This window comes from Suricata suricatta, chromosome 9 (genome assembly GCF_006229205.1).
Source record: "Suricata suricatta isolate VVHF042 chromosome 9, meerkat_22Aug2017_6uvM2_HiC, whole genome shotgun sequence".
NCBI lineage: Eukaryota > Metazoa > Chordata > Mammalia > Carnivora > Herpestidae > Suricata > Suricata suricatta.
The window spans coordinates 97,060,958-97,132,819 of record NC_043708.1 but is presented as its reverse complement, the minus strand read 5'-3'; the positions used below and the strand labels follow the sequence as shown (position 1 = coordinate 97,132,819).

Sequence of the window (71,862 nt, the reverse complement as noted above, 5' to 3'; positions counted from 1 at the left end):
TATTTTCTAAAACACATCAAGTAAAAATTAAAATAATTCCTAATGTGTCCGGAGACCTTCGGCATGTCTTAGACATGTCAGGAGCCTCAGGGCCACTTGCACTTAATAGCTCCTCTTCACCAAGAAAACACGAGTTGCCTTTATTTCATAGCAGGATGTTGGAGCAAACAGCAGACTTTGGGATCCCAAACTTCAGCCTTTCCACAAACACAAAAATTCCTGTGTATGTCACAGCTCCAAATAGTGACCTTGAAAGGGCCAATCTATAAAGACAAGTTTCCGTGGTCTTTTGCTCCTCGGGCTTTCATACTCTTGCTTTTATCTTTCCTTTCCTTCTCCCACGCCCAATGCACTTTTCTTTATAGACATATTTAGCATAAGCAATCATTTCTTTTGGATCATGTAATGTGGATAAAATCAAATGGTATAATTAGCACCTCAAGTTAATTCAGGAAAGTCTTTGTCAGTTTATTTTAGGTTCAGCCAGGTTTTTTTGGAGAGAGCACGAAGCCTTCACTAAATTACCATCCCACCTGGATTCTGTGCCCTTGGCTTTGCCATTTTTGTGACATGGTACTTATTCTTGTTGTCGTCAATATTGCTATTGTCCGAGGAAACTGAGAGAGATGTAGAAGGAATCATTGTTGTCCCGTCTCTTAGCATACCTTTGGAAATGTCTGATTCAGGTTCCCGGTCTTTCCTGAGAATCAGGAAAGAGAACAGGTTAAGCAAGAATCATACAAACATTTCACTCATCAGCCTTTGCCCTGATTTCATAGGAACACTTGATTTGCCAATCAAGCATGCTTTATCTTACGCCTCCTGTAACTGAGATGTACATAATCTGACTCCAGTTCGTCACTGGAAGCATGAAAACCCAGACTGGAAATGTCTTTTCTGTTCGCCTCTTTAATCCTGTGGTCCATTTCATGGGACGGCAACTTCAGGAAATTTCTAGATACTCTCTACAGATTAATCCAACTAGAAGCAGAAGAAATAGAAAAATATTGAAAGCGCTCAGTGCTTGGGCTTCTCGCCATGCCACAGAGGGGAGGGATTGATAGAAAAATTCAAAGGCTGCCTGAATGTCTCTTGACAGGATTCTCCTGATGGAGTCATATTTTCAAGGGGCTTAAAATTTCCAACAAGTGTCCAATAGCAATATTTCTCAACCCATAATCGACAGGAGCAGCAGCCGTATCCTGGCCGAGGCAGACACGAGGCTTAGGAATTCCTGGCATCCATTCCCACATTTCCAGTAATGTTTATAGATTCAACCTTTTGGAACAGAGCATATTTCAAATAGCCAAAGAAATAAAATGCCATTATTTTCCTTCTTGGAATTTCAAGACATAAATCTCACATCTGCAGAACAAAGCGGCGATCTTAGAAAGCTCAGTCCCAGCTCGCGCTGGCATGGACCAGGTACGACCAGCTGCCCCCAAGGTGTGGGAGCTCTGACACGTTCCCAGAAGGTGGCGTGGTGGCGCGCAGAGAACATGGGGGGGGGGGGGGTCACAGTGGCAGGGACCAGGTGTCAGTCCCATTTCATTTGTTCATTCCTTCATTGATTCGTTCATCAAATGTTCACTGAGCCACATGCCTTCTGTGGGCCACACGCTGGGCAGTTCCTCACTTTGGGCACCGACTCTTTTTACACCTTGGTGTCCTCAACTGTACAATAGGGATGATAATATGATGTTAAAGGCCACTCCTGGGGGTTTCTTCAAGATTAAATAAGGGCTTTATAAATTGCAAGCATGATGCAACTTGAAAGATTCCCTGTATTGGTTTTATTACTGTTACTCATGTCCTTCAGTCTTATAGGGAAATATTAATATGCCTTTTTAAAATTTATATGTTTTGAGAGAGAGGACACATGCATGCATATAAGGGAAGGGCAGAGAAAGAGGGAGACAGAGTCCCAAATCCCAAGCAGGCTCCGCGCTGTCAGCCCAGAACCCAACTTGGGGCTTGAACTCACAAACTGTGAGATCATGACCTGAGCCAAAACCAAGAGTCAGACACTAAACTGACTGAGCTTCCCAAGCACCCTGGGCAATACTAATATTCTATCAGGATCGAAAGGCGGTTTACTTTCAAGAACTCAAATCTCTAGACTCCATGGGGGTCTAAGCTTCAGGCAGTGCAGGCTTTAACTGGGGGAATGGCGGCCTGGGGAAGCCAGACGAGGGGACCGGGCCAGGAGACACCTTCCCCCTCACACACATTTGTGACAGCTCTGTCGCTCACTCTGGGTGAGAGCAACAGCAAAGAGCCATGAGGTAAACATTACAACAGACGCTGTTGCCTTTGGACAGTGTAAAAAAGTCCAAAACTTCTCCAGCTGTACTATTACCCCATCTTGTTCTAGTCCAACATCCTCTGCTCCAGTCACCGTAACAGCAACACCCCATGGAAAGTGACAGACATTACCAGGAGAGAGCAAATGCATGAACGCTCACTTTAGAGAGCCTTGTCACCATTGACGTCATTTGGGGTTTTGCTTTTCTTGTGGGCTTTCGGCATCTTGTGAGATCAGGCCACTGTCTATGAGGGTTCAGGTGCCGGTCGGCATCCTGAGGTCCTCCTCAGTCACTGAGACAGGACTTCTCCAGCAGCGGGGTTTTTCCCAAAGCAGCCGGGACTGAAGGCGCTTGATGACTCGGGAAACCTTGTGGTGCGGGCTATGACATGATGGCATCGGGGGTCTGGCACCTGATGCAGAAAAACGACCTGCTGTGAAAGCAAGCTGCTGTAACCCAGCTTCTCCCTGTGTCTGTCCTCTTAGTGGGGGAGAGACACGCTCACGCGGGAAGTGTGTGTAGACCCCCGGAATGATGGGTCAAGCAGTAACAGGAAAACTGGATTACACTGTGCAGACGTTACCTAGAAGGAGACACAGAATTTGCTCAGTGACGTGGGGGTTTATAACGTGTTAATATATATAACGTGAACACTTATTTTTGAGATGGCAACAGGAAAAACTGTTGTTGTGAGTCTGAAATTCTTGCTCCAACCCCCATGACCCCATGAAATGATTGTTTTTCTAACACAGTTTTCAATCATGTACCGCTTAGTAGGGATGCAATGTCATGTGCCAAAATTATCTAAGTCCTGCCTGTGTGTTACGAAACACATTTGGGCAGAGCACAAGTGTGAGGACGGCAGCGTGCCGCCGAATGACTGGGCATCGAAGGGCATCAAAGGGGCTGAGTTGTGCTCGATTCACCAGTTTTTACATGCCATGGCCAATGCCAGGCTACCAGCATGAGCACCCCGGCCTCAGGGTTGGGAAGAGATGGGCAGCCGCACACCATTACCTAGTGTTCCCACCATACCTGAGCCACCAGATGCTTTAACAAGTGCAGGGGCAGAAATAAGATGGAGCAAAATGATTAGAAAGGGTTGAGTGATGAGTAGGTTTTGCTTTTGCTTTTAATTTTGTCCGTTGTGTGTTCTGTTTAATCTTTAGCAGTGTCTGTGTTTAACAACTGCCTCACAAAATTCCGGACGGTGTCACGACCCTCCCTCCTGGGCTGGATGAGCCCGTGCCAGCTGCCTGGGTGGGAGGGTCTTGCTTGCTGTGTGAGCAAGTCTGACTCCCTCCTTCACTGCATCGACCAATCCCCCCTTGGCTGCAAGTGGAGGCTCCAGGCACTGAAAAGGCCTCATTAATCACTTTCTGGCAGCTCCTAGTCATTATCTCTCCCCATTATTGATTACACAGGATCGCCACCTAGTGATGCAAAGGAGATGGTGTGGGTTTGAGGCTGTGGCAGTCTAAGATAGAGCCAGGAAAATGGCTGTCCCTCCCGACCCTCTGTGATGGTTTCCGGGTCCGCAGTGTGGTAAAATGTGGACGCAGCAGTCGCTTCACTGACACAGACTTCCTGTGTCCCATGGTACATCTGACAGAGGAGATTTTGTTGAGAGCGCTCTATAAAGCATTCTAAGAATTAGAATAAGAACCTGGACCATTGCCTGAATCTCCCTGATCCTTAAAGAGGTGAAGCGAGATACCCAAGCTGCGTGCCAGCTGCTGGCCGAGCTGGGCCTCAGACCCAGCGCACTGACTCTGCAGCCGGGGCAGCGCCCCCCTCCTCCTGCACACGGTAACTCCGTGAGAACATGCAGACAGAGGCCACACAGTGTCCCTGGGCCCGGCGCCAGGTCCGGGGGCCGCAGTGGTGAGCAGGAAGAGACCCAGCCCTGCTCCCGTGGAACTATAGTGCTAAGAGGGAGTCAGCTGAATGGTGACACAGGTCCGCGTACCACCACATCGACCCCCTGCTCTGAGCACGTGTGAGCTACCCAGGATGTGGTGGGGGGTTTGACACGAGATCCGAAGGCTTAGCAGGAATTAGCAGTGCTGGTTGGGGCACGGGTGGGCGGAGGGGTGGTCAGACCAAGGGACCAGAAAGGTCTGTGTGGCGGGAGCTCTGGGAGCCTTATGCTTCTGCCATTGTCTAGGGACGAGACTGGCGGGAAGTCCTGAGGACGTACAGCGGTCTTTTCACCGGAGTGTTGTGAAACTAAATGAGGCGGTGTCTGTGCACACGCCCAGCACCGCGCCTTGCCCAGCACAGCCACAGCTCAGGCGAATTTATCTGTATTTCACACAGCTACAGGCAGGGGTTCCCAGGCGACGTCCCCTCTGCTGGCACTCACCAGAGGAGTGAAACCATGCTCGGATATGAGAATGAGGCAGCAGTGACTGGCTGGGAAGACTCTGCTGTCACTGGCTGCCCTGCTGGAACAGATGTGCTCCGTCCTGGTCACAGAACACATTTAAACAGGAAAGAGCCGGACAGTAGTGACGTCACGGCTCGTTGTCTAAACAGACACTTCCCTGGGACTCCTGGGTGGCTCAGTCGGTTAAGCGTCCGACTCTTGATTTCAGCTCAGTTCGTAATCTCCTGGTTTGTGGGTTCGGGCCCCGCGTGGGGCTCTGTGCTGATGGTGCCGAGCCTACTTGGGATTCTCCTTCTCCTTCTCCCTCTCTCCCTGCACCCCTGCTAAAGTAGAAGTAAACTTTCAACAGACACTTCTCTAATGTCAAATGCAGAGCTCTTCCCAACCTCCACATCTATTCCCCATCAAACACAGCCCCCGCCTCCCAGTCCACACTCTTGTTCCCCAGCAAGCAATGCCTTATCTTAAAGCGCCTGGACTCTTTCTGCTCCCAGTTGTGAAGCACTGTGAACCCCCTTTCGCCAAGTAGTAAATAACCAGATGGCTTTACATTGGTAAAGCGTGGGAGCAGCTGTCGGGGCCTGGGACAGTCGAGCCCACTGTTGCCACGGGCCTACAGGGGAACCCAGACCCCCCCAGTGATCCTTGAGGTCTGACCTTGGTTGGGTTTACTTCGTCTTATCCTCGGAAGCCTTGGGACCAAATAACCACGCAGTAGCCACACTCAAAGAGATGTGTAAACAGTCCCCCTCCTCCAGCCTGCCCCGGCTCCAGGACACCCGATGTCTGTGGGCACAGACCGGCCGAGGTCACTCTGGATGGCAGGGCAATGCTGAGCCAAAAGGGCTCTATGTAATTTCCTTTGTTTTTAAAGCACATTTTTTGAGATATAATTTATATACCATTTAGTCAACCCTTTTAAAGCACCATCCAACTGTTGGGTTTTGTTTTGTCTTTAAGATTTTTTTTTAAGTAATCCCTGCGCCCAGTTTGGGGCTCAAACTCACAACTCCGAGATCAAGAGTCACATGCTCTACCAACTGAGCCAGCCAGGTGCCCCCATCAGAATCTAATTTTAGAATTTTCGTCATCCCAAAAAGGTATCTCCTTCCGGTTCGCAGTCACTGCCTCCAAGCCTCAGCCCCAGGCAACCACTAATCTGCTTTCTGTCGTTAGAGATTAGCTTTTTCTGGATATTTTGTAAAAACAGAATCATCCTTTTGTTAAATGTGTTAAATGTCATGCATTGTAAATGGAATTGTTTTCTCCATCTCGTGTTCTCTAATCTTGCTGAACTTGTTTATTGGTTCCCATAGTTTTTTCATGCATTCCATAGGATTTTCTATATGCAAGATCATCTCATCTGCACATAAGAGGTATTTTCACTTCTTTCCATTCTGAAGGCCTTTTATTTTGACTAGTTGCTCTGGCCAAAGCTTCCAATGCAGCGCTGAACCGAAGTGGTGAGAGCTGGCCTTCCTATCTTGTTCCCGACCCTAGGGGGACGCATTGTCGTTCACCAGTGATGATGACGTAAGACAGGAATATTTGAACAGAGTGTCCTAATGCCCATCAGTGCTCATAAAGAAAGGTAGGGAGGCCACAGCGTGGCCTGTGGCAGGACGTGAGGCTCGGGGCCAGCGGGGACTGCACCTGGCAGGGACTTTGTAGGCCTCATGAAGGGTTTCGGTTCATTTCCCAAGAGCACGGAGAAACCGTTAGGATTTTTAGTGGAGGGTGAAGTGAACTAATAGACATGGAGTTGGGGGGATATGCAGGGAGCCCAGAAAGGAAGCAACTGGCCACAGAAACATGAAGGAGCTGGAGCTGCCGGGGCTGGGTTAAAGCTGGAAGTGATGGGCAGAGGAGCCAGGAGATGACTCCCAGGCCTGCTGCAGGGAGGACAGTCCTAGGTTTCAAAGTGTCATCCATTTTGTCTCCCCACTGAGAGCCCTCCCCACCGCGTCCCCTTTTCCCCAGAGACAACACCTAAGTGTCAGTACTCTTGGGCCCGGAGGCCTCATCAACCTGCACTAAGTAATGTTTCTAGGTTTCCTCCCTGGACATAATAGAGTCCAAATCTTCTCCGTCTACAAATATCTGAGAGGAGAGAGAGAGAGAGAGAGAGAGTGTGTGTGTGTGTGTGCGTGCGCGCGAGTGCAACCTTCTAACCCTGTGCCCTAGAACTGCCAGGCTGGTGGCTTGCCTCCCTCCCAGGGCATTCTAACACACACCCCTCCTCCACGCCCCCACCCTTCCTTGTTGCTGGGAAATCAGATGACTTCTGGTATGCAGGCTAATGGCTCTTATTAACCATATGCTGACACATCCCTAATACATAGGTTGCTTAATTAGAAGCCTGCTTGCCTGGCCAGTGTTCAGAGAGGCAAGCACTTCTCCAGCAGGGAATGGGGATTTCCAATAGACTAGGGAGGAAATGATGTCAGGCTAATCATCTGTAAGATGCCTTTCCTCCAGGATAAAAGAAGAGTGCTTGGTGCTGGGTAGGAACATAGGGATGGGGGTTGAAGGTATTCAAACCTTGGGGTTTGCTCCCTTCCACACAGGAAGCCCCCCTGATAACCCACCCTTGACAAGAACAGTCTTACCTTACAGGTGGCAGCCAGTGTCCCCTCCCCCCCCAGATCTACCTCGCTCCTCAGTACCCAGTTAGCATCTACTATCTGCTACTTTAGCTATTGGGCCTCAGCAAAGACAGAGCAGCTCTGGCCTCCTGAGAACACAGCTCAAAACTGGGTGTGCTTTCCCGAGCAGGACTCAGGCGCAGGGCAAGACCCTCCCTCTTTCTTCTTCCTCCCACGGGTCTTAACACACCGGCCAGACCTAACAGCCACCAAGCTGACTGCTGCCCAATTCCTCTGAAAAGAAACCTTAAGCTTAAGTTTCTTTTGTAAGCATATGAATGGAGGCTTAACCTTGGTTTGTCCTTGATGAAAATGTTTTCTACTTCCTTTTTTTCTAAATGCTTTTTATGAACATGTTTAACAGCTGCTTCCAATACAGGTTTAAAGATTTCACAAGCTATAGCTCTATGCCTTTGAGACCATGTGTGCATGGAGACTGAGGCAATACAGCGTGTACAAAGAATACATTTAAAGCTAGAAGATTCAGATAAGGGTTCTCGTGCTAGAGCTGTTTTGATGATCACGATGGCGGGGGAGATGCCGCTGCCGACCGCCTGTGGTACTCGGACAGCGCCACCACAGACCGACCTGGCTCCACAGGGCAGGAGTGCTGAGGTTCGTTAAACTCTCACACAAGAAGATTCAAAGCAGAGGGCGCCTGGGCTCAGTTGGTTAAGCATCTGACTTCAGCTCGGTCACAATCTCACAGTTTGGGTTTGAGCCCCACTCCCAGTGAGCCTCACTCCTCTTGCTCTCTGTCTCTCTCTGCCCCTCGCTCACTTGCACCTTCTCTCTCAGAAAACCCCAGTATGCAAAGCAGCATTTTTTTTGTAATACTAGAAACTGGAATCATCCCAAATGTCCATCAACCGTGGAGTTGATAAGTAAATTGTGACAGATTCGTGCAGTGGAAGAGTCTAAGGCCATTAGAACACATGGCCAGTACATTCATGCGTCACCAGGGTACATCTCAAAAAAGGAGCAAGTGATCGTGGAATATGATTCCTTTTATACAGTTAAAAAACAAGCAGACTGTATTGTTTAGGGTTACTGTGTGTGTGTGTGTGTGTGTGTGTGTGTGTGTGTGTGTGTGTGTGTGAGAGAGAGAAGAACCACAAAGAAAAGCAGAGTTGCTAATACAAAATGCAGAGTGGCAGCTGATTCTGGGAAGGATCACTGGTGAGGAGAGGCACCACCGGTTTCTGTGGCACTGGCGAAAGTTCTGTTTCCGAAGTTGGTGGGGTGTATTTTGATTTTCAAAGTTTAGGGAGTGTTGTATCTTCTAAGGATGGAACTGGATTTGAACTTGAGCAGGCTAGTGCCGGCCCCATGCTCCAGACCACCACATAGTGCTACCTCCTGTGAGGTCACTTCTTTTACCTGCCTCTACTCTCTCTCTCCACAGTGTCCGGAGACAAACGACCGGTCGGCCTCCCCCAGCAGGCGGCAGACCCAAGCCCCAGCCCAAGCCTAAGCCTCAGGTGCCGCAGTGCAAGGCTCTGTATGCCTATGACGCTCAGGACACAGATGAACTCAGCTTCAATGCCAATGACATTATCGATATTATCAAAGAAGGTAAGTGTATGGCTGGCTGGGACAGCCTCCTAAAGAACATTCAGTGACATTGCTATAAACACTAGTTAAACATGAAGGGAATTTATAGGCTCCTGTAACTGAAACTTGCAGTGATAGACTGGGGCTTCAAGCGCAGTATGGTCAAGGCTCCAGCCTGTTTTTTTGTTTTTGTATTTTTTTAGTTCTGCCTTCTTTGTATTTGCTCCCTTCTTAGTCTGTTTTCCTTCATGGCAGCAAAATTACTGTATCAGCTCCAGCAAACAAATTATGTCTGAAATCTGCCTTATCTCTAGAACTTCTCTTAGCCATTGGGCACAAATCCTAGGTTTTACTCTGATTAGACCCAGTTGGTCATGTGCGCTTCCCTGAATGTAGCAAGGCAAAGGCTCTACCCACAAGTGACCCCTAAGTTAGGCATGGCAGGACTGCCTTTGGAAATGGTTGTTAGGACTATCCCACCCAAACTTGATGGCCTCCTCATAATGAAGGTAGATGAAATGGAAGCCAGGCACACAACCTCTAATATGTTACAAAAGTAGTCTGGGGGTGTCTGGGTGACTCAGTCAGTGAAGCCTCCAACTCTTGATTTCAGCTCAGGTCATGATCTCAAGGTTGTGAGAATGAGCCCCATGTTGGACTCCATGGTGGGCATGGAGTCTCCTTAAGATTCCCTCCCTCAATCTCCTCAAAAAAAAAAAAAGAAAAAAGAAAAAGAAAAAACAAGGCTGTGAGCTTGGCTAAATGCTTTATTAATTTAGTAGGGAAGTTAGAATGTAATCTTCATAGGACCAAACATCAGTGCTTATGGAAGTATCTCTAAAACGTTAACTCCTGACTTAGGATATTAAAAAGCACTGTGAAGAAAATGGCATTTGTGAGGAATGGGAGAGAAGCCATGGAGGCCAAAAAAAAAGCAGGTCATTTTAGGCAAGTGAGCCAAGACTCCGTCACGGGGCAGGGTCCCCCAGGAGATGAGAGAAGCTAGGAGTGGCCTGATAGTGGGGGGGCCCTCGAAGTCAGGCTCAGGAGAACTTGTGGACAGTGTGGAGCCATCCATTATGAGCAGAGCGAGGACAGCTTGGTAAGATTAGCCTTCAGGAAGAGGTGGCCAAGGACACACAGTTCCAGGAATGGTGTTTTTGTCAAACTCCTTCCTCACATGAGCTCATACGAGGAGACTTCTAGGTCCCTGGACTGACCTTCTAAATGGCCTCTGGGCATTATTTTGATCTCATTTAGCCATCTAGTTTGCTATAGGTTTTCATATGACAGCCATTTAGTGTTCTTCCTCAAAAGTGTTGGAGTAAAATTAAGGGCTGAAATAAATGCTTAGGAAACACAATTTTTAACACCAGCTTTGTTCAGCAAAAATATTAAGCTTTGCAATATTATAGTATATTTACAGAAATGGAAAAATGTTCATGAGAAAAGGGAAAAGGTTATATAGACTGGCCTCATTTTTTGTAAAACTATCAAATATATGGCTATATGCATGTATGTATAGGTTATATATGATTGATATATATATATAAAGTAGTCTCCTTAAACGTTGAATTTTAAGTATTGCTTTCTTTTCAGTTCTCAATATTTCAGATTTTTCTAGAAATACCATGTATTTAGTGTATAATCAAAGCAATTACATATTTGTATAAAGTGTAAGGTCCTAGAAGTTCTCAAAAAATGCTATAAATTATCACTGTAATTTATGCAGTGTGGTGTAAGTGCAGGAATAGACATATACATAAATAAAAATAGAATCCAGAAAGAGTCACATGTATACAGATATTTATTATTTTTTTGTGATCATGGCATTGTGGTTATATTTTTTGTTACTAAATATGATTTTTTTAAATTTACATCCAAGTTAGCATATAGTGCAACAATGATTTCAAGAGTAGAGTCCTTAATGCCTCCCACCCCCCCCCCAGTAACCCTGTGTTCTCCATATTTAAGAGTGTCTTAGGTTTTATCCCCCTCCCTGTTTTTCTATTCTTTTTGCTTCCCTTCCCTTCTGATAATCTGTTTTGGACCTTGAGAGCTTGTCTGGAGGCTCTAGCAGGGGAGCGCAGCTACTCGTATACCCTTGACCGAAGAACCGTCCTCCTCTGTCGGGGATGGTCGTCCTCTTCGACCCAGCGCGCAGCTTCGGGAGGGACGCACATGGAGCGGTGAGGGAGGAAGGGGACACCCGCCTAGCCAGCCAGATCAGCCGAATCAACCCTGGCGATCAACGGGGTGACAGATGTCGCAGCCAGATCGCCCTCACATCCTGTTCATCTGTTTTGGATCATAAAGTCCTCATATGAGTGAAGTCATATATTTGTCTTTCTCTAACTAATTTCACCTAATATAATACCCTCTAGGTTTCATCCAGGTAGTTGAAAATGGCAAGATTTCATTCTTTTTGATTGCCAAGTAATAATCCATTGTGTGTACATATATATATATATATATATATATATATATATAGGCCATATCTTCTTTATCCATTCATCCATCGATGGACGTTTGGGCTCATTCTATACTTGGGTTATTGTTGATAATGCTGCTATAATCATTGGTGTGCATTTGTCCCTTGGACATTTACTTACTGGTACAATTGCTAGGTCGTATGGTAGTTCTACTTTTAATTTTTTGAGGAATCTCCATACTGTTTTCCAGAGTGGCTGCACCAGTTTGCATTCCCACCAGCAGTGCAAAAGAGATCCTCTTTCTCCACATCCTCACCAACATCTGTTGTTGCCTGAGTTGTTAACGTTAGCCATTCTGACAGGTGTGAGGTGGTATCTCATTGTGGTTTTGATTTGTATTTCCCTGATGATAAGTGATATTGAGCATTTTTTCATGTGTCTGTTGGCCATCTGGATGTCTTCCTTGGAGAAATGCCTGTTCATGTCTTTTGCCCATTTCTTCACTGGATTATTTGTTTCTTGGGTGTTGAATTTGATAAGCTCTTTATAGATTTCGGATACTAACCCTTTACTTGATAGGTCATTTGCAAATATCTTCTCCTATTCCATCAGTTTCCTTTTTAGTCTTACTGTTTCCTTCACTGCACAGAAGCTTTTTATTTTTGATGAGGTCCCAATAGTTCATTTTTGCTTTCTTTTCCCTTGCCTCTGGAGACCTGTTAAGAAGTTGCTGCAGCCAAGGTCAAAGAAGTTTTTGTCTGCTTTGTCCTCGAGGATTTTGATGGCTTCCTATCTTACGTTTAGGTCTTTTATCCATTTTGAGTTTATTTTTGTGTATGGTGTAAGAAAGTGGTCCAGGTTCGTGTTTCTGCGTGTCGCTGTCCAGTTTTCCCAGCACCAGTTGCTGAAGAGGCTGTCTTTATTCCATTGGATATTCTTTCCTGCTCTGTCAAAGAGGAGTTGGCCATATGTTTCTGGATCCATTGCTGGGCTCTCTATTCCTTCCATTGATCTGAGGGTCTGTTTTCTGTGCCGTACAGATATGTAATATATGATAGATTTGTCATTTGAAATCAGGGGAAAGGACAGGCAGTTACTTTCCATTTTGGAAAGAAAAAGTTTGAGCTCTGCCTCATACACAAAAGACAGATGAATTAATATATAACTGAATTATAAAAATCTTAGAAACCTAGAATTTTATATTAATCTTTGGGGGTGAAAAATCTTCTTATGGAGAACGTCAAACCCAAAAACCACAGAGGATTTAAACCTCATAAAAGGGCTAAATTAAAATCTTCTGTATGGTTAATTGCACCAGGCACAAAGTTAAATTATAGAAAACAGACTAGGAAAAAACATTTTACACATCTCAATAGCTCCTCCACATGAATACAAACAGTCCGGTCCAAAAGTGGACAGAGGCTACTGAGACACTGCAAGGGAGAGGCTCCTTCCTCAGCAGTGACAGGAAAAGCCGAAGCCGTCACCTGTGACACCAGCAGGGGCTGACCTAAGATCCAGTCCTCATTCCCTTATCCAGATCCTTAAGTTCCGAGTTAAAAAAATTTTTTTATGTTTTTTATTTATTTTTGAGAGACAGAGAGAGACAGCGTGAACAGGAGAGGGTCAGAGAGAGAGAGGAGAGGGAGACACAGAATCCAAAGCAGGCTCCAGGCTCTGAGCTAGCTGTCAGCACAGAGCCCAATGCAGGGCTCTAACCCACAAACCGTGAGCTCTGACCTGAGCCGCAGCTGGACGCTTAGCCGACTGAGCCACCCAGGCGCCCCAAGTTCTGAGTTTTAGAAAGAAATCAGAGATGGATAGAAAGTCAGTAATGGTTTGTATATGTGTGATTGATATACATAATCATCTCATATATTAGAACACTTGGTGGTTCCCGGGGCAACAACCTGGCTCAGACTCAGCGTCTCTGCTGTGCAGCATCTGAGCATTCGCCTTCTGTCGGAAGAGGATTATAAACAAACTCACGGCAGTTCAGGTCAGGTTTTGCCACTAAATGAATTACATGAACCTTTAAGTTTTAAGAATTTTCTGGGGGCACCTGGGTGGCTCAGTCGGTTACGCCTCCGGCTTTGGCTCAGGTCAGATCTCACATTTGTGGGTTCGAGCCCCGCGTCAGGCTCTGTGCTGACAGCTAGCTCAGAGCCTGGAGCCTGCTCTGGTTCTGTGTCTCCTTCTCTCTCTGCCCCTTCCCCTTCTCATGCTCTATCTCTCTCTGTATCAAAAATAAATAAAACATTAAAAAAAATTTTTTTTTTAAAAAAAGAATTTTCTGGATTTGGTCATTGTAAATAAAGTGTGGACTAAAGTATCTGTGCTAAGTCAAAGTGAAAGGTACTTTCTTTCACAGCTTACTGCTAGAATAGACTTAGGGAGGAAATTTAACAGTTATTTACCAAAATTTTAAAATGCCCATGTCAATATAATTATTTTGAATTTATATTTAACTCCTTCCATCAATATAAATGCCAAATAAATATTTATATAAACAGAAGTTCTAGAAGTAAGTATGGGAGATCTGTTTTTTTAATATCACTGTGGGAAAGTATTTATAAAAGTGATAAAGTCAAGAAGCTGTAAAATAATATGTCATTTGATTCAACTACTTAAATATTAAAATATAAAAAGTTAAAAAGAGGATATTTGCATTTCATATGACAAATCCCTAATATATGGATTTCCTAAAGACCCAGGGGCCTGAGTGGCTTAGTTGGTTAAGTAAGCGTCTGACTCTTGATTTCAACTTAGGTCATGATCTCACCGTTTATGAGATCGAGCCCCATGTCACACAAATAGCACAGAGCCTATTTGGGATTCTCCCTCTCTTTATGCCTCCCTCTCAAAATAAACATTAAAAAAGAGAGAGAGAGAGAGAGAGAGAGAGAGAGAGAGAGACCAAGGATGGCTCACTCAGTTAAGCGTCAGTCTTAGGTCATGATCTCACGCCCATGAGTTCGAGCCCTGTGCTGGGCTCTGTGCTGACAGGTCAGAGCCTGGATCCAGCTTTGGACTCTGTGTCACCCTCTCTCTCTGCTCGTCCCCTGCTTGTGCTCTCTCAGAAAATAAAATAGGATAAAAAAAAATTTTTTTTAATAAAGACAAACAGCAGATAGAGAAGAAGGTAAATGATAGGAAGTCATGCAGCTATTGGAAGAGAATATGGAAACTCTTTATATACTGATATGACATGGTCCTTATATAGATTATTAAGGTTAAAAATAGTACAGAACTTGTAATAGGCATAGTTTGCTATTGTTTATGTACAAAAGGGGAAGGGAGTAATTTTTATAAATACTTACTTTTATATACATGAAATATCTCTGAAAAGGACAAAAAATATGTAATACGGTATGCCTTCAAAGAAGGGATGTGCTCATGGTTCATGAAATTGAGTCCTGTGTCAGGCTCTGTGCTGACAGCATAGGGCCTGCTTGGGATTCTCTCTCCCTCTCTCTCTCTGCTCCTCCCTCGCTCACGCTCTCTCCCTCTCAAAATAAATAAGCATTTTTTAAAAAAAAAAGATCTGGGTGGCTGTTTTTACTGTTTATGCTTTTGTACTTTTGAAAGTACATCTAAGAATATTACCTATTACAACAAATGAATCCTATCGTCTTACAGAATAAAAGGTCTGTATTCTTTGACCCAGTATTCTGTCCTACAGACCTACATGAACATAAAGATATAGGAAGGAAAGTTTATTCCATCAGTAGTGAAGAATTGGAAACAAATGTCCATCAGTAAGGAAATGGTTCTATAAGGCATGCATACAGTGTAGCCGTTTAAAAAATGAGATACAGGGGCGCCTAGGTGGCTCAGTTAGTTAAGCATCTGACTTCAGCTCAGGTCATGATCTCACAGTTTGTGGGTTCGAGCCCTGCATCGAGCTCTGTGCTGACAGCTCAGAGCCTGGAGCCTGTCTTCAGATTCTGTGTCTCCCTCACCCTCTGACCCTCCCCTGCTCACGCTGTCTGTCTCTCTCAAAAATAAATTAAAACATTAAAAAAAAAAACATGGACATGGAAAGATGACAGCTATTAAGTATTTAAAAGCAAGATGCAGAATAGTAAGACAGAGTGGCTGGAAGAATCTTGGCACATACCTGTCACTGGTGGAGGGCCTGGCATTAAGGCGGGAAGTGTGTTGCACATCAGGTTCTCCCTGAAGCAGACTCTGCACTGGAGGAAGGAGCAGGAACGGCCCAGTGGGGGAGTAGCCCTGGTGAGGAAGAGTGGGGAGGCAGGACCATCCCACCACAACCCAGCGGCCACCGTGGCCTGCCACGCACCCAGGCCGGCATGCCTCGGCCCCGAGGGGAGCAGTCGGCCTCCAGCCATCAGCGGCGCCTCACCCTGCAGCAGACTCTTTCTAGAACGGGGCCGTGTGTGCCGGGTCTGCTGTGGGGGAAGGGTTGCTTTTTATAACAAACTCTTTCATTTCAAAGAAAAAGCAGGAAAAAGAACATAGAAGGAGCCAAGCCACCTGTGCCCCATGATGCCCAACTTTGGGGGGGTGGTTTGGCCCAAGGAGAAGTGCCCTGCTCATCCTCACTTTCACCTCTGTCTCCCACAGATCCTTCTGGCTGGTGGACGGGTCGACTACGAGGCAAGCAGGGCCTGTTCCCCAACAACTACGTGACCAAGATCTGAGGCCCACAGAGACTCTGAGTCACAGGCAAAGGAGCTCCAGACAGGGAAGGGGACTTTTGGGGGCTCTCCTGATTCATAGCAAGCATTTGCTTCCTTCTGCAAGGCCTGGAGTTTTTCTGGCACCTTCCCCGTGGAGGACATTGAAAAGCGGGGTTGGGGACAGGGAGTGTCAGTGCATAAACGATCCCAAAAGGTAGCCTATTCATAGGAGCCCAGGAGGGCAAAACCACCACCCACTAAGATTTATTTATTGTATTTAAACCTGGTGAGAGGACAGGCAAGGTCCACTTAGACCTTGTTGGCTCTATCACAACAGCACCCTGCTCGCTCACCAGGCCCAGGGGATGGCTGTAGGCGGCCGCTGACAAGTGCCTTTAGTCAAAGAGCACATTTCTTTCCTCCCTCTTTTCCTTACCTGACATACACATTCCTCTCTGCCACTTTCCTTCAGGGGTACCTGCCCTCTCTGCAGGCTGGGCTCGATCTGAGTGGGCACGTCCCAAGAGAAGGCCGAGGGACAGCGTGGCCTGCCGAGCCGGCAGGTGCGGAGGGCAGCTGGTGTCCACTTGGCCAGGACCCATCAGCTGCCGGGCGGAGCGGGGGCTGGGGGCCCGGCTGCTGGCCTTGCTTCCTCTGGGTCTTCAGTTGGAATGTGGCTGGCCCATGTTGGTTTTGTGTTTAATGCTGTACCTATTATAAGAAGGATCTTTTTTCAAGCTGTACATTTATAAAAACAGATCATATACTGTATATATAAAAATCTCAAGATGGTAGCAACATGTATGAATGTACTAAGTAGTATTCCACTGTACTTATTCTTAAGGTAGGTTTTATTACAGAACTCCCACCAGGTACTTACAAATGTGCACTACTCCTTTTCAACTATAGAATCAGTGTTACTGCTTTCTAGCCCTGCCCCTGCAAACCCTTCCCAACCCTTTCCCCGCAGGTAATTTTCCTCTGTCCCCTGTGTCCCTCCCCCTAACTCCTAAATAAATAAAGGAATCCGTGAACCACCTGTTCTTTCGTGGCATTTGTTACAGGTTGAATTGTGTCCCCCCCTCCCCAAAACACAGTTGTGGTGAAGCCCTGACCCCCATTACCTTACAGTATGACCATATTTGGAAATCTAGGGTCTTTACAGAGATGATCAACTATAAATGAAGTCATCAGGGTGGGCCCTAATCCAGTACAGCTGTGTCCTAATAAGGGGACACTTGAACATGATGGACACAGACAGGGAAGATGATGTGTGGAGGGACAGCAGTCCACGGCCAAGGAGAGGGCCCTCTGCGGACCAGCCCGGCCCACTCATCCCGGACTTCCGCCTCCGCGGTTGTAAGGCGAGCCCTGCGGGCAGGCCACCCCGTCTGTGGCGCTTTGGGAGGGCAGCCCTCGCAAACCGACGCAGTGTTGACTGCAGTAATGGTGAAAAGTCAGAAATGATGTAATGTCTATCAATAAGGGAAAGGTTTTCAGCGGAGACTCACCTCTCTGCCTCTCCTCCTGGTGGCCTCGGCCACTGTGAAGCTATAGGGAAAGTCGGGTTTGAGCAGCACATACCTTTCTGTCATTCCAAGATCCTCAAGTCCATGGGAAAAATGATCAGGGGTTTCATATAAGGAAAAAAATGCATCTGAATTTAGAACAAGTAAACCATTTGATTCTGCATTTTCAACAACAGGGAACAAAGTTCATTTGGTAACAGTAACAATGTGTAAAGTAGATTACTGTTCCATTTTGTGACCAGTTGAGAGAAAATAAAGCCATAATATGATGACATGAGGAAAGGTAATCCCTGTTTACACCAAGAGTCTCTTAATATTTAACAAAGGACTCACATTCCTGACTCACAGAAAGTGGAAGGAGCTAGAACCAGAATTTGAACGAAGGAGCATCCCGGACCCCCCACAGCCTCCACCCGCAGGCGGCTTCCTCACAGGCAGGACTGCCACGGTCGCCTTCCATTGTTACCACACACCCGTGCTGTTTGTCCCCCTAAAAATCAGGCCTGGAGTAAAGAACAACTTTAAAAGAATTTGGGGCCACGTGACAGGACAGCCTGAATGAAGCATAGGTTATTTTGAAAAGGGCCATCTTAAGGATAAATATTAGCTCAAGATCTGGAGGAACGAAGGTTGACCTTGGTGGGCAGTAGAAGGAATCACTTCTGAAATTCCTTAAATAAAAATGGATTCATTAAAAAAAAAAAAAAAAAAAAAAAAAAAGGATGAGGGGCGCCTGGGTGGCTCAGTCGGTTAAGCCTCCGACTTCGGCTCAGGTCAGATCTCACGTTCGTGGGTTCGAGCCCCGCATCAGGCTCTGTGCTGACAGCTAGCTCAGAGCCTGGAGCCTGCTTCTGGTTCTGTGTCTCCTCTCTCTGCCCCTCCCCCTCTCATGCTGTTTCTCTCTGCATCAAAAATAAATAAAACATTAAAAAAAAAAAAGGATAAGACTGTGCCATTTGAGAGGGTCCAGTGCTAAGTGAAATAAATCAGACTTGAGAAAGACAAAATACCATATGATTGCACTCATCAGTAGAATCTAGTGGGGAAATGAAAATAGAGTCAGAGCTATAAATACAGAGAACAAACTGATGGTTGGAAGAGGGGAGGGAGGTTGGGCAGACAAAAAGGTGAATGGGGAGAGGGAGATAGACTTCCAATGATGGAATGAGTAAGTGATGGGAATAAAAGGCACAGCATAAGGAATACAGTCAATGGCGCTATAATAGTGATGTAACGGGACAGATGGTAGCTACATTTGTGAACACAGCATCATGTATAAACTTGTCAATTCACTAAGTTGTACACCTGAAACTACAGTAGCATTGTTCAGCTATACTTAAAAAAAAATTATTGGCTTTATATAATTTTCCTAACGTTACGCATTAAAAAAAAAAATGACCCAGGGGTGCCTGGGTGGCTCAGTCGGGTTAAGTGTCAGACTCTTGATTTCAGCTCAGGCCATGATCTCACAGTTCCTAGGTTTGAACCCTGCATCAGGCTCCACTGTCAGTGCAGCGCCTGCTTGGGATTCTCTCTCCCTCCCTCTCTCTGCCCCTACCCCACACATACTCTCTTTCTCTCAAATAAACTTTAAAAAATGGGGAGAATAATCAATCCTGGCTGCTTTTAGTGACTGGCCTTTAAAACTGGAATGAAAAAAAAAAAAACTGGAATGTAATCAGGACCCCTCAGGCTCTAGGTGCCAACAAAGGAACTGAGTCCCAGTCTCTGGACAAGCAGCAGGAGGAGCCCTGGCTCGGGATCACAGCAAGCCCCCGCTCTGCACCCAGGAGCCTTGCCAGGTGCCAGGCTCAAGGAGGTCCTTAACAAGTGCTGCTTGAATAGGTGAGTAAATGCATGTTTATAGGTGTTAAATCATGATCCTGGGCTTCTCTTGGCCCTGCATCTAGCCAGGCCTGCCATTTTGTTCACTGTTCAGTTACACAGCCCTGCATGTAGTGTGAGAGTCACCTAAACTGGGAGACATAAAGACGATCAAGGGGCCACCCCTGCCTTTAGAACACTCCACCCTGTTTGGGATGATGATATGCTTGCACACATATACAATACCATACATATACAACAGTAGAAAATGCAGTGTAAAGATGCGACAGATCCCTTCAACCAAAGGTTTCAAAGTAACCAAGCACCAAGTGAGCAGGCTTGAATGTTCCGTAGGGCAGAGACGTTCAAAAGAGTAGTAGACCAGCAGTTCTCAAACCCCTTGGCCTCAGAACCCCTTTACACTCTTCAATGTTATAAATCAACATTTTTTTTAAATAAACAAATTAAATTTACAAAGGGGCATGCCTGGGTGGCTCAGTTGGTTGAGCATCCAACTTTGACCCAGGTCATTCGTGATCTTACCCTTGTAAGTTTGAGCCTCATCTCAGGCTCTGTGCTGACAGCTCTGAGCCTGGAGCCTGCTTGGGATTCTGTTTCTCCCCCTCTCTCTGCCCCTTGCCTGCTCATGCTCTGTCTCTCTCTCTCTCTCAAAATAAACATTTTAAAATAAACATTTTTAAAAAATAGAAATAAAATATACTCTTCAATATTAATGAAGACCTCAAAGAGTTCTGCTTTTGTCTGTTACAACTATCCATATTTACAATAGAAATTAGAAAATTAAAAAAAAATTTTTTAAGTTTATTTTTGAGAGAGAGCACAAGCTGGGGAGGGGCAGAGAGAGAGAAAGTCACAGAATTCGAAGCAGGCTCCAGGCTCTGAGCTGTGAGCACGGAGTCTGATGAAGACCTCAAACTCATGAACCATGAGATCATGACCTGAGCTGAAGTCAGACACTCAACTGAATGAGCCACCTAGGAGCCCCTAAAGCAGAAAATTTTAAAAACACCAACAAACACACATACGCATTTCACTAACCACCAAGGCGATGACATCATCACATCTCATAGCCTCTGGAAGATTCCACCATACACTAATGACAGACAAGAACGAAAAAAAGCAAACAACATCTCAGTATTAACATGAAAATAGTTTTGGCCTCATGGCCTTCTTGAAGGAGTCTCAAGGACCACCCCTCCCCCCCTCCCCACCCTGTCCCCTGAGGTCCCCAGGCCACAATTTGAAAACCACCAGAGGCTAACGAATAGGGGGTAGAGCAGACAGTGCAGCAGGCTCTCTATAAACATCATGCAAAAGGGCCATCTCTTCCACGCGGTTTAAGAATGCAAGACGATGTCCATGAGAAGGGCAAAGGCTGAGGCCCTTTTTATGTCTGTTACCCCAACAGGCATGCAAACCATGCACCTGTTACCTCAGCCCATCTGGTCAAACAGATACCACCATTAGCAAGCCCAGCCCTGTAAAGGTGGAAAGGTGATGAGAAGCAGTTTCCTTTTCAAAGAACATTCCTTTCAGGGCACCTGGTGGCTCAGTCATGATCTCACGGTTCATGGCTTCGAGCCCCTCCTCAGGCTCAGTGCTAACAGCTCAGAGCCTGGAGCCTGCTTCGGATTCTCTGACTCCCTTTCTCTCTGCCCCTCCCCTGCTCGCATACTGTCTCTCTCTTTCTCAAAAATAAGTAAACATCAAAATTAATAAATAAAGAACATTCCTTCCAAAGTGCATACACCATGTCCACTCATATTCCAGTGGCTGGAACCTAAGTCACATGGCCTCAACTGCCAGGGAGGCTGGGAGTATCTTGCGGAGGACAATTAGTTTCAGTGTGGAAAGCGGCTTGTCCCGAGCACCAGGGAGGAATCCTCTCCCTCCTCAGGCATGGCTCCTTCCAGGCAGAGACGTCCTCAAGAACAAGTGTGCAACGACACGGCTATGCATCCACATAACTGACGATCTTCACCGGCGTGCCCCAGAGCAGGGCTTATACCTAATACGACTCTTTTCCCTTCGGGACTCCCTCTGAACCCGGCAGACCTCCCGGGTGCAGCTGGGCAGACTACAGGCTACTTGCACAGTGGTGTCACTGCCAGGTGGGGTCAGAGTCCGGTTTCGGGAGTACAGTATGTACAGGATGCATCTTCGCTGGAGAACCTGGAGATGTTCTTGGCACCTTTCACTTTTTTGGTCAAAGAGTGGGGCCATTCTGCAATGTCACTCCGTTTCCTGCCTTGTTTTGTGTCGCTCCAGAGGCCTAGCTGGTCTTCACAGTTGCTCCTGAATTTAGGAACTTATTTTTACTCTTACCAGCTACTTGATGCCTTTCCCACCTACGGTACTGCATCTGCCCCCTCTGACCAGCATGAACTACTCCAAAATCACTTTGCAAATGAGAAGAATCAAGGTAGTTCACTACCTTGTCCAAGGTCATGCGGCTCTGAAGTAGAAGAACCATCAATTGACCCCTGATCTGACCCTAACTCCCATGCTTTCCATCTTTGTCTTCAATCAAGCAAATAACAAGGAGTTTGAAAGTTTAACTGTCAACCTTTCAACTTTCAATATCCTTTTCTCAAAAATCAAAAACCAAAATTTAAAAAAAGAAAAACAAATAGGACTCAACAGTGATAAATCTGTAAACTCCCTCTCTCAAAAATAAACTTACAAAGAGAGCACAGGCACATGAGCAGGGGAGAGGTAGAGAGAAGGAAAGAAAACAACAAGGAGAATCCATGCTGTCAGCACAGAGCCCGATATGGGGCTCACTCCCACGAACGGTGAGATCATAACCTGAACTGAAATCGACTCTCTTAACTGAGTGAAGCACCCAGATGCCCATGCAAATTAACCTGGACGGGCAAGAGCCGTGTCTAACATATCTCTGAATGCCCACCATCCATCTCTTTCCAAGACCACCAATGTCCTGATAATAATAGCCGCTAACATACAAGCGTGTCCAGACACTGCGCTGAGGGCTTGGCACACCGTACTCTGTACTACAACACCATGAGGTACATGCTCTTAGCCCCATTTTATGGACACAAAAACAAGACACAGAGACCACACAGTTGCTAAGTAGATTGAGACCTATGCAATACAGCTTCAGGATCTGGACTCTTCAAATACTATGGTTCCATCACCTCACTTCCCAATTGCAGTGTTTTTATGATATTATGATTTCTACTTTTACAGTAGAAACTTATTTCATATGTCTAACACTTTAGTTTTGGGTGCCTGCTGTGGCACATAAGGAAAGATCTTAAAGGTCTTTTTTTATGACATCCTGGAAAGAGGAATTTCCTGAATCGGGGTATTCAATATTTAACTAAGCAAAATATGTAATAAAGAAGCTATAAAATATCTCCAAAAAGTCTCCAAAGCCCATCCCTTCCTGATGAGAAGTCAGAGCTCAAGCATCCCTGGGAAGTTTGCTCTTCAGAGCCAGGAAAGCTTCCTGGCAGGATCTCACTTCATTACTGTCACACATGTGACCCAAATCTGCCCAAGACTGCCATGGGAACGAGTCTCACTCAACGAGGGACACTTCTAAAGCTTTACAGTAGGACTTCAACACAGGAGATTCCCGTTCCTCTCAGTGCCCGGCACATAAACGCTCACTCGGGCAGCCCGGCCTGCCTCGGGAGAGGGGTGGGAAGCGGGCGCTAGCTCCAGCCAGCCGGGCTCGCCTCCCAGGGCGGCCAGAGCCGCAGCCGAGTCACAGAACCAGCACCTGCACATCTCACTGTGGCGCAGAAGGCAGCTTTTACCACACTCGACTGGGGGGAGGCGGAGCTAAGGTTTACTGCAAAGCTTCTCCCAGCCTTCGTGAATCTTCACGTGTTTGCAATGTTTCCCAAATGTATTTGACTAGCTCCTTTCTCTCAAAAAGCAATTAACATGTGCTGAGCTAATAGTTTGGGAAGTTGTTGCTGTACGACATTTATTTTATGGGTTTTGTTTGTTTTTTTAGTGGTTGGAGACTGAGAATGCATTCACACTTACAGAATAATGTTAAATGTCACCAACTGGCTGCCAAAAAAACAACAAATAGTACCTATGAAATAGGAAAATGCAGTCCAAGTTTCAACATGAACAAGGTGTCGCAGACCTGTTTTCATTTTCCAGTGGCGGCCCGTTAGGACAGACATTCCTGGTCCCCCCACGCCTGTGAGAGAGAGGCATACTGTGGGGGCTGCTTCTGGTAGCCCTCAGCCCAGCGGGCCAGGTGTTCCTGCACAGGAATGAGAAAATGTTGAGTAGGTTCTAGAAAAGGAACTCTCATAGTTATCCTCCCATTTTCAAATGTCATCATGAATCTTTTTATATCTCAGAAGTTTAAGAATGGGTTAGCATTCACTGAAGCCAAGTTCTAGTTTTTTCCATTTGAGAAAGTGGTAAGAAGGTCTTTCCCAAGGCCGCAAAGGCAATAATTTACATGCTTCTCATAATAGCTCAAAAAGAAATTAGTCAACCCAAGCTTCCACTGACTTATTTTTCAGTATAGAATGCACAAATAAGTAAACACAGGATACCTGAAGAAAAATTTATAGCTTTATTTTTCCTCAATATACATTTAGAAAATAGGTCTGAAAAACAGTTTCATGAAATAGACCAGAGGACTATGTACAGAGTGAAGAGTTCCAAACCAGCAAGTCAAAGCGCACAGATGAAGCACTCCTCTCCGAGGGCCACGGCAGCCTAGGACCGTCCCATCAGGGGTGTCGCAAGCTCTTGGATGGCTTTTGAGTTCAGCTGAGGAATCGTGCTGATCTTCAGGAGTTTGCTGCTTGCATACTTATTCTTGACGGCCTGTAGAAGTCATCCGTGAGAAGCACGCATCAGGACCCCCTGCCTTATCCCTGGTTCCTAGTCTAATTCACAAGTACTTAAGGGCCAGACCCACAATCTCCAACTGGGGCGATGATGCTGAATCACTGAAGCCAGCGGGCACTCTGAGGTCATAATGTGTTGCACCCAACAATTTCCTTCCATGCCTAGCAATGGATAAAGCCCAGCTGGTAGCACAGGTGATGGAGGGATAAATGATGTCAAGGTCCAAGAGGCAGGCTTTCTCTCCTATGCTGCCAGAGGGGTGGGAGGTGGGCACTGTGTTTATCATACCTAAGCACCATCAGGACATAACAGGTCTGCCAGGACCGGCAGCAACGACTGGCGATAAAAGCAAGTGGCAACCAGTGCTTAGCAGATCCCAGACAATACCCTCAGGACTGACACCATGTCACACTGCCACAGTGTGCTACATCATACAAAAACTACACGCAAGGAATCGAGTTGTGAGGACGCTTGGCACAAACGTTTGCCTTGCCCTTTGTCACCAGAGCCGTGACGATACTCGGCGTCACACGAGCACAGGACAGCTCCCAATCTCCTCTGATTCCTCCTCTCAGGTGGGCTGCAGAGACAGATACCAGGCCCCCAGGAGGCTTTCTGTATGAGCTTCTTGCCCCGCCTTCTTCACCATGCTTTCGGTCACTGTCCCAGAAGACCACAGCAAAGGCCCTGAGCGATACCACCCAAACACTGGAGCCTTCACGGGGCCCTTCGAGGTGGGCCCTCTCTGCTCCAGATGACACGGGGAGTGCACTCCCTGAGGCTGAGGGCTCTGCCCAGCATGCTGGGTGAGGCGGGGAGACACACTGCATGGCTGTCTGGCTGGCTACCCAGGGCCTGGACACAGCCTAGCTACTTTGCTTTAAAGAAAGTCTGCTTTTGGAATATATCAGCATGTTCCATCCCCTGCTGGACTAGAAAAGAGTCTGTGCTAAAAGAGACTCTCACATATGCCAAAATTACATTTACATGAAAACGCAAATGCACATACATACGCATACTCTCATTCACAAAACTCACAAGCTAACGCTTTCCATGGTTGTAGAAGGAGTACTTACGATGAATTTCGTTAAGTTTTCATTAACCTTCACGACATTTTTCGCCATGTGCTGCATGACGTCCAATACTTCATTCTCTGTGTATCCAGTATAATACTGCTGTTTTAAGTTCTGGAACACAATGCAAAGAGAAGGGAAAAGATAAAGCCGTCGCTTCTTTAGAAGAGCACATCTTATACATGCTGACATCACTTACCACTTACATAAAGGCTATAAAACAATTTTCTTACATTCAGAAAATTCAGTGGCCACCCTGAGCATACCATGGTCCCAGCAAAGCAGCCAGTAAATGCAAGATGATGCTGGCTCTGAGCAAGACTAAAGTAAGACCCTGTGCAACTTCAGCTTAATCAAGTGTCAAAGTGTCCCATATTATTATTTTTTAAGAAAGGTTGCAGAGGTATGTAGGGTACTCCGGGTAACAAAGCTTTCATGCTACTACCACACTGAGAGGAGATGGAAAGTGGGACAGAGTGAAAACTAAAGCCAGCAATGGAAAGCCCCCTTCACAGTAATGCCAGAGACCTGGGACAAGCACAGCTCACATACCACCACCTCCCACCATCAGAGCCCTACTGGGCAGTGGCTGGTGGGGAGCTAGAGAGCCCAGATACCCATATTGTCAGGGAAGGAGGTTCATGATTAAGAATAAACTAGGCCATGGGCAGCGATCTAATCTACAAAATCCAGAAGAACTAAGACTGCTCAGGATTCTCTCATTGGGCACTGTTTGGTTAGGCGCTGGAGAACAGAGAGCAGAGAACCCTTTTCCCCCAGCCTTGTGACCTAGCCTCCTGGAGGACAAAGGTCAAGCAAAAGGACAGCTGTTGACTGCTAGCAAGACCTATCATGTGAAAAGATATGTCACCTAACTTTATCTCAGTTCTGTGATAAAATTCTAAAAGCCAAAGTACATCCGTCTCATATGTACAATCTAATTGGGAAAATAAACCACAATTTAATCTATTTTTTAAGGGAGAGAGAGAGGGAGTGCGTGTGAGCAGGGGAGAGGGGCAGAGAGAGAGACTCTTAAGCAGGCTCCATGCTCAGCATAGAACCTCACACAGGGCTCAATCCCACAACCCTGTGATCATGACCTGAGCTGAAATCAAGAGTCAGATGCTCAATTGACTGGGTCACCCATGCGCCCCAATCACAATTTAATCTTAAACCTAAAGCAGTTTTTTTTTTTTTTTTTTTTACTTAATTAAAGTAGGTTCCTCGCCCAATGTGGGGCTTGAACTCACAACCCTGAGATCAAGTCTCATGCTCTACCCACTGAGGCAGCCATGTGCCCCAATCCTAAAAATAATTTAAAGAATACAAGAACAAAGCAAGATTAATCCTGAAACAACACACAACTACTGGTACGTTAAAGTCAATTCCCAGGAAACGAGGAGACCTCTAATAGGTTCAGAGCCCACAGAAGACATGTCCAAGAGGAAAGTAATTTAGCTAAAATGGACCACTGGTCCAGGACCATGTGTCATTCATGTACCAGCAGCCTTGTTGCCTCAAACTTTTTATTTCAAAAAATTTTAAATTATTTCAGAAAAACTGGACTAATGTAATGAACATCTGTATATCTTTCGTGTAGATTAATCTGTTATTAACATTTTGCCACTTTCTCGCTTTCTCTCTCAAGGGTCTGCAGCTAACTCGGTTTCCAATGGTTCAGCAAAACTTGTGTATGTACGCATTCACACACATTCTTGGACCATTTGAAAATGAGTTGTGGACACCATGACACATCACTTCTAAATGCTTCAGACACATCCCCTAAGTAGTATTTTCCTATCTAGACACAAAGCATTTTCACATTAAAAAAATCAACATTTCCACAGTATCATTGAGAATATAGTCTATATTCAAACTTCTTCAATTGTTCCAAAAATATCTTTTATAGATTTGTCTTTTCAGATCCAGGTCCAATCAAGATCCATGCAGTATATCTGATCTTTGGCTTTCTTTTTTTTTTTTTTTTTTTTTTTAACTTAAAACAACTCCTATTTTCTTGGCTTTAAATGACAACTTGAAGGATCCAGGCCAGTTACTTTTAGAACATCCCACATTTTAAATTGGAGCGTTTCCTCATGGCTGGATTCGTGTTAAACATTTGGGCATGAATTTCATAGAGAGGATAATGCATACTTCCTGTTGCACCAGAACACAGGCCAAGTCAGGTGCCCCTACCACTGCCAATGCCAAGCATGTTCACCAGGCTAAGGTGTTAATTTGCAGACCTCCCTATCACAAAGGAACAGTTTTTCTTCAGAATTGTGAGGTGATATTTTGAGACCATGAATCTTGTTCTCCAAAATTATTTCACCTAATGATATAAGCATCAATCGATCCTCACTGGAATCAGTTATTACATTAGGGTTAAAAATTTGATTTTTTAAATACTTATTTTGAGAGAGTGCACATCTGCACAAGCAGGCAAGAGGCAGAGAGCCAGGGAGAGAGAGATTCCCAAGCAGGCTCTGTGCCGTCAGTGCAGAACCCAGTGCAGGGGCTCAGCTCACAAACCCAACCGTGGGATCACAACCTGAGCCGAAACCAAGAGTCAGACGCTTAATCAACTGCATCACCCAGGCGCCCCTAAAATTTGAGTTCAAGCCCCATTTTCGGGCTCTCTGATGTCAGCCTAGAGACTGCCTCGGATCCTCCATCTCCATCTCTCTCGCAGAAAATAAACATTTTTAAATAATGTATTATGATCTATTACTGTCACTATTCTTTTTAATGCTCAGATATAGTTAGAGCCCTTTCGAGCCAGTTCCTATGTCCTTTTGATGTGACCCCCATGGATCCTTGAGAATCTGCTTGGTGTCTATTACACACTGATCTAGGCTCATCTTGTACTTCTTCTGCCCCAACCTGAGAGCAGCGATCTCTCAATGAAGGCCTAGTCCTAGTGGGCAATGGTACTTAGTACCCAGTATATGGGCGCTAGGTATGGTCATTGCTACGAGGCTATCATTGTTTCCAGGCCCTCTTGTGATTAATTTACTGATATTTCCAAAACAGATTTAATGTCAGGGGTTTTCCTTTGTTCTTAATTGTTAATATTACCTCGCTTATTATGAAAATTTTAGTGCTTAATAACATGAATATTTGTTTTACACTAATATTCCTAAATAAATAGGTTCACAATTATAACAACAGATAACATCTCCCAAGGAAACTTTAAGTATGTTGCCTCTTTTGGCCTGTTTTATCTAACCATATGCCACTAAGGATGCACAGTCAGAATACTACTTTTAAAAGTTATTTGAATTCTTCCTGCTATGTTCTGTTATCAGTTTGGTACATAGTGACATCGTTGTTTCTGCCTAATTCCAGTTAGAGTTTGCATAAACACTCAGCTTGTTCAAAAGTCAAAAAAGTTCCATTATATTGTATACAGCTGGTAAAAAATTACAGCCACAAGTCTTGCTCCCACCCCCAGCCTTCTACCCTGCTCCACTCAACCCTCCGGGTATCATTTCTGGTCTATTCTTCCTGTTTTGTTTTGTTTTTTTAATTAGGAAATATCTAAGCACACATACATCCTCTCCCTTATTCCCCTTCTTTCTTACATAAAATGTGTGGAGGGACAGCCCTGCCATGGTGCCAGGCAAGCCTGCAGGTAGCCACCCAGGGCCAGGCGTAGGCCTGAACCGCAGCTGACGCCGCTTGGCAGAATGCTCTGGGATCCTCCCGGACTGTGAGGGGAAGGAGGCTGAGGAGGAGCAGCCCACACTCGCCTCCATATCTCCCCTGAGAAGCTTTTATGAGACTGTTTCTTAATACCTGGGCTCCGAGGAGGCTTTCGTTCTGCTGCTCAACTTCAGGCACAGCTGCAGACTACAAAACTGCTTAGTACCAGTCTAGACCTGGCTCATCTACAAAAGGGTACCCTACAACTCCCACTGGGGTCACCTGGCCCCTTTTGCTTCGGTCCTTGTCCTTTTTGGTGCATAAGGGACCCCAACCGCCAGAAGCGTTGGCTGCTTGTATGAATCTAAAAGTGGCTCCTTTTTACCTTTGCTGGCTAAATCAGTCAGGCCTCAGCCTTGCTTTTGTCATAGATGCTTGACGACTTGCTGGTTTCATTTAACCAAAGATTCCAGAAACCTTAGCATGCCTGCTGTTGGTGGCCTTCCGCAGCCTTTGCAACTGTATAGCGCACCTGGGTGCCATGACGTGCTCACCTAGTCTCCGTCTGACGCGTCCCAAGTAGCTTTCGTTCAGGCTTCTGGATTTTAACAATTGCTTCAACGATACTGTTGTGAAAATGGTAAGACCTTTCATATACAGAGGGTCTAAGATATAACCTAATTTCTTCTTAACCCAACACTCACCCATTTTCCTTGGCCTAGAACCTTCTGGGACAGGCAGGATGCAGCTGCTGCCACCTTCGAAGGGTGATAATGCACCATGTCATAGTCAATGAGAGTCAGCTCCATCAGATATTTGGCTAAAGTGTGCTGTTCCACATCGACCTAGGAGAGAAGAGCCCGGGACAGTAAGCACAGCTGTTATTACTGTCTTGCAAAATCCCGGTCAAGGCCTAGGAGCTGAAGTCCACTCAATTCACTCGTCCTTCCCAGCAACTGCCTTCTTCCACAGTATGTTACACACACACAGCATGAGGTCTTTTAAGAATTGAGGAGATAAAGCATTAGGACTTAATGAAAACATGTTTCCTATAAGTTTGTAAGTTTTCCTTTAATTGAATCCATGTTTCTAGCCTAAGAAAACAAGCAGCAAAATATGGGAATTGGAGGCACTTACCTCCCCAGCTTTTGAGGCCCGCCTTAAGAAGTGCAGTGGCAAAGGTCGGCCCAACTCAAATTTCAGTTCTTTCAAAATCAGTGTTTCCATTTCTCGAATTTGGGAACTGGTATAGGCATTGTCTGTAATGTAAACGAAGTCTTCGATGTTTGGAGAAAACATCTCCTCATATTTGGAAGCCAAGAGCAGAGCTGTAATCCCAACGAGCTGAAGCTTCTTACGGGAAACTGGTTGAACCTAATTGAAGAAGAATGTGTCTTAAGTCATATCTAATCAGAGGACTGGGGCTCTGGGTATAAGAAAGTGAGAGGGAACCATGTCCTAGAGAAGTACATGTCATCTCTCTTCATCTCCCTCTTACGAGCAGAGGTAACCTGTGTATTAATAGCAGGTACCATCAAGGACTCCTGGCGGGCTCAGTCGGCGGAGTATATGACTCTTGATTTTAGGGTTGTGGGTTTGAGCCCCACATTGGGTGTAAAGATTACCGCGTATTCACCATGTGCCAGGCACAGTGCTAAGATTCCAACAATCGTCTCATTGAACGCTTGCAAAAATCCTAGGAAGTACATGTATTTTTCTCCAGGTACAAAGAGATGGCCTGAGAAGAGATTCAGACACCAGGTCACTGAACTGCTCAGTAGGGAAGACATATGCCTGAGAACCAAGCTCCTGGTCCATGCCCCAGTCTCGTCATCCTGGCTGGAGTGTGTGGGGAAGCCCTGACATGGCACTTAACCTAGTCCACAAGGAGATGAGGCCATGCCAAAAAGCAGGATTAAATGATGGAGGCCTAGGGATGTGGAAGGGAGTATCTCACACATCTCCTAATCATTACCAAAAGTACGCTCATTCATCAACCTGAAGTATCTTCAAAGATGCTTCAGAGTCAGAGATAATCTCAGTCCCTTCATTTCCTTTCTCTTTGAAACTGGACTTCACTTTTCTTCCTTCAACTCTCATTTTTAAAAATCTACCTAACATTTGACTGCTTTCCTACCCCATGAGGAATGTATAATGGAAACCACTGAATCAGGATTTTGCAGTATCTCAGGGTCATTATTATAATAAACACAATTATCACTGTATTGTTGGGGCAGAATCTGTACTTGAGCTGTACCATAAATGTCGACTTTAAATACATAAATCCTTATCTTCAGGGCTACTGCCTGGTGGATCATGCACTCGTGCTTTATATCTGGCATTTCCTCTAACTGGCCAGGGTTTGGGGTCACCAGCTGGTAACTATTTTGATGACCACTCCTGCCTCTCACCTTAATTTCTTACATTCCTCTCCTTTGACCTCCATATCTCAGTACACTCCCCCCACATACCCCCAACCCCTTTTTAAAAAATTCTGCCTCCTCTCTTTTCTACAGCGATTCATGCCACAGCTGGTGGATACCGCGCCGTTCTCTAGCTAAGTTCCTCATTTTTCAGATGAGGAGACTTAACCCCAGAGAGTACCGAACTACAAAACTGATCAAGCAGACCCAGAAAACCAGCATCCAAAGGTACCCCAGGTTGGGCTGAGTTTCAGACCTCCTGCTGGGATGTTCCCTCTGATGAGTAACTGGCAATGCAGTGTTGCCCTCCCCCACCCCTCCCCCGGCACTTCTCTGCAGACTGGCCTGACAGAAGCACCCAGCAGGTCAGCATCACCAGGGGTTTGACACACTTGGTTACCTCCCCTTCTAGCACGTGAAGTTCCTTGATTTCTCACAAAGTGGCTTTGGTCTTTTCTTCAAGGTACCATCCCTGGTGTTGCATAATGCAATTACAGTGAGCACGGGTACAGAGTCCCTGAAGCCACACTTACCTGTAAAAACCGGTCCATGATGGCGACGCACATGTACAGGGTCTCCTGCAGCAGCCTAAACTTGGAGTGGACTTGCACCAGCCAGTCCACCAGGATGGCGCGCATGCGTCCGTTTATCTCCCTTCCATCTAAGAAGTGTGGATTTATGGACTGCAGAACCTGTTGGCGGAATGAGAAGCTTGAAAAGCTGACTTCATCTCCTTCCCGGCTGTGTGGTACGTTCCAACGGCTTGCACAACCCCGGCCCAGAGGCCCACCCACCTCAAGCTGCCTCAGATACTGGTAGATATCCTTAACATAGTCGCTGCAGAGCTGAGGGTTCTCCCAGTCCTCATTATCAATATCCTCCATCTTGCAGAGCAAGGCATCAGAGAAAGCTTGGCAGAGGCTCTCTTCCTTCGTGGAGATGTCCTCCTCTGGGTGAGCAGGACCCTACAAGGACAGATTAATGTGCAGTAGCCTCAGTCACTAATTATAGCCAAATACATGTAGAGTCAGCTGGCTTAAAGGTACCATATGCATTTTTAAAATATGTGAAAGCCCAAACAAATGGATTTCAGAGTAAGAGGTGAATAATTCAAGGTGTAGTAGAAGTTTTTAGGGATATACTCCTCTGTTTAAAGTTCTCTAATTTCACTCCAAGAGAAACCCGTAAGTCCTCACCGTGGCCTGTGGGCCTGCATGATCTGCCTTTCTCCTCGTCCTCTGCTGACCCGTCTCCTGTTTCCCTCCCTGTGGTTTGCTTCACTGCGGCCTCCCTTGCTGCAAGCCGCTCCCTCTTCACGGAAGCTCATGTCCCTGCACCCCCGTGGGTCATTTCCTCACCTCCTTCAAGTCACGTTTAAATGTTGCCTTCTCAGTTAGGTATATTCTGACCTCCATTTCAAATCACCATCTGCCACCTATCACCACCCCTACCACGTTTCATTTCTTTTACTGTGTTTTTCCCCATAGAACCTATAACCTTCTAACAGATTACGGAGTTTACTTAGAGAAGATGGATATTATTTTCTGTCTACCTCTGCTAGACTATAAGCTCTATAAGCTTACACTTATTTAGAATGATTTTGGCCCCTAAGTTATCTCAAACACCTCTATCATCCCTAGCACATAGTAGGTGCTCACTAAATATTTGAGTGAAAGAAACTTAGACACCTGGGTTAAGAGATTCTTAGAGCTAATAGTTCACTTCAGCTGTAGCCTCTTCTGCGAATCATAAACTAATTTATTCTAAATTGAGAAACTGGCAACTAAAAAGCAGAAAAGCACATTCTGGCCTATGAATAAAATAGGAGGAGGAAGCAAAGACTGAATAAGCACACACCCAGTATTTTCTTATGCTGACTGGGTGGCTATAAAAGTCACACAAATTAAAAATTTATAAGGTAAGTTAAAAACAAGTGTTTGGTAATGAAGTATAAATAAACTGTTACTTTTCAAAAGAATAAGAGGTTCTTCTCAAAGTAAAACCTAACAGGACTGCTAGGCCAAAAGACGTTGCATTAAAGAAATAAAACACAGAAAGAGAAGGATGAATAATAAACAAACAATTTTAATTTCTATTAAAGCTCAGTGATTATAGTTTCCAGGCTTAGAGAAGGATAAAACAATAACAGCAGCAGCAGCAAAATATATATAGTAGTTCAGATCACATCCTTCCCTCTTACTTCAAAGTTCTTAAACTGAGGAAGGGCCAGCTGAGCAAGTTATGCAGGTATGCATACCACTTATTCAAGAATTTAAGAACCTCAAGGGACTAGAATGAACAAGAGCTACTTGGGGTACCAAGGGGAAACTTAGATAAGGTTACCAGAGAGGATAAGCCCTCAAGGTAAACGAATGGGCAAAAGGTAGGCAAGTACAAAGTCCCAGAGGAAGCCAAGAAATAAAGGCAAGTCTGGGAAGTACACGTTGATTTGGAATGGTGGGGGGTAGCGCGTGACGAATGAGAAGATGGGCTAGAAAGGTAAGAAAGAACCTTGCTATGGAGTTCAGATTTTACCTGAAGAGAAGTGAACCCACTGGAGGAACTGAACAGGAGTTGCTAGAATCAGAGGCGCCTGGCTGGCTCCGCTGGCGGAGTGAGAGACTCTTGAAATTGGGGTTGGGGTTCGAGCCCCCTATTGGGTGTAGAGATTACTTAAAAATAAAATCTTAAAAAAAATGTTGGGGTGCTTGGGTTGCTTAGTCAGTTAAGCATCCAACTTTTGATTTTGATCCAGATCATGATCTCACAGTTTTGAGATCGAACCCCAGGTCAGGCTTTGTGCTGGGAATGGAGCCTGGTTAGAATTCTCTCTCTCCTCCTCCCCCCTCTGCCCCTACCCTGCTCACACAGGCAAATGCACTCTATCCAAAAAAAAAAAAAATAAAAAAAAAAATAAAAAAAAGTGGCTAGAAACAGATGGGCATTTTAATAAGCACATGCAGCTTGGTAAAGTTCAAGGATAAGTATCATCACTCTCCCAGAGAAGTGCAGTCAGTACTGGGAAGCCTGGTTTAAGGAGGCAGAGACTAACATCATGTGCTGTGTGTCCTGACTTAGCAACTTGAAATGTTTACCCATGTCCATTCGGAAGTACGCCCGAGTTTAGCCATATCCCAAAGCCACCATGATAAGACACGGCTAATTGCTCTGGCCCTTAACTTAGAATTTCTCAAAAGCATTCCTTTCGGACTCCAACAAAATTTAATTATTATAAAATTCTGGGCAGGCAGTAACCTAAGCCCTATGGGCCAACTATGTAATCCTTTGTCCTAAAAAACTAAAAACCTGGGGCGCCTTGGTGGCTTAGATGGTTGACCATCATCTTTGACTTGGGTCATGACCTCACAGTTTGTGGGTTCAAGCCCCACGTCGGGCTCCTGCTTCAGATTCTGTGTCTCCTTCTCTCTGCCCCTCCCCCACATGTGCGTACCCACCCGCCCTCGCTCGCTCGTGTGCACGGGCCTGCCCTCTCTCGTTCTCTCACGCGCGTGCTCGCCCTCTCTCGTTCTCTCACGCACGTGCTCGCACTCTCTCGCTCACTCTCTCGCGCGCGCGCGCGCGCGCGCGCGCTCTCTCTCTCTCTCTCTCTCTCTCTCTCTCTCTCTCTCTCTCTCTCTCGTTCTCTCACAATTAAACAACAGTGCTTGCTTCAGCAGCACTTAATACAAAAATAAACATAAAAAAAACCTAAAAAGCTAAGAAACTAGTTAACGATCACAAGCTTTTGAATGACAAAAGTAGTCTGAGGATAAAAACCTTCAAATTAGATTAATGAATGAGTTCTGTCAGTTGTCAGAGACAAATGGAAAGTCATATCAAAAATAAGAAAGATGTGAGATCTTGCTGACCTTGAGAAGCTCCTGTTTGGTAAGAGCTGGTAGTCTGAGTCAAGGCTACTGAAACTCTACTTCTACAGAGTTGGGTTTGTTGAGAGAATGTATTATTACTACTAATATGCAAATATGTAGGTGTTTGAATGAGTTTTGATAAAACAGACTTCCCTTATGATATGTCAATTAAGTCAACTGAGTACAAGAAAGGACTCCTAGAAAAACTAATGCTTCCAATTAGGCAGTTTACGATTTGTAGCAGTAAAAAGTACACACAACTGCAGACAGGCAAAATCATTTACTGGGTACAGCTTTAGGGAATACAGTAAACTAGAATTTGGAGGGTAAGGATGGTAGTAAAAATGAACTGACTTTCTTTTCATGCTGATTTTATATTATTTACTTTTGGAGAGAGTGTGAGCACACACATGAGCAGGGGAGGGGCAGAGAGAGAGAATCCCAAACAGGCTCTGCACTGCCAACACAGAGCCCAACCTGGAGCTCCACCTCATGAGCCATGAGATCATGACCTGGGCTGAAATCAAGAGTTGGACACTTAATTGACTGAACTGCCCAGGCATCCCCAAAATGAACTGACGTTTTCTTCCATATACTTGATGTTTTTCTGCAGAATTTTGCTCTTATGACTGTTTCTTGTGTTATTAAATATGAAAAGAAATTTTTTAAAAGATTTTATTGGGGCACTTGGATGGCTCAGTTGAGCAACCAATTCTTGATTTAGGTTCAGGTCATGATCCCAGGGTTGTGGGAAGGAGCCCCGCATTTGGCCACTTCACTCAGCTTGGGGCCAACTTGAGATTCTCTCTCACTCTACTCTTCTCCCCCACTCATGCTCTCTAAAATAAAAACTAACTAAATAAATAAATAAAAATAAACATTTTGTTTTTAAGAAAACTCTACACCCAACATGGGGCTTAAATTCACAACCCTTACCAAGACTCGCACACACCACTGACTGAGCCAGTCAGGCACCCAAAAAGGCACTTTTTTTTTTTTTTTTAACGTTTTTTATTTATTTTTGAGACAGAGCACAAGTGGGATAGGGGCAGAGAGAAGCAGACACAGAATCCGAAGCAGGCTTCAGGCTCTGAACTGTCAGCACAGAGCCCGACACAGGGCTCAAACCCACAAACCATGACATCATGACTTGAGCCAAAGTTGGATGTGTAACCAACTGAACCACCCAGGCACCCCAAAAAGGTACTCTTTTTTTTTTTTTAATGTGAATAGTTGTGCTTATTTCCCTTTTATATCTAGTTTTATATTAAGAATAGTTAAGCCATAAAAGATTGTCATAGTTGAATAATGACTATTGTAGAGTCCCCTTTTATGCAACAGGCTTGAGCAATGAAAGCTGATCAAGGTAAAAGGGCCTGCAGGGACCACCAAGCAGAACGCAAAGAAGCAATTCAAACAGGTTCATTAAGCAATCTGCCATAGGCTCTAACTGATCAATTAGAACCAGTCACAGTTCCTAAGATTACCAAAAAAGGGAAAATTCCTTAAGTCCCATACTCCATCACTCCACCCTATAACCACGGCCCCTCACCACCACCTCCCCACAGACAGTCTCTCCTTTCTGTCCCACCCACTGGTCCCTTGCCATGTTTCTTTTTTTTTTTTTTTACATTTATTTATTATTGAGAGACAGAGAGAGAGAGAGAGAGAGAGAGAGAGAGAGAGAGAGAGCGAGCGAGCTCGAGCGAGCGCAAGAGCACACGAACAGGGGAGGGGCAGAGAGGGAAGAAGAGACAGAATCTGAAGCAAGTTCCAGGCTCTGGGCAGGCTGTCAGCACACAGCCCGATGTGGGGCCCAAACCCGCAAACTGTAAGATCATGACCTGAGCCGAAGTCGGTCACTCAGCCAACTAAGCCACCCAGGGACCCCATCATGTATCATGTATTTTTTCTTCTTTAATTGTTTTTTAAAGTTTATTTATTTAGTTTGAGGGCGAGACAAGGGGATAGAGAGAGTCAGAGTCCACACTGTCAGTACAGAGCACTATGTGAGGCTTGAACTCACAAACTCTGAGATCATGACCTGAGCCAAAATCAAGAGCTGGGCACTTAACCGACTGAGCCACCCAGCCACCCCTCCCTTGTGGTGTAGTCACTAAACTTCTCTCTCTTTTGTTCCATCTTGGGTACATTTTTTTCACTGCCCATACCATCAGCCCCCACCCAAATGTCCCATGTTTGATGGCACCCCCATCCGATCACAGAGCCCACAACTTTTACTGAATTTAGTGTCTAGATCAAATCTTAAATCTAAAACCTCATCTGAATTTCTAGCTCTGACTCCCCAGCACCTCTCCTCAGTGTGCAACTATCTCTGCTATGCCCTGTTGTAACTGTGCTCTGACATTCCTCCACTAGACTGGGGCTCCTTTTGGACAGAGCTGGTGGTTCATTCAACTGGTTTTTCCAGTGCTCAGCAAACACTATGGCTAGGAAAAGGCCTTCTTCCTTTCACACTACTCATTGTTTGCCAAAGCCTCTTTAGTTAGAAAAAAAAAAAAAGTTTTCCCCCCAAACTGAAGGGTAATAAGCTTCTGCAAACACCTGTGAACAGCGGAAACCCTTTCAAGTTCTCAGCCCGAGCCCTTTGTGATTCATTTGCTTCATCTGCTACAAAGAAAGAACCCTGCCCTCTAGTTTTGCAGAGGATGGTATGGATTTGGCTGGGAACATCTGCTTTCATGAGCACGTGGCTTATAAATTTTCCAGGGGTCACTGCTGCTAGAACCCTGTGCTCAATGGGCATTTCCACACCTCTCCAGGGACTGGCTATAAAGCAGCAGCCATGACTGCAGATAAAGCAGAGGACAAAGTCAAAGGACTGACCAGAGCCAGGCAAGCAGGGAAACTCATCTGCCAGGAGGAGGGGCTTCCCCTTAAACTGTGGACTTAATCATCTCTTCTACATTACATTTCTCAGAGAAATGTGTATTTGAATTGGAAGTAATTATTGTTCATTAATCCCTGATGTCTAATAAAATGAGAAGCACATTTTAGCCATCGAAGCGGTATTTATATGAACTGAATACAGGTCCATAATTCTTTATATGAAACACAGTGGCCTCAATTTTATCAGGAAGCCAGAGTAAATGGAGTCACCAAGGAAATGCACGGTAATTCAGAAAGAGTGGAGTTGCAGAGGTCACAGGAGGAAATTGCTCCTTTATTTGTTCATAACATTTTTGGTTCTTTTTTTTCTTTTAATTTCCCTTGTTCTCCAATTGGAAGAGTAATACGTACCTATAATGAAAGTCTGTAAAATTTAAGCCAAACATCATACGCAAAAATAACTGATGTGAGAAACAAAGGCAAAAGAAGAAAATTAGATTTCCTTACAACTTACAGCCCATTGACAAGTCCTTGGGACAGGCAGAGTGACCTTCCTCTGCAAACTCAGCTGCCTTGATGTTGATACTTTGCTAGGGCAAAAGGCAATCTTAGCCCGACCTCTCAGAAACCTTAAATCTACTTTAACATGTAGAAATTCCTTTGGAAATATCCTTTGTCTCTACTCCCGCTCAGCAAGATGTATGTTGGCAATCATACACACCCCAAGCTTATGGCCCCCTGACATTCATCTGAAGGTTTTCATGACTGAGGTTTTTACTAAATAGTAATGAATGACCATTCCCTAACATCAGCTAGCCCCTCAAGACCCTGGAAGCCTTAGAGACTTAGGTTATCCCTAACCCCCTCCCAACCTGCAAGTATATAATCCCCAGTCACATCCCCAGTGCAGCTCTTTCTGCCCACTCCTGTAATGGCTTAATAAAACCATCTTTTTGCACCAAAGACGTCTCAAGAATTCTTTCTTGGGCTTCTAACCCCAACATTTTTCATATCATTTGGCATCCAACGTGGTTGCTAAGCCTTCTCATCTGGACTCTGAGCTTCAATACAAACTTGGTATTTTCTCTTCTTTTCCTTTATTTTCATTTCAGGGGCTTTTCAAAGAGTATGGTCTTATTGGAACGTTTTCATGTCAATTGCTCAGGCTATAATCCTCTAGCCTGTGGCTACTCTATGGGATGGGGGTGGGAGAAAGCCTGCTTTTTGGCTGGAAGTTAGTACCATGGAATGGTAATGAGACCCAGAAAATTGATGCCCTCTCTTTATTTCTGTCCTTAAGCAAAACTGCCTGTCTTGGGCACAGGACAGTCACCTAAGCGACTAGCATGGCTGCCAATCTTAAGACTCCTGTGTGAGGTTTCCTCCTCATTGGTCTAATGTGATCTTCTCCATATCTCTGGTCTAGCTGCTTCTGGCTGCAAAACCTCCACTCAGAGCTAGCCAAAACCAGTACCCAACTGAATTAAAGACGAGCTGGGGACTGTTTCCTAGAGATGTTGGCTGTATAGACTATGTGTGTTGGAATGTCGCTTAGACCATGATGGATTTCTATCTTTACTGTTTTCCCAACTAACTACTTGAACTACAAAACCAGGTAATTTCCCCTTGTAAAACTTTAGTGTTTTTCATGGGTTAAAAATGGCAGGCTCTTCAAGGCAAGGCAAACTAAGGCATGGCCTTCATGGCATGTTCTTCAAGGCACAGCCTTTTATGGCACAGCCTTCAAGGCATGGCACGGGATATTGGTCCATATGCCAGGCCCCCATTTGTAGCCTAAGATGGAATGGGGAAGCAGAAGGATGCCGTTATCACTTCCACAGGGCCTTTTACAGTGCTTTTTATGGCCACATTGCCTCATGGCAAGGTAGTCTGGTGATCAACAGCAATTTTCATTCCAGGGATGCCTCAAGTCACTTTGGACACCCAGAACCTTTGACATATCCTGCACGGGATGCCACCTGTAGTCAGGGGTTTGAAATGGTGGTGGTAGGAGACCCTCTATTTTTCTAGGAGCATGGGAACTTCTTCAGTCCCCAAGGATTCTCTTGGGATGCCTTTCAACCTACTAGAAACAATTCAGATTGCAAAAGTTAGGAAAGGACTGATATTCTGCAACACTGCCTGGCCCTAGTGGGATCTAGAGGTTAGATCTCTTATGCAAGAAGCAGGGAAAATGGACTGGAGTCCCTCGTGTCCAGGCTTTTATGGCCTTAAATCAGGATCCGGACCTTAGGGCCTCTTGCAGAATGAGTCTAACCATGAACCAGATTCATAAACTCCTCTGGACATATTGGATGATGACTGTCTGAACAGGCCCATTCCTCCTACTAAGGCTACGATGCTAGAGGAAACTCTAGCGATGACTCCTCATAATTAGGATATTGTTAAGGCTGGACTTCAAGAAACTCTAGCAATGATTCCTCATAATTAGGATATTGTTAAGTCTGGACTTCAAACAAAGAAGGCTTCTTGATGTTTTATTTCTTAGTCATATTTGTCCCAGGGACTACCTCTTCTGATATACAATTGCAAACAGAGGCTTTAGCCTCTATTTTGAGGTCAAAGAAGCCTCAAAACTTACTATGGGACAGTCCCTGATAGTAATGCCTCCACATCACGTCCAGAGTGTCATAGAGACCAAAGGCCACCAATGGATGATGGGAGGTCAACTTATTAAACACAGACCATGTTTATAGATACACCTGAAATAATTTTTAAACCTTGTCAAACTTTAAACCCAGTTCCTCTTTGCCTGAGCCTGACCATACTTCTGTGTTAGAACATGACTGCTCAGAGAATATAGGTCTTGTTAATTCTAGCCAATCATATTTAAGAGATTCCCCTACTGAAAATGCAGATGACAGCTGTTTTACGGATGGCAGTGTCACAGAAAAGGGGGCAAGAAAAGCTGGGTACGCTATAGTCAGTCTAACTCAGAGCATGGGGGCCAAAGCCCTCCAGGCAAATACATCTGCCCCAAAACCAGAGTTAATAGCACTCATTCATGCTTTCCAATTGGCAAAGGGCCTCAAAATTAATATCTTTATGGACTCTAAATATGCCTTCCTAGTCCTACATGCCCACAGAGCAATTTGAAGAAAAGGGGTTTATAATCAAGCCATAACTCTCCAATCAAATATAGCCCCAAAATTATTACTCTTCTTGAGACTTATACCTTCCTAAGGAGGTGGCTGTAATTCACCTCAAAGGACATCAAAAGGATATGACCTTAGAATCTGTAGGAAACAATTTGGCCAAAGTCTTATATGTCCATGAACTCCAGGGGAGCCTGGGTGACTCGGCTGGTTAAGCTGGCTAACTTTGGCTCAGGTCATGATCTCACAGTCTGTCAGTTCGAGGCCCGTGTCAAGGCTCTGTGCTGTTAGCACTGAGCCCACCTCAGATCCTTTGCCCCCTCTCTGCCCCTCTCCTGCTCACACATGTGCTCTCAAAAAAAAAAAAAAAAAGTCCATAACTCCAGTCTATTTAGACCAATAAATTCACATAGCCCAAGAATTGAGGATATTAAAAAAAACAAAAACAGGACTAGCTTGTTAATATTAAGGGAAAAATCTTTATCCTCCCACCTCCACCCACCTCCTGCCAAATAACCAATGGAAGGTAACACAGGGTTTATACCAGGCTACTGATTTGAGTAAAAAAGCCACTGAGGTGAAAAAACCTTGCTGGAACAAACTGCCCCTAGCTTTGGATTCCCCTGGTCCCTACAAAGTGACAATGGACCATCTTTATATTGCACAAATAACGGAGAAAATAGCTTGGGCCTTAGAAAATTACTATTTACATTCAGCCTGACAACCACAGTCCTCTGGAAAGATGGTCCTCCAAAACTGAATGGACCTTGAAATCCTGCCTGCAGTTCAACAAGGCTCAGAATTAGATGACTGGCTCCCAAGGAGACCCAGTGGCTCTGTGGCTCTAACTAGTTGCCACAGCTTCCCCCACCCAGGCTGGGTAGGCCACTGTACTCTGGGTTTTGCCTGAATGCACAAATGCATTATTAAAACCATCACCAACCTGGCCAACCTTCCAAATTTAAACAACAGTGGACACAGGGGTGCCAGGGCGGCTCAGTCATTTAAGCATCCAACTCCTGATTTTGGCTCAGGCCATGATGTCACAATCTTGGGATCAAGCCCTGCACTAGGCTCCAGGCTGACAGAGCGGAGCCTGCTTGGGACACCCCCACCCCTCCCCGCTTTCCCCCTCTCTGTGCCCCTCCCCCCCCCACGTGCATGCTAACACACACTCTGTCTCTCCCAAAATAAATAAACTTAAAAAAAAAAAACACAAAACAGTGAACCCATTTTGTGTTTCATTGGTATGACCACCTAGTATCCATCTGTGTTACCTCTTTGGGACTGGAAGATATTGTTTGACACATGGAAATTCTTAATAAATAAGCACATGGTCAAACCCTAAATGACAGTCAAAATAGCATTTCTCTATTAAATCCTGAAGTAACACAAATATGTGAAAGTTTTACAAAACAAGGACATTAAAACAGATGTTTTAACTGCTGCACAAGGTGGAACTCGTGCTATTATAAAAACTGAATACTATGTACACTTTCTAAGTTACCACAAAAATATTTCTGGGTTTCTAACGGACGCGAACACTCAAATTGTGGCCTTAAAGGATCCCTCTCTTTCCTTTAATGATTGGTTAAACGCTTGGACTGGAGGAGGATTTTTGTCAACTATCAAAGGACTCTTATATGGGCTTCATTTTCTTGTTGTTAATTCTCATCATGTTTTGCTGTTTTCTCCCATGTCTGTCCGCCTCGTGCTGAGACTCCTTCATTGCCATAACTTGAAACTGACAGATGATCCTTTCCACTCAGGAAGATCCAGTCACGCGGTCTGCCGTGGATTCAAATGCCTCTACCTTATTAACTCCTGTTATATGTATATGTGTACACACACACACACAAACTGACAATTTTGACTCATAGGTAGGGACATCAGGCCACTCATTCAGAAGGAAGAAGTTACAGAAGATAACATCTTCCACCCTGAGCAACTTGAAAGATTTTGGAGTCAAAATTGTTCAGAGGGAATGATGTAGGAAACAAAGACAAAAGAAAGTTAAATTTCCTTACAACTTAGAGACGCCTGGGTGACTCAGTCAGTTGAGGGTCCGAGTCTGACTTCAGCTTAGGTCACGATCTCACAGTTCGTGGGTTTGAGCCCTGCATTGGGCTAGATCTGTGCCGACGGCTCAGAGCCTGGAGCCTGCTTCCGATTCTGTTTGTTCCTCTCTCTCTGCCCCTCCCCTCCTCATGACCTGTCTCTGTCTCTCAAAAATAAACAGATGTTAAAAAAATAATTTTTTTTTTTGGGCGCCTGGGTGGCTCAGTCGGTTAAGCCTCCGGCTTCAGCTCAGGTCAGATCTCACATTCGTGGGTTCAAGCCCCGCGTCAGGCTCTGTGCGGACAGCTAGCTCAGAGCCTGGAGCCTGCTTCCGGTTCTGTGTCTCCTTCTCTCTCTGCCCCTCCCCCTCTCATGCCTGTCTCTCTATCAAAAATAAATAAAACATTAAAAAAAATTTTTTTTTAATTTCCTTACAACTTAGAGCCCATCAACAAATATTTGAGACAGGCAGAATGACCTTCCTCTGAGAGCTCAGCTGCCTCAACGTCTACACTTTGCTAAGGGCAAAAGGCAATCTTAGCCTGATCCGCCCAGGATCCTGTAAGTCTACTATAACATATAGAAATTCCTTTGGGGGCACCTGGATGGCTCAGCTGGTTAAGCATCCAACTCCAGATTTTGGCTCAGGTCATGACCTTGTGGTTTCTGAGTTTGAGCCCTGCATGGGGCCTGCACTGAGAGTGTAGGGCCCTTTTGGATTTCTCTCTCCCCTTCTCTCTGCCCTTCCCTCGCTCATGCAACTGTCTCTCAAAGTAAATAAAAACTTTAAAAAAAAAAAAAAGATGTTTAAAAAGAATTCCTTTGGAAACTTCCTTGATCTCTATACCCCACCAAGATATATACTGACAATCATACTCCAGGCTTACAGCCCCTGGTATACATCTGAAGGGCTCATGACAGGTTTTTTTTTGTTGTTTTTTTTTTTTTTTTTTACTAAATAGTAATGAAAGACTTTTCCTAATAGCAGCTAGCCCCTCAAGGTCCTGGAAACCTGTTTCCAAAATCTTTAAATATTCTACTAAAACATGGTATTAATGGTCCATGTATTTCATTAAATGGATTTAGTCTGATCTAGTAATGAAATTACTATTTACCTGAAGAAGATGAAAAGATATGCACACCCATATGTTTAAAGTTTATTTTTGAGAGGTGGGAAGAGGCAGAGAGAGAAAGAGAAAGACAGACAGACAGAATCTCAAGTAGGCTCTGCATATGCGTATCAGTGTGGAACCTGACTTGGGACTCGAATCCACAAACCATGAGATCATGACCTGAGCTAAAATTAAGAGTCAGACGCTTAACCAACTGAGACACCCAGGCGCCCCATGCACCCCTATGTTTATTGGAACATTATTTACAATAGCCAAGATAAGGAAGCAACCCAAATGTTCAACCAGGTGAATGGATAAAGATGTGGTGTACACACACACACACACACACACACACACACACACACACACACTGGATTATTACTTAGCCATAAATAAAGAATAAAACCTTGCTATTTGAAAGAACATGGATGGAACTAAAGGGTCTAATACTACATGAAGTCAGTCAGAGAAAGACAAATACCATATGATTTTACTTATATGCAGATTTTAAGAAAAAAAAAAAAAAAACCAGGAGTACGTGGGTGGCTCAGTCAGTTAAGCATCAAGTTTGGCTCAGGTCACAATACAGCGTTTGTGGGTTCAAGCCCCAGGTCAGGCTTTGTGCTGACAGCTCAGAGCCTGGAGCCTGCTTTGGATTCTGTGTCTCCCTCTCCCTCTGTCCCTCCACTGCTTACGCTCGTCTCAAAAATAAACTTTTTTTTTTTTAATTAAAACAAAACAAACGAACAAAGACAAAAAGAGATGGCACACCTGGCTGGCTCAGGTGAAAGAGCATATGACTCTTGATCTTGGAGTTGTGAGTCAAGCCCCATGTGGGATGTAGAGATTACTTACTTACTTACTAAATAAATAAGGAAAAAAGAAAAAAAGAGACAAAAAAAAACCCAGACTCTTAAGTATAGAAAACAAACTGGTAGTTGCCAGAGGGGAGTTGCACGGGGGACGGATGAAGTAGGTGAAGAGGACTAAGAGTCCACATATCAGGATGAGCACCAAGTAATGTATAGAATTGTTGAATCACTATATCATCCACCTGATATTAATGTAACATTGTGTTAATTATACCTGAATATAAATAAATAACTTTAACCAATCTCCTAATATTTCCCTATAAGAGATATTCATTTCAGAACTAATTAAAAGTCTTCGATGTCCCTCTAATAATTTTTTTAGGATAAATTTTAAAACAGACTTACAAGGTATGGAGAATAACTCTTTGAAATAACACTGCCAAATTGCCTTCCTGACATGTGGGAGGAACCACATTCAAGGAGCCACCAATATAAAATGCTGCATAATGGTCCGGAGATAAAGGCTGAAAAGCTGATTTGGGTTTGGCATTTAGGATGTCCCTAGAAACCTCCAAGGAGTGGCCTATGAAAGGAAGATCCGTCTTCAGCATTTGTGCAGAGCTTTAGTCCCTGATCTGCGCTCTTTCTCCTGGCTGCGAACAGCAACCGTCACCTGCAAGGAGAAGGCTCACGAATCGGCCCTCTCCTTCAGATGCTGCTGGCAGATTTCTGACTGCATTTTCCAGCGGATGTTCCTGGTACCTCAACAAATCTAAAGCCAAATGAGCCGCCTTCCCCAGATTAGCTCCCTTTCCTGACTTCCTCATTTTTCAAATTAATTTATTCCATAAATGTTTCTTAAATACTCAAGTGCTTAAGGGTCTTATTCCTTCACTCCAAGCAACACAGCTAGAGAATTCCTTCTAAATACAGGATGATACCCCTGAAAGGAGCTGGTACACCCCAATACATGCGATGTTGTTCCTTAGCACCTACAGACACTGGCATGTATGAGTGAGTGCTTAGGGGCGATCGGAGCTAGTTCAAGACCCTCATCAGCTCTTGCAAAGGCAAGGGCAATACCTCACAATTTACGTCCCTTCCATGGCCAGTCCACACTGCTTTCATCATTTGCCACCTCCTCAAAACTTTCCACAGGTTCCTCACTGCCTCGTGGGTAAAATCCAAGTTCCAAGGCTTTCAAATCCAAATGCAACCTTTTCCCCAACTTTATGTTTTGCTTACACTCACAAATCTTCTGACCCAGCTTAGATGTCCTGACTCTTTACCCAAAGGACAAGGTCATAGGCCTATTTTGCTTTGGTGCCTTAATTCTTGTAGTGCTTTGTTCCCCCAAAAGATGCTCTTTACTATTACCATCTCCCTATCCTTAAAATTCCCACCTATTCCATGAAGTTTCCTCCAAGCACTCCATCCCTCAGTGTTCTCTCCCTCCTGTACAAGCACCTTCTGAATGATGGTTCTCCCATCTACCCCAGATGCTCAGTCATCCACTGATGAGGGGCATCTGGCATCATTCCCTGGGACTGACTTAATTTTAGGTACATCTGCTCCTTCTGGATAAGGGAGATATCAAGGCAAGGTATCTATCGGCCTTAACACTACTGGATGTGCACATTAAGTGCTCAATAAATATATTTCTCAAATATATCCAATGTGTTATTTTGGAAATTTTCAAACAATGTTATAAATGTGTTATTACTACATATTATATATACGGTAAAACCTTGGATTGCAAGTTAACTTGTTCTGCAAATGTTCTGCAAGAGGAGCAAACATTTCTAACAGACTTTAACTTGATAAATGAGGGAGGTCTTGCAATAGGAGTAGTACGTGGATATCACCTGATCACAACTGAGCCAATGGTTCTCCTCCCCCACCCCCCCTCACACGCTCGCTCGCGCTCTCTCTCGCTCTCGCACACTCTCTCGCACAGGATTGTGGGTGATCATCTCCCATGCTCAGATGCTCAGTCTCAGGCTGTGGTATTTGGCAGAAACCAGTTATTTTTTCAGAACTCAGAACGTTGGAAGGTGCCCACAACTGGAACTAGTGTGTTTTATTTTTTTATCACTTCAAAGCACCTATGGACAGTCCTTTGCTTTTCCACACAAGAGTAAGCTTAGGAATGCTTTGCTTCTTTCTAGGTCAGGGGATACCTGCAGATATAGGCCTTTTCCTCTGTTGCCTTATTGCCAGTGACGTTAAATGCAATGTATGACAAGAGTTTAATACTGTACTACAGTCAACATCTGTGCAAGCATAGACAATGGCCCCCTTGCAGGAAAAGGCTGAAAAGAAAGGCAGTAGAAAGGAGATGATTATGGCGGAAGTTAAGAAGGAAATCATTGAGAAGTATGAACGAGGTAGAAAAGTGGCCCAAATTGCAAGATTTTATAAGAAGTCTACGTCTGCAGAGGAGGACGGGAAAGGGCAGAGGAATCCCTCACTTCAAATGAGATTAAGGAGATATGTACAATGTGAGAAACAGTGTAAAATTTTGTAGAAAAGCACCACCCGATTGAGGCTATAGCAGTGGGAGCAATGAATCTGTTTAATGACAATGCAAGGTCACATTTCCCTGTTTAACGACAATGCAAGGTCACATTTCCATAAAATCCTCAAAAGGAGGCAAAACCAATGGTCATTGGATAAGTTCCTGTTAAAGTTGTATGAAAAGAAAAAGATTCCACTGAGCCAGTAGATAGCAGTGATTCCGTTAGAGATAGTGAAGGTCATCTACAAAGTAACTTTCCTCTCTCCTGTCTCCCTTACACCAGCCACAAAGGTTTTCAAAGGTTAAGTGCAGGTTAATTTGTTTATTTTTATTTTGGTTTTTTTATTATTTTGTATTATCTTATTTAAAAAATTTTTTTAATGTTTTATTTATTTTTGATACAGAGAGACAGAGCATAGAGGGGGAGGAGCAGAGAGAGGAGACACAGAACTGGAAGCAGGCTACAGGCTCAGCTAGCTGTCAGCACAGAGCCTGATGCGGGGCTCGAACCCACGAATGCGAGATCTGACCTGAGCTGAAGTCGGAAGCTTAACTGACTGAGCCACCCAGGCGCCCCTATTTTGTATTATCTTAGAGTATTTTAATCATTTTTATATCAGTATTCTTGGATTGTGGAACACATCATCTGAATTTTCATTATTTCTTATAGGGAAATTCACTTCATATACAAATGCTTTGGATTATAAGCATCTTTCTGGAACAAATTATGCTCACAAACCAAGGTTTTAGTGTATATAAATATATATCTATATTAAGCTGTGAAGACCAAAATAATTATTGTTGTATTCTCAGCACCTGCAACAGTGCCTGTCTGATAGTAATTACCTGAATGCCTGTAATCTATGAAAGAAAGCAGGCATGAACTTGAACATGGTGGTAGCTCATTAGGCCAACGGGTTCATTAGCATTCTAACTGCAGTTGAGCTAAACAGTCATAGAGACAAGTTACCAACACAAAATTTGGTCTTACCTTCTTCCTACATGAGTGTGGGGCTCAGAACTGTCAGATTCCACAGCCTTCAGAGCCAAGTTCATTCTTATAATGGATTATGTTATAAAATCTGCCAAATGTTACTCAGATCACTACATTTGAGTATTAAGGCAATTAAGTTTGTTATTCAACGTCATAACATCATGTTAAGGTGCCATCACTAAAAGGATGTGTATGTTCATTTTGTACACTGCTGTTTCCGAGGAGAGCTCTAGTTATGAATGCTCTTCACAAGTTGTGGGGATGAGAATGGCACCCTTGTAGTCTAGCCAAAAATAGGCTATTTCATTGAGTACGTTTGTAAATACAGACCATCCTACCTTTGGAGCCAACATTTCCATCTGTACTGGTTTCACAGAAGCAGTAGGTTTCAGTTGTTTACTGACATTTGTTTTGGCCGGTTGAACAGGTATTTTGCTGCTCTGAGCTTTCTAGAAGGAACAAGAAATGTAATAGGGCAAGACAGTCAGTGTCATTCCTGAGAGCTATACACAACCAGCCCAGCGTGCACGTGGACAGTCCTCATGGCTATTACCTTAGCTACGTGTGGAGCTCTGGTTGTAACTCTATTTCCAATTTCTTCTAAAACGGCCCGCCTAATTGTCACATGACTCTTAGCTTTAGAATTAACTCCAGTGTCAACATTCTCCAAATCAGCGGACACCTAAAAAAAAGAGGGGGGAAAAAAGAGTTAATGAGGTGTTGAGACAACTTACAATACTTTGCTCATGTCAGATACCCAAATGCAGAATTGATTTGGAAAAGCTGAAATAAGCGGATATCTACCTGGACGAGGGGAAAGGTACATTCCAGAAAGTCTAAAAATGCTGAGTCATTGATCACATTCTTAATTAGGCAAATCACTTTCCCACCTTATCTGTAAAATACTCTCAGTAAGCAGTTTACAGATAAGGCATTATTTCTCACACTTATTAGAGATCCCTGTATACTACCCATCTACTTAAACACTTCTCTTCAGAGAGATTAATAACGAGTGCAATTAAAACACTATTTAAAAGCTATAATAGGTCCAGATGTTTAAAGCCTAAACTAGATTTGATTCTTATGCCATTCTACAAATAAGAAGTGCTCCTATAGACATGATCTTTAGAGATACTGCCTTTTAAAATTAGGTTGCCGGGGCGCCTGAGTGGCTCAGTTGGTTAAGCATCCAACTCCGGCTCAGGTCATGATCTCACGGTTCATGGGTTCGAGCCCCGCATCAGGCTCGGTGCTGACAGCTAGCTCAGAGCCTGGAGCCTGTCTTCAGATTCTGTGTCTCTTTCTCTCTCTGCCCCTCCCCTGTTCACGTTCTGTCTCTCTCTGTCTCTCAAAAATAAATAAAATGTAAAAAAGAATAAAACGTTTTTAAAAAGTCAAATAAAAATGAGGTTGCCATAACAGGGATGTTTTCTTATATTAAGAATATTCAGGGGTGCCTGGGTGGCTCAGGTCATGATTTTGCAGTTTGTGAGTTTGACCCCCACATTGGGCTCTGTGTGTCTCCCTCTCTGTCCCTCCCTTGCTCATGCTCTGTCTCTGTCTCTGTCTCTCTCTCTCTCTCTAAAGGCACTATCTCTAAACAAACATTAGGGGTGCCTGGGAGGCTCAGTCAGTTAAGTGTCCGACTTCAGCTCAGTCCATGATCTCACATTTTCTGAGTTCAAGCCCCACATCAGGCTCTGTGCTGATAGCTCAGAGCCCGGAACCTGCTTAGGATTCTGTGTCTCCCTCTCCCTCTCCGCACCTCCCCAACTCACACAGTCTCTCTCAAAAATAAACATTAAAAATAAACAAATATTTAAAAAATTAGAAAGGAAATGGTTTTCATGGGTAAAATAGTTTTACTCTCAAATTCACAGAAAGTTGAAATGACATGAAATAAAAAATCATTGGTTGACCGTAACCTGCTTTAGAGAGAATGTGCTTAGAAACAAAACTTGCCAGAAAAAGCAATTCATACAAAAAAGTTTATTATAGAAGTGATGAATATTATATGAGAAAAAACAGCACGTCCAATCCCTAAGAATTGGGTCCTAAATTTTTTAATCCTAAAAAATCTCCCAACAGGGGACTTGAATGGTCCCTCCACGATGGACCTACCAGAGCAGACAGAGGGGCAGGGGAACACTCAAGCCTTCCCTGAATAAAAAGAATTTGACTATGGGGGCACCTGGGTGACCCAGTAGGTTCAGCATGGGACTCTCGATTTTGGCTCAGGGTCATGATCCCAAGGTTGCTGGGATGGAGCCCTGCACAGGTCTCTGCACAGACAGTGGAGCGCCTGCTTGGGATTCTTTCTCTCCCTCTCACTCTCTCTGCCCCAGCCCTGCTTGTGCTCACATGCTCTCATGCTCTATCTCCCGCAAAATAATAAACATTAAAAAAAGAAAAAGAATTTGACTATGGAAGGACTTCATGGGACAGATTAGACAGAAATTACTTGTCAGTTCAACTTACATCCACAAAAGGATAGGCATTAAGTGCTGATTGTATTCATTCTACTTTTAGGATTCTCAAAAGCCCACTTCAACTTTTTCCAGCAGTAACTGCCAACTTTAAAAAGTGAAATTTTAACGCTTATGTGTCATGTAAGTTTAAATTCACCTGGTGGGGGAAACTGACAGCTTTTAACTAGCGTATAGTCAGGAGGATGGAACTCAGGTGTGTCAGGGCCCTCTCTTTTTCACCGAGGAAAAGTCAAGCCCACAGAAAAAAAATTTTCCAAAACACCATTAACACTTGGATTTTTGCAAAGATGAAATAAATGAATCTGGACTCTTCTCTCTGTCATATTGTTGGAAATTATATGTAAACTCTCTATTACACTTCATGAAAGAAATTTAATATTTTAAGGGACAAATATGTATGTTAGTGAACTTTGCCTGGAAGACTTCCTGTGCAGAAATAAATGGGAAACTTACAACAAAATATGACAATTCCGAAAAGCAGTCTTAACTGTTACTTGATCAAACCTTCACAACACTTTACCACCTACAGAGTTTCTTCCAGTCCTTTCCATCTCCACCACGGACCCCTCAGCTGGCAAGGAGATTGGGAACAGAGGAAGGAAATTACAACAGCCTCTATTTAGATAGTACTCGAACAAAGAGCACTCCGGGATGGCTCGCTGAGAGGTCCAGGGCTGGAACGCTCACTTGACAGGCGCCACCTCCGAGGCGCTTTCCTACATTTCCCCCACCCCAGGATTGGGACTACCTGGCCAGGGCGGAAGCGGGGAACCCTGGGCGGATCCCAGGAGGGGAGAGGCCTGCAAAGAGGACGGGCCGCAGGCCTGGGCCGCGGGGGAAGTAGGTAGCCTGGCAGAACGGGAAAGCGGCGCCCGTTGGGAGGAAGAAGCCCTTCGCAGAAGAGAGGTGGCGGCTAAGGCTGGTGAGGGGGGTGCGCGGCCAAAGCCCCTGGCAGGTGGGGGAGGGGGGCGGAGGCTGGGCTCACTCACCGTCGGGCGTCGGAGCAGCGCCATGAGGGAAGCGGCAGGCAAGAGTGCCAGCCCCGACCCAAGGAAGGACGCGGACGGGAGAGGGAGGACAGAAGCCGTTACCTCCACACTCCAGCCCGCCCCACTTGGGATCTCCGCAGTCTCCTTGTTACGGGATTCAAATACCGCGCTGCTCGCGCCCCCATTGGGCGGCCTTACGTACGACGCGCTCTTCCTATTGGCTAGGTAGAAGGCATTCCCGCAAGCGGATTGGCTGAATTTTCCAGACCCGTTTGGTTGTCATAATAACTGGTTGTTTTTTCCGCCTGCTGGCTGTTGTTGTTGTTGTTGTTGTTTGTTTTAATCTCGGCCTCTTTAAGATCAACAAAAATGAAACGGTCTCATTGAGGAATCAGACAGACGTAGGATGCCTTCTCTGAATTTTGAGTAGGTGTCACCTAACGATTTCTCTCTACGTTTGTACTGGCTGGACAGAAGTTCCTTCTAGGGAATACTTTGGAAGTGCCATTTCCAACCTTTATTCCTTTTACTGAAATTTCGAGGTAGAGTTTAGGTTGTGTTGGCCCGGGTAGTAGAATAGACGCCCCGGGGCGATTCCGGGCAGCACTGTTAGCACGTGTGCTAAAGGAGTGGGAGTTGTGGCATTTACTCAAAAGCTAGGACTCCCCAGGTGCCTGGGTGGCTCAGTTAAGCCTCCCACTCTTGGTTTCCGCTCAGGTCATAATCTCAGGGTTTCCTGAGTTCAAGCCCCTCCCCAGGCTCTGTGCTGACAGCGTGGAGCCTGCTTGGGATTCTCATTTTCTCTCCCTCTTTGTCCCTCCCCCACTCACGCTCTTTCTCAAAATAAGTAAACTTAAATAAAAGAAAAGCTAAGACTCCAAAAGTAGAGGAAAATAAAACGTAAATGTGATTTGTGTGGTTCATGATTCATGTACACACTCCTGCATATTGCCGACACCTAGCAAGTTTTCCCCATGTATTATGGTTGGTGTTTGATAAATATTCCGTGAATAAATAACCCTATGATGTATAGAAGATTTCAAAATGAGAAAGAAGGTGTGATCCAGCCTTGGGCAGAAGGGTGGGAGGATCAGGTCAATACAGGAAAAGGAAAAAGGAAAAGGAACGGGAAAGAAAAGGAAGGAAAGGTCCAACGCCCACAGTAAAGGTAGTAGAGTAACAATTGATAACAACCTCCCTCTATTTGAACAAGCTTTCCCACCTGTTCTACTCTTGGGGGGAAAAAATGGCTTACCTCTGTGATTGGGGTACTAATGAATCTTGAATGAAGTTAAGTAATTGGGATCAAATTCTGCCCTTTCCCGTACATCTGACATTTCTACACCTATTTCCTCTTCTGTAAGACAGGAATAATTGCAGCTACTCTGTGGCATGGAAGGAAGTGATAACTAAAAATTAGGTATCCAGTGGGAAAAAAAAGTCTTAGGAAGGAAAATAGATATTTAATGCACTAAAGTTGTGAATAAAATTATGTTTTTACTTGTTATAATATTGTGATGTTATCAAAAGCTACAATTATGAAACTAACAATCCTTACCCACTCACAAGGCTTTGTAAACAGGAATCTTAAAGTGAATGGTAAAGTGCTTTTATTAACTGACTTTACATTGTCAAAATTGAACAATTTAATCCGTATTAGGTTGTATTTTCATTAAAAATGGAAGTAATATTTCTTTTGTATCCTTCACTGTAACTAACCTGGAACTTTGCAAGTAAACTTTTTGATTCAACCTTCTGTTTAATGCATTGTGGTTCATATATATTTTTAAGTAGGGCTTGAACTCAGGACCTGCAGATCAAGAGTCACAAGTTTGGGGGCACCTGGGTGGCTCAATCGGTTAAGTGTCCAACTCTTGATTGTGGCTCAGGTCATGATCTCATAGTTCCCGAGACAGAGCCCCATGCTGGGCTCTGCGCTGACAGGAGCCTGTCTGGGATTTTCTCTCTCTTGCTTTCTCTATCCCTCCCCTGCTCATGTTCTCAATAAATAAATAAATAGGTAAATAAACATAAAAAGTAAAGTCACAAACGCTACCAACTGAGCCACCCAGGTGCCCCTAGCCCTCTTGTATTTCCTGTTCCCTCCTGTCTCATAACATTTATTGGTCACACTTCCTATATATTTACATTAACTTTCTTGTTGAATCCTCATAACAATAGTTATAAAGTAGATAGTATTATCCCAAATTTTGTTTCAATTTTTTATTGAGGTATAATTGACATACATTAGTTTCAGATGCACAACATAACGATTAGGTATTTGTAGATCACCACAGTAAGTCTACCCAACATCCATGACGTATTATCCCAACTTGACAGATGAAGAAACTAAGGCTCACTGCAGTTAAATGTCTTGGTTACAATCATAGGGCTTCTGTGTTTCAGAGTTAAGATTTGTACTCGGGTCTATGCTCTTTCCACTATATTTATTGCTGTCATTCTATTTACATTTGGCAGAAAGAGTGGGGAAAGTTTGAAACAATCATCAAAGGAAATCAAATATTAAATTTACCAAAAAGAAATTTCTTGAAGGCCAATGGCTAAATTCTATATCATCAGTTAATTTTAATGTTTTTATTTTTATTTTTGAGAGAGCATGAGCAGAGGAGGGGCAGAGAGGGGGGGCACTGAGGATCGGAAGCAGGCTCTGTGCTGACAGCAGAGAGAGCCCAATGTGGGGCTCAAACCCACAAACCGTGAGATGGTGACCTGAGCCAAAGTCAGACACTCAACCAACTGAGCCACCCAGGTGCCCCTATTCACTTTAATTTCTTGGTCATTTACTGCTTCAAACACGTGTACATATGAACTCCAGTGGATGTAGGGTAAAGGGAAATTATTGTAGACAGAGGGTGCACCCCAAGCAAAAGCACAGACCACTTGTAACTGAACTGCTGTGACTGGAGACAAGGTGAGTGGCTTGGTTTGGCAGAAGCTATTGGGCTTCAAGGTAACTGTTGCCAAGTGTCTTTTAACACTGTGAAAGGGAGTCAGAGACAGAAAGAGAGAGGAGGGGACCCTGAGTAGCTCATTCAGTTAACTGTCCAACTCTTGATGTCAATTCGGGTCTTGATCTCAAGGTTTTGAGTTCAAGCTCCACATCGGGCTCAGTGAAGCTTGCTATAAAAAGAAAAAAAGAAAAAAAACGAGAGAGATGCTGAGTTTCTCACACAAATTTTTAGGTCCCAGAGTGCCAAGTGGGAACTCTTCTTTCCTGACACCAATATTCCCCAGTTTAAGGTAGAGATTTGCAGTGTTGGCTATTAAGACTATTCTGAATGGTCAGAGATTTACTTGCTGTTGGTCAGACCCTCCTCACTTCTAATTACTTATTCAAATACATACTCACCTCTTTCTCCTGGCTTTGGGATTCTTTTTCTCAGATTTCAGGACTTTCCCCCTTTGGGAATACTTCACAGAAAGCCACGGTTGACAGAGAAATCAAGAACTTCAGGCAGCAAAAATTGCCCTAGGTCAAGTTGGGGCTGGAACCCTAACAGCCCTTCCAGAAATCCCAAAGGCAGGCCACCAGACCAGTTCAAGCTTAACCCAGGGACTATGGAGCTGGGGTATTGGTTCTGTGCTTAAATAAGGTGCTTATTTATTATTGATTTTTTATTAGGACTCATCTGGGCTATCTACTAGTATATAAGTATATAGTGTGTGTACACACACACACACGTATATAGTGTATAAGACAAGTCCAAAAGCTCAGCTCATGTTCATGGTTTCTACATTCTTAAAGAACGCTTTTCCACTTCTGCCCTTGGTGAGTTCCACCTGCTGTTGTTCCAGGTCATAGGGCATCAAGGGCCCAGTTTAATTTATATATCATTAATTTGTGAATGAGATCAACAAATTATAACTTTCACCAGCTGATTGTAAGTAGGCTTTATGACCATTGTGAAGCCCAACACTGGCCCTGATCTCATGACCCTGGGCTCAAAATCTGAGCTGAGAATGAGAGTCAGATGCTTAACCCACTGAGCCACCCAGACGCCCACCCGTTCACCAGCTGATTTTTATCAGAACCCAACAATCTCCCGAATACACTACTGCGTTCTCCCCAGCAGCTGCTCTTATCCCATTTGTTAGCCACCTCACCCATTTCTGCCTGCCTCTTTCTGATTTCTTCTTTTTTCTCAACTAGCCGAAGACAAAAGATATTTGCTACATGTTAACATTAAAATGTCAGTTTGTGCAAGGCACTGCAGGGAACACAGAGAAGAATAAAAAAGAATAAAGTATGAGCCATGCCCTCAAGTTCAAAACAGTGAAGGGGAAACACATAGGAACAAAATTATTTTAAGAGGCAGAACTATGACATACTGAGCACAAAGTGAAGACTAATTCCGAGTAGATGAAGGAAGCCTTACTAGAAAGGAAGTGTTCGAGCTGAGTTTTGAGGGGTTAGAATTTAGCAGGCAGGGATGGGAAAGGTGTTCAAGAAGTGAGAGCAATGAGAAATCTGTGGAAAACCACATAGTCTGGGGCACTTGGACCATAGAAATGTTAAAGATAAAGCGGCAGGGGCACCTGGGTGACGCAGTTCATTCACTGACTCCTGATTTCAGCCCAGATCATGATCTCAGGGTAGGTGAGATCGAGCCCCACATCCAGCTCTGCACTGACAGAGTTTGGGATTCTCTCTCTCTGTTCCTCCCAAACGTGTGAGCACGCACACACGCTCTCTCGCTCTTTCAAAATAAACATTTAAAAACAAATAGATTAAAAAAAATTTTTTTAATGACAAAGCTGCAAAATATCCAGAAAATGAGGAATCATGGGACGTTTTTCAGAAGGATAATGACTTGGTTAGGGCTTTGCCTTAGTAAACTGACATGTTGCGCAGCGTAAAGGAGGGATTATAGTGGATTGGAAAATTAAAGGGTCCCTGGTAAGACGTAACAAAACTTTGACTTGAATGAGTGTGAAAAATGAAAAATGGAAACAGGTATGAGAGGCAATTTTGGAGAAACGACAGAACGTTGGCAAATAACTGAATGTGGGTGACAGAAAATAACTAAAGTAACATTGAAGTTTTCAGTGGTTACATAGGCTCTAGGGCCTATGGCCTTGCTCAGAAATAAGAAGACCCAGATAGAAGAAACAAACAACTTTCCAGTGCCTCCACTCAAAATGATTCTTTGAAACCTGGACCTCAAGCTTGTGAACTATCCAGTTTGTTGTTCTTTGTTTTTAAATAAGCTTAATATCCTCTATAAGCAAGGCCCTGAACCTACTACTTAGAAGGAGAAGAAATCATAAAAACTGGGACCCTGTCCTCATGGTGTTTACAATATAGAGAAAAGGTACATGAAAGGATAACAATAGAATTTACTCATCCTTAGAGAGTAAAATGGTACAAGTTCTGTTGAAAATAATAAACCATTGACTCGAGAGATGTACAATTATGCTGTTCAATTATTGAAACATTTCCTATTCTCTATTATGACAGATAGATATTGGGAGAAACTCTAATTTTTGAATCAGAGCCTATCAGCTTTGGTAGAACACTGAGGAGCTGTGTAGTGCAGAGTGCCCGGGTGGATTATCAAGTGACTTCTCAGTAAGAGCCCCAATTCTGGACTAACCAGTCCCTGTGGGGTGTGCAGGCCTACTCAGACATGAGAGCCAATCCCAGTTTCACATAGCTGACAGAGGGAAGATTGTGTCTCATTTCCCTTCATTCCGTAATCCTTTTCCAATTCATTCTTTATATATGTATATAAAATAAGTAAGTAATCTCTATACCCCAATGTGGGGCTCAAACTCATGACCCTGAGATTGAGTTGCAAGCTCCACCCACTGACCCAGCCAGGCACCCCTCCAATTCTTTCTTATTCCTTCTATTTGCACAACTGTCCTTTAGCTGATCTGTGCTCCCTTAGAAAATACCACCATTCCAAGACCCAACACATTAGCATGAGTTGAAATCAGATAATTCTGTACTTTTTAATGCTCAGATCACATCTGGAGTAATTATTTATAGGCATCATACTTTGAAAAACATTAACAAACAGTAAATATCCAGAAAATGATTACACGAATAGCTAAGATGCTAAAGATCCAGGTTAAACAAAGTCAAGGGTACTAAGGATATTTCACTTGAGGAAGACCTAGAAAGACCAAGATAGCTGTCTTATAAAATCTGAAGATCTAGCATATACAGAAACCAGATCTTTGCATTGCTCTAGAATATAGAATAGGACCCTGTGACTGAACTTACAGGAAAAAAACTACCCCCTACCAAAAAAGAAAAAATAACTGCTTATAAAAGGAATGTCCATCTTAAATAAGTATATATAACTAGAGGCATGATCATCGCATTAGTTAGGGATCTCCAAAGAGAAGGGGGAAGGGAGGGGAAGAGAGGGAAAGGGAGGAGGAAGGAAGAATGGTAGATAGAGAGCTGACAAGTCCTACAATCTCCAGTCTGCAAGCTAGAGATCCAGGAAAGCCATTAATGTAGTTCTAAATCCAGAGGTTGGTAGGCGAGAGACCCAGGAAAAGCCCATGTCTCAGAGTGTAAAGGCAAGAGAAAAATAGGCAGGAGGGTTTCAGCCTTACTCATGGAGTGCAGGGGGAGGCCCAAGAGGCAGGGTTTGTTTTGTTTTTTGTTTTCTATTCAGGCCTTCAACTGATTGGACAGGGTCCACCAACATTAGGAAATGCAATCTACTTTACACAATCTACAGATACTCAAATGTCAATCTCATCTAGAAACACCCCCACAGACACACCCAGAATGATGTTTGACTAAATATCTGGGCACTCCATGGTGCAGTCAAGTTGAAAGATAAAATTAACCATCTCAGTAGTCATCTAACAAAAATACTGCAGAAAGAAATTCCAAATTGCAGAAACACCTCTCTCTCTCCCAGAGGTTTCCTTCACTCAGACTCAGTGTAGAGAAGTTAAAGGTCTTCCACTACCAATCCCCCTAATGACTATGTTTGAGAACGTAGGTCATTCTGCACACATGGCTTTTCCATATGCTAAAATTTGGTTTAGGAGGGGAAAAAACTAAACACGCTTAGGAAGTTTGTAGTTGTAATTCTAATCATGCAATAGGGCTCGTGTTACCTAACTATAGTAGGTTAAAGATGGCTATAATGTGCTGCCACTTCTATTAACAGGCAGAGCTATCATCCCTCCCCCTTGAATTTGTACTAGCTCCAGGATGGCTCACTTGCGTTGCTACTGATAGCGGGGAGGAGAGGGCTCTTGGTCAATAGCAAGAAAGAATCAAAGTCTCCTACCAACAACAGCCATGTGAGTGAATTTAGAAGCATATCATCCAGACGATAAAGACTTCACATGACTGCAGCCCCAGCTATCATTTTGGTTACAACCTCACAAGAGACCCAGAGCCAGAAGAACCAAACTAAGCTGCTTCCAAATTCTGGACCCACGGACACTAAGATGTTTGATGTTTAAGCCACTAAGTTGAAGTAACTATTTCGCAGCAACAGAGAATACAAAACTTTGGGGAGTGTGTGGCTAACAGTGAAGTGCTAATAAGTCAGATACACATAGAACTTATTCTCTGAGCAAATATTATTAAAAGATATCAATTCCTTTTTATTTTTTTAAGTTTATTAATTTATTTTGAGAGAGACAGAGTGAGCACCAGTTGGGGAAGGGCAGAGAGAGAGAGGGAGAATCCCAAGCAGGCTCCTCGCAGTCAGTGCACAGAGCCTGACTCAGGGCTTGAATCCATGATACTGTGAGATCATGACCTGAGCCAAAATCAACAGTCAGATGCTTGAATGACTGACCCACCCAGGCGTCCCTCTTTTTAAAGGCAGGTCAGGATGTAGCATGGGAGACTTACCACACCCTTCCACTTCCTTTGGCTAACACTTCTCTTACATAGGCTCTTGAAAATCTAAAGAATAGACCCCCTGGGATAACAAGTTTGCAGCATCCCATTTTATGAAAGAATTTCCACGTATATACGAGGGGAGAGCAAACCTTTGAGTCATCCTTGAACTGCCGCCAGATTGGAAACATCAGTGCTTTTTTTTTTCTTTTTCTTTTCTTTTTTTTTTTTTTTTTTTTTACTGTTTTTATTTGAGAGAGAGAGAGAGAGAGCGCGCAAGCATGAGCAGGGAAGAGTCAGAGAGAGAGAGGGAGACACAGAATCTGAAGACAGGCTCCAGGCTCTGAGCTAGCTTGTCAGTACAGAGCCTGATGCAGGGCTTGAATCCATGAACCATGAGATCATGACCTGAGCTGAAGTCGGATGCTTAACCGACTAAGCCACCCCGGCGCCCCTGGAAACCTCAGTGTTTTGAGTTATGCTACCAGCTACACAGGCAGTAGAAAAAATCAAATTCTTTCTTTATGGAGCACAGTGTACCAAATGAAAAACTACAGAATTCTACACTTTCCAAATCTTCCCCCCCCACATCTATATTTGAATATTACCACCTAAAGCAAACTCATTTAGCAGTTTGTACTCCAGATTCAGCAGAGCCCACAATGAAAATCAGTATTTAGTGAATCCAATTCCTTTGTAGTGATGATAAAGAATTAGGAGATATGCAATTTGTTGGGGCTAATCAAAAGTATCTGCTGGAAACCCATGCCTTCCACATGCTCTCTGTGATAGCTATTAGCCTAAAAATAAGCCTAGAAGAAGCTATTACTACCATATAGGCAGCTCAGTGGTATGTGCTTAGTTAACATTTAATGGGCACCAGGTTGCTGCATAACAGGATTTGGCGAGGAGAAATATTAGGGGAGAATGAGAAATTCTAGTTGTTAATTTCTCCATAAAATCTTTCTTTAGATCAGGGAGGAAATATGGTTTGATAGCATTTGCCAATTCTGATCCCCTGGCAATGGCTGCCTAAAATACAGCATTGGATGGTACTGATGTGCAACGCAACTATGCCTCTGTTGTGACTGCAAGGCAAGGGAAGAAGGCAAATGTGCCAGGAATCCTCTATCTCTTGAGTAGAAGAAAAATTCCAATCCATCAAAGAAGGTCTAAAGAGGATTGTTCTTTCTTATCTAGTAATTCGCCTCCTGGACCCTATAAGAGAAGGATCAGAGACAATACTAATCTATGGTCTAGCACCATGCTATGCTACCGTTTGTTATCAGGGTCAAGGACAGTTGTTTTGGGTAGTAAAGGTGGAATGCAGTGAGCAATGGGAGAACTTACATTCTTAATGTAAGTATACTACATGCAAAGCTCTTTGCACTTGTTACTCCTCCTTTACTTCTAATTAACAACCTAGTCTGTCTTATAGATGAAAAACATGAGGTTCAGAAAGCTTAAGTTGTTCAAAGCTGCACAATTTGAAGCCCTTGTCTGATACTAAAGCTTATACCCTTTTCCCAACTTCAAAAACCATCTATGTGTCCTGTGAAGTTGTATAGAATACATAGGACAGAGAGGAGATTGTGCCTGGTAAGCCCAACCACAAAATTGATGACATTTATTTTTCTTAGTAACAAATAGTTGTTTTGGACATATAGTTGGCCTTTGTACGTCATATGTATTATATACTATATTACAACAAAGTAAGCAAGAGAAAAGAAAATGTTAAGAATATCAATATTGACTTTGGCTCAGGTCATGGTCTTGTGGTTCCTCGTTCAAGCCCCATGTCTGGCTCTGTGCTGTCAGCACAGAGCCTGGAGCCGGCTTTGGATTCTGTGTCTTCCTCTCTCTCTCTGCTCCTCCCCCATGCACACTCTGTATCTCTCTCTCTCTCTCAAAATAAAGCTTAAAAAAAAATTAAAAGAATATCATAAAGACTAGGACGCCTGGGTGGCTCAGTTGGTTAGGTGTCCAACTCTGGGTTTTGGCTCAGGTCATGATCTCCTGGTTTGTGAGATCAAGCCCCGAGATAGGCTCCGTGCAAACAGCATGGAACCTGCTTGGGATCCTCTTTCTCTGCCCCTCCCCCACTGGCAAGCACACTCTCTTTCTCAAAATAAGTAAACTTAAAAAAGAAAAGAATAATTTAAGGATAATAAAAAAATAAAATAAAACAAAGAAGAGAAAATACATTTATTGTACTGTACTTACTGAAAACAAGTCAGTGGGCCTGTGCTGTTCAAACCCATGGTGTTCAAGAGTCAACTGTAATTCTTAATTCAAGATAGTTAGTGAAAATGATTGAATCTATAACTGAGAGAAGATAGTCTTTTATTCTGAGAGACAGAGAGTGAGTGGGGAGGGGCAGAGAGAGAAGGAGACCCAGAATCCGAAGCCGGCTCCAGGCTCCAAGCTGTCAGCACAGAGCTCGATGCAGGGCTCAAACCCACAGACTGTGAGATCATGACCTGAGCCGAAATTGGACGTTCAACACCGACTGAGCCACCCAGGCACCCTAAAGATAGTTCAACATTGATATATCTAATATTGTGACACATGAAGGCTTTTTTTTTTTTTTAACAAGATTTTTAAAAGTAGTCCCTACATCTAATGAAGGGCTCAGGCTCACAACCCTGAGATTAAGGGTTACATGCTCTACCAACTGAGCCAGCCAGGTGCCCCATGAAGTGTTTCCAGAGGCGCTGGAAGGTAAGTTAGAAATCAGGATGTATTTTCTATAGAATTAAGCTATTCTTATTTATGAAAAACTAACAGTGAAATGATCAGAGCCCATATTTTAATTTTAGTGTGTTAAAAACTGTTAGTTTTCTGTATGTCAGACTGTTACCGATGAAGTGTTTTAGCAGCTAAAATAAAGTCACCAGAGTAAGAAAAATGTTTCAAATATCAGTTTATCACTTGCATATTAACAACAATAAAAATAAGAATTTTCTGACAAAAGAATTTTAGTTCTTAAGTATTTGGAAAGCTATCACTGAAATTTTCATTTTGACATAAGATGCAGTAGGATATGGACGACACCAAAACAAAGCACAAAAGTTATATTAAAAATTATTTTCCTCCTTACTTGGCTCATGACTAATCACATTTTCTGTAACTAATTGCAGCAGCTTACTAAGCTCCTGCATTAACAACCCAGGTTTATGCCACAAATACCTGTATTAAACCAACTTTTAAAGTAATAATGCTCTATCCACATTAAAAAAAAAACTCAGTAGCAATTATAAAACAGGTAGTCGTGCATCTAAATTGGATGTAATATTAAAAAAAAGAGAAATCTATCTGTTCATCCTGTGTTTTGGAGAACATCAAGAGGACTCAATTGTACAGAATTCTCCCCATCTGTATTTCTTCTGCCCTTGGCAGTGACCCTGGGTTTTCCAGTGCAAAGCCCTACACCCACTGCAGGCTATTCGAAGATCGGCTGCTTGCTGTCTTCTCCAATAAGGTGGCAAGCACAGGCCACTATCACTCTGTCTCCTTCCTCTGCCCTTCTACAACTGCAGCCTAATCATCAAGTATTTTTTTAATGTTATTTTCTATCCCAATTTCTTAACCATAGTCCATCCTCCATCTCTACACATAACCATGTTGAAGCATGTTGATACTGACAATTACTACAGTGTAACATTACTAATACAAAAAAGGCAAACAGCCATAAATGAATACAAAAATTATGCAAATGTCAACTTGAGTGGGATCACTATTTTGAACTCCAAGATGTTTAATATAAACTGTTGTATAAAACTAATTATGAAACACAAAGACAATAGAAATATAAGTTATTTATTAATCAATCCACTTACAAAGCAGGTGGCTTAATGCAAGCTTATTGACATCTTCACATATGATCCATGGGAACATGTCTTCCACATACAGACAGTGACATTACTGACTGATGCATTTGCAATCTGGGGCATATTAAGCATATTTAGACAAATAAAATTAGGCTATCCTGTATATGAAAGTATCTTGATAATATGCATCCTGAAGTGGATTAAAACTTTCTCCAAAGGAGAAATGTTAGTACATTAACTTAACTTTATATTCTATATTATGCAGTAAATCTTAACTATAGAAATTAAAAATTTTAAATCAGTGATCGACTCTTGGTAATGTATGAAGTGGGCGTCTACAACCAGAGCAACAGTAGGTTTGTGCCTCACAGTATCTGCAGATTTACTGTTTTCAAGTTTAAAGAGAAATAAAACAAGAGACATGTAGATTCAGCTGACTTTATTTATCTTTAAACTAATAAAATCCCTTAGAAGTGATCCTGGGACCTTTAGAAGTTCTATGAATGCATAGATACCTGCCAATGACTGCGATTCTAACTCCTGACTGAATGTGTTTGTTACAAAATCAATGTTAAGCAGATATCATTACTATAACGTGCTTAGCAGAAGACTGAACAAAATTCTACATGTCTTCTTCAATTTCCCTAAAATTTTGTTAAATCTGCAAGTATGTACAATCCAGCTAATTGAAATTAATATTTAGTGTTCATCAGAGCTGTTTCACAGCAGCAAAAAACTGAATCAGGGAAATAAAGTTCTAAACGATGTAGGAAAAAGATAAATACAATCAGAACAGCAGTCTATATGTATGATATCAATATTCAGCTCTATCTGCGTTGTGCTGAAAGGAAAAGGATACACCAAGAACATATCTATTGATCACTCTGGTGATGTGGATACCACCTGCATCTGATTGAATATGGTTTGTATTCTGTTCCCAGTATTAAGGATGGTATTTAACTCAGAACTCCATATTGTAAATATACAGCAGCCATTTTGTCCTAATTAAGGAATGTCTTAATACACAATATTATCATTTTCTAGAGGATCTTTATACATTAAACTAAAGCACATGATTGATTAAATTAAAGGTTAGTAATGGATAAACAAAAAAAATCATAATTCTCAAGACCTGGTACTATGTAAAAAAACAAAAAGACCACAAAATTCTACTTACTAAAGCAGCTAATCTTGCCTGCAAGTTTAGGGTCACAAGCCCATAATATGTGCAAAGAAATGCAATACAAAGAACCATGCAAAAATACAGTAAAATGATACAGGAAAAATGTCAAATCTAGAAAAAAAAAGCTTTTATAAATACATCAAACTCAACTGTATACATAAACTGTAGGTCTAGCATTAGTTGTACCATATAGCAGAGCCGCACTCTAAGTTCAAGGCTTCCAAATCTGCGCAGGTAAGTCACGCCATCTTTGGTTGACTGCAGTACCAGGAGGATGGGAATGAGAGGGAGGGCAAGAGTTCTGAGACATGGTGTCAACTCTCACTTGGCAGCTGGGCCTCAATGTCCACTCTGCATATGGGGCACTTCTTATTGGTGATCAACCACTGGTCAACACACACTTGGTGGAAAAGGTGCATACAGGGAAGGCGCCTATAATAGGCAAACGAAACAAAGAGCAGAAGTTGCAAAAGTGAATTTCACGACAACTACACGTAGGGTTTATTTTCAAATAAATAACATGTAAAACTTCATGAGAGTTCTGTAGTTAGCAGGCATCCTTCCCTTTTGTAAAAAACAAACACATAACACATACACAATCTCTCTAACAAGTTACACCTATATTAAAATTAACACTTGCGCAATATAATGTATTCATAACCACAATAATTAGCTGTCACAGCTATGAAACCAAAGTATACAAAAGCTTTAGAATTTTAAGAACAACAATTGCACTGGCAATTATTCTGATTTGGCTTCTATACATGAGCTGCCAACACATAGGCTGGCAATATATTCCCTGTTACATTATACTGCAAACAGATTTTTAATATCAAATCACTATATATATAGAGCACATTAAAAAGTGTATTTCATTTACTTCTCTCTCTAAAAGATTAGAGCTCATACTGTAAATATAGCATGTCATACCAATTAAGGAATATCTTAATAAACAAATAGTTTTCTATCTAGAGGATCTTTATACCTTAAACTTGAGTACCTGAGTAAAAACTAATATTGTTTTCATGGGATAATTATTAAATCCACATAATACTATTCCTACTCCTTTAAAGGTAGGTTCATCTGTTTTGTGACACATATGCATTATCAAACCATGTTGTATACTTGAAATTAATACATTATGTCAATTATATCTCAATAAAAAAATTAGTGGGGAAAAAAAGTAGGTTAAGAAGTTAAGTGTACTACACTAAATTATGAATTAGGAACTGAGAAATAAAGCTTCCAGGCAATACAGGATAATATTAAATCTAAGTGAACAGTGAGATAAAAGTTACTGACTTCAAAGAGACCATCTGTACTTCCATCCACTGTTAAAAGAGTTATCATACATTTTCAGACTTCCTAATATTTTATAAAATTAATAGCTAAAAAGAAGTGTTCTGATTACTACTTGAACAGGATTGTCAATGCTGTAAAAACTACCTTTCATATTTATAAACCTTCCTTGGAAATCCACTGATCCAAAATATCCTCATATGTGGAATGGTAGCCAATTGTTCATAATATTTTTCTGTCGCCGCCAATTGAAGAAATATAATAAAATTATTCTTATAAATTGGGGCAGCGATATCATCATACAGTTGTTACATAGGTTTCAGAACTTGTTTCATATGGCATTATGTTACATTAGAAAAAAAACAATAGGAACAAAACAATTACTCAAGAGATTATAAAAAGGAAATATCTAAAATTAACAGTGGATTGGCACAGTAACATTTCTAAGTTGTGCAGCTGCAAGAATACTCCTATAAGCTGAGGGAAAATTTTAGGACAAAACTAATTTATAAAAGATGCTGTGAGACAAACTGCATGGAGCTAATATGGACCGCCCTCTTTAAGCTTTGGGGAATACATTAATGTAACTGCCTTAGCCTCCGAAGTCTCCACACTCTCCTTTCTGCAAGATTTACAGCAGACAATTTGACCACAAAATTCCCCTGGCCAAATCCTGTTGTGCTGGGCATCTCCCAGTGCCACTCCCTTGTTGGTAACGCAGAGACTCTCCTCTCTCTATTCTTCCACTCACTGGAAGGGAATTCTACACATCAGATAAGGATAACAGGGTATGCCAGCCGGAATCTTTATTTGGTTTTTCATCTACTTTCAAATCAAATCTCTCGGACAGTGCTGACAACAGATGTTAGATAATTAATGTCTAGTTACCTCACATCTTCACCTTCCTCTAAAATAGACAAACAGATAGTACATTTTTCCTCTGTGTCTTCCTCAGTCCCTTCTTCCCCATCTTGTTTGCAGTGCAGTTTCCTCTGTGAGAACCAATCAGTTGTTACCTTATTAGTAGAGATGACATTATTGAACAACTGAGTAAAGTCTGTGTTTATTTGAAAAACAAAAACAAAACAAACCCACACATTCACACCCACAACCTATTTCCCAGGTACAGCTGTCACAAGCTGTCAAATTAATGGATGAATTAAGTGGTTACCACCACCTGTTCTTTTAAGACCTTTAAATAGTATCAAAGGCAGAAGCAAATATTAGAGAAACTCATTAGTTTGAATTCATTAGTTTCTATTACTTTTAATCCACAATTAGGAGGATATACAACTTGAGCTCTATTTCTGTCCTATCATGAATACAGTTAAATGAATTTTATCTTACTAAGGAATGGTTCAAATAATAACGGAATAAATTAGTGCTAATTATAGTCGTTAGCTTACATAGTTGAAAGGACTTAAATTTAACAGTAACACCTCACTAATACTCTTGGAAAACAGACAAAAAATACAAAGGCAGAAATTTTTATACTTTATTATTCTTTGTATATCATAGGACATTGTTGTTGTTTTTTTAATGGTTTTTATTTATTTTTGAGAGAGAGAGACAGCGCAAGCAGGGGAGGGTCAGAGAGAGAGGGAGATACAGAATCTGAAGCAGGCTCCAGGCTCTGGGCTGTCAGTGCAGAGCCCGATGTGGGGCTCAAACCCACAAACCGTGAGATCATGACCTGAGCTAAAGCCAGACGCTTAACTGACTGAGCCACCCAGGTGCCCCAGAACATTGTTGTTTGTTGAAAGAAACTTACTTAATATGTCTGCTCTTAACTTCTAGATAGACTACTAAACATAAGGAGTTGAGGGTAGAATATAAAAAATGTAGATCAATTAAATGTCCACGTAAGTCACAAGCTAAATAATGGTACTGCCAGATGAAGTTTTCTGTAAGCTCTTAAAAAAGAATATGGGTGACCTGTGAGTGCTGAAAGAGAAGGAAACGAAAATGTGCAAAATTGTGTGCATACCATCCACTTTGTGTTATTTTTGAAGGAGAAAGAAAAAACACATACATATGCACATGATTGCAAATGCATAAAAATATCTGGAACAATACCTAAGAAATCCTTAACTATGATTTTTCTTCTGGGAAGGAAGACTGAGGACAGCAGGGTAAGAAACTTCAAGTATATATTTTAGGCTTTCAGTTTTTAAAAAGTGTTTTTTAATGTTTATTTATTTTTGAGAGAGAGACAGAGACAGAGAGAGACAAAAAGAACGAGTGGGGGAGGGTAGAGGGAGAGGGAGACACAGAATCTGAAGCAAGCTCCAGGCTCTGAGCTGTCTGCACAGAGCACAACGCAGGGCTTGAACTCATGAACTGCAAGATCATGACCTCAAGCCAAAGTCAGACACTTAACCAAATGAATCACCCAGGTGCCCCTGGCTCTCAATTAAAAAAAAAAAAAAAAACAAACTATGTATGTGTTGCTTTGGTAATAAATAATATGGTTGCTAGATTCCACAATCTCAAAAAAGGTCCATAACATTAAATTTTAAGCATTTCAATAATAATATAGACAATTCACAGAATTCTTACCTTTTTATATTTATGTGGATATGTACATCTTTCAATTGTCCCCTGGGAGGCACCACGATTCACATTTCCTAATCTTTCTTCCAAATGAATCAGTTCCTGAAATTAAAGGATAATAAGTATTAAAAGCCAGAATGCTTAATTCTTGAACAGCACTGTCAATACTGTAAAAGCAATAAAGTCCCATATTTATAAACCTGCAATATAAATACAGTGTGCAAAAAGTCATATACAGTAAGGCAAATTATTGTTTGTTAATTCTTTCCTCAGCCACCTAAAGTGGTATGGCAAAGTTATCTTTGCGGATTAGGGCAACGTATTATTACTACATGGTACTGTAGGAGTCAGTATGAATGCCACCAAAGGTGAAATTGTAGTAAAATACGGAAAGAAATCAAACAAAATAGTTCACTGACTCCAACTTCCAAACTGACATGAAGAAACAAAACTTCAAATCATATTCAAATAATTTGTTCTTCCTGAAAATTCAAACAAGATAGTTAGCTACAAACCAAATTACTTGGGTTTTTTTTTCCCTCCAGTAATGCTTCTCTAAAAATGAGCTGAGACAATAGCAGTAAGATTCCCCCACCCCAAATTTAATGGTATATAGTTCTTTATCTGATACGTATACAGATTTAATTAATAAATTTCGATTTTCATTTATATTAGGTATTTACATTTACTCATCTTTAACTACTTGGGTAACTTTTGATACTAAGATAGATACCACTTGTTAATCTTTCTGTGACAGCCCCCAGAAACAGTCTCAGCAATTCAGATCCCCAGCCACCAACGCAATCCTATTCAACTGTGAATACTAAGAATTCATATATTCTCTCTCTAAAGAGAGTATTAAAGACACTGTGGCAAATTATCTCATTACTTTTATTACACACCTCAAAATTGCCCCTGAAAGGACCTCTGAATGATGTTCCATCCAATCCTGATGAAATGTAACGAATATGAGGATAGCCTGCCATGTCAGGAACCTATTTTAATAGAAGAGATAGGCTACATCAAGGAAGAGTAGGCTCAAGTTTTAACACACTAAGTATTTGAGACATTCAGTTCTCTCCATTCAGCAAGTCACAAAATTCAACTTCAGTAAGTATACATAACTACAAGTAAGTGCTCTGTAAAAGGATTAGGTTCCTTTTCAAATTTAATCTCGGAGAATAACACTTAAAATATAATCAGGAAAAAAAAAAAAGAATGGCTGTCCCAGTTAACAGGTTTCTTCTACTGGTTTTATTGTGCACAAAGAATCCTAAATAGGAAATACCCAAAGTTATGACAGCTGCGCTTATAGCCTAAAAGCATAAAGACTAAAATTTTCATAAAATTTTTTTACTTTCAGAGAACTACATTAAACCAAAGTAAGAAATCAGAATGCAGAAAATTTTCCAATAAAACTTCTTTTCCTTACTCTAACTTCCTAATGGCCAAAGGTACCCTACTAATTTTTTTGTTTGGTTCTGTTAGCGGAAGTTTTTTTTTTTTAATGTTTTATTTTCTTTTTGAGACAGAGTGCAGGGGACGGTGGGGGGTGGATAGAGGATCCAAAGTGGGCTCTGAGCTACAGCAGCGAGCACAATGTAGGGCTCAAATTCACGAGCCATGAGATCATAACCTGAGCCCAAATCAGAAGCTCAACCAACTGAGCCACCCAGGTGCCCCTGTTGGTGAAAGTATTAATAATTAATAGTGTTTTCTAATTTTCTAATTATTCATGGATCTCCTGTGAATTTACCTACTTGATAAAATTTATTTGTAACTCCAAAATTAATACCTGTGCTCTCTCAATCATTTGTGGACATGCACACCGCCACAAAACATTTGAGTTGCCTTGTTCCCAGCTAGGGTAGAACAAAGCTCTGCCTTGTTCTTTCAGCTCTTATACTTTAAACATGAGTCTTTTTTGTGGTCTATTTTGTATCGGGTTTACCACATTTTTGTGCTTTTTACTGGTGACTTTGTTGTTTAAAATGGCCACAAGCATAATGCTTAAATAGCGGGCTAGTGTCCCTAAGTTCAAGAAGGCTGTGATATGCCTTATGGACAAAATGAGTGGAGATAAGCTTCATTCAGGCGTGAGCTTTGTTGGTCATGAGCTCAATGTTAGTAACTCAATAATATATATCAAATAAGGTGTCTTTAAACCAAAATGGAGGTCAAAACAAGATTGTATATTGACTGGCTGTTGTGTGACCAGAGGTTTGCAGTAACCTAACCCTGAATTTGCCGCAAGAAAACTGGCTCTATATTTACTCGGTGTTTGCACAACTTTATAGACTGAAACTACCATGCTTAACAAGAATAGACTGGAAACACCTGGGTGGCTCAATCAGTTAAGTATGACTTCGGCTCAGGTCATGATCTAGCACTTTGGGACTTCAAGCCCCGCAACGAGCTCTGTGCTGACAGCTCAGAGCCTGGGGCCTGCTTTGGATTCTGTGTCTGTCTCCCTCTCTCTGTGTCCCTCCCCTGCTTGCATTCTGTCTCTCACACTCTCACTGGGCCACCCAGGGGCCCTTATTCTTTCATCTTTATAAAATCTCCAATATTATTTTTTAGTCAGCTTCCACTGAACCACAACATGCTGTTAGCAAGTCTATAGCTTTAAAAGACAATTCATACATGGTAAAGAATTTAAAATAAGCAGTACCTTTTAACCTTCAAATAGCTTGATATTTAAACATCTGCAACTTTCCTTATAATCAAAATCAATACTACCCACATCTCAGCAGATAACCTACACATCTCTGAGGAAAATAAAACATCAGAAAGGAACTCCGCCCCTCAAAGTATTTAAGCCTGCACTTAGCCTGGAACCGTCCCTTGGTCTCCTTTGTTCCTCAGCCCCAGCTTCTTGGGAGGGCAGCTTTGTTTGTTATTGCCGAGTGACCCCCACCCCTAAGATCTAGAAATACCAGCGGACTTAGAGGTCCTTGTGCTTATGAAGGCTGTTTGACAGCTCCTTATGAGCTATGACCACTGTAA

At 43.1% G+C, this 71,862-nt stretch overlaps 3 protein-coding genes across 11 annotated transcripts in view; 1 reads left to right on the top strand and 2 right to left on the bottom strand.

The window, feature by feature from the left end:
- Positions 1 to 17,011, top strand: part of MYO1E (myosin IE) — a 199,436-nt gene extending 182,425 nt beyond the window's left edge. Inside the window, exons 27-28 of the mRNA XM_029952955.1 lie at positions 8,746 to 8,915; positions 15,917 to 17,011. Coding sequence (XP_029808815.1) covers positions 8,746 to 8,915; positions 15,917 to 15,993 — 247 coding nt within the window. The 3' untranslated portion in view covers positions 15,994 to 17,011. The remainder of the gene's footprint in view (positions 1 to 8,745; positions 8,916 to 15,916) is intronic.
- A 6,882-nt stretch (positions 17,012 to 23,893) lies between these two features.
- CCNB2 (cyclin B2) lies at positions 23,894 to 52,287 on the bottom strand. The gene is made up of 9 exons (XM_029951479.1): positions 52,146 to 52,287; positions 49,221 to 49,349; positions 49,006 to 49,116; positions 32,133 to 32,303; positions 31,872 to 32,030; positions 30,053 to 30,289; positions 29,620 to 29,760; positions 25,274 to 25,384; positions 23,894 to 24,173 (listed from the first exon to the last, which is right to left on the bottom strand). The coding sequence occupies exons 1-9, from the start codon at positions 52,167 to 52,169 to the stop codon at positions 24,063 to 24,065; spliced, it is 1,194 nt and encodes a 397-aa protein (XP_029807339.1). The 5' UTR covers positions 52,170 to 52,287; the 3' UTR covers positions 23,894 to 24,062.
- Positions 52,288 to 63,789: 11,502 nt separating this feature from the next.
- Positions 63,790 to 71,862, bottom strand: part of RNF111 (ring finger protein 111) — an 83,791-nt gene continuing 75,718 nt past the window's right edge. For 7 of the 9 annotated variants that reach the window (XM_029950653.1, XM_029950654.1, XM_029950652.1 and 4 more), the window contains 4 exons: positions 69,759 to 69,851; positions 68,863 to 68,958; positions 67,192 to 67,319; positions 63,790 to 65,436 (listed from right to left, as the gene is read on the bottom strand). In XM_029950653.1, coding sequence (XP_029806513.1) covers positions 65,319 to 65,436; positions 67,192 to 67,319; positions 68,863 to 68,958; positions 69,759 to 69,851 — 435 coding nt within the window. In that variant the 3' untranslated portion in view covers positions 63,790 to 65,318. The remainder of the gene's footprint in view (positions 65,437 to 67,191; positions 67,320 to 68,862; positions 68,959 to 69,758; positions 69,852 to 71,862) is intronic. The other 2 variants (XM_029950658.1, XM_029950660.1) reach the window with 1 other exon arrangement.

Bases quoted from the DNA above. Each gene is read 5' to 3' on its own strand.
- CCNB2 (XM_029951479.1), bottom strand. From the start codon at position 52,169: ATGGCGCTGCTCCGACGCCCGACG. The intron at 49,350-52,145 runs GTGAGTGAGCCC...TCTTTTTTTTAG, and splicing joins CGCTGCTCCGACGCCCGACG to GTGTCCGCTGATTTGGAGAA. The intron at 29,761-30,052 runs GTAAGTGCCTCC...CTTCTCTCCTAG, and splicing joins GGGCCTCAAAAGCTGGGGAG to GTCGATGTGGAACAGCACAC.